Consider the following 62,686-nt stretch of genomic DNA (forward strand, 5'->3'; position numbering starts at 1 on the left):
ACTTAAAAGGCAGAGCTTTGAGATTAAACTTAATAAGTTGATATTACACTTAAATAAAGGAATTGAGTCTTTGCCACCAACTCTGATTTTTAATCTCTATATCTTTGCAATCCAATGTCGTAGACCCTAGATATTTCAAATCTTGAATTATTTTAGAATAAAAGAACAGTTTAAAAATATCAAAGGTTTACACCGTCAGGTTGCAAAGGTAGGGATTCGAAAATACTAGTTTGTGGCAAAGACTTAATTTCTTTAATTGTGTAATTAAGTAGTTATCAAACTTGTAGTTTTACTCGTAGATTTCATGAAATACATATTATAATACGTATATATTCAAATCTTTGATTAAAGAGAACATAAAAAGAATTTTGTTTTTTAAATTTTCTTAATTTGGTTCCTTTGGGTTTTCTTGTGCCATTTTTCTCCTTTGACCCCTGGACCAAACCATGAAGGCATTCATTGGTCTCTTAATATGATCATCCTTGAGTCCAGGACCCATATTTTTACCGAAATATCACTAGGCTTTAAGAGTTTACAGGTTTTAAAATCTCAGATTTGTGTTGTTGAATTTGTTCACTAGTTTGAGTTACTCAGCTTTATTCTTAAATATTTTTGAAATGTGGACATTTCACTGTCTTTAGAACTTTGTTTGTCCCAGAGCTGATCCTTTCTATTCCTAGTCCTGGTTCTCCGGTCTGATGCCAAACCTTGAGTGAACACAATTAAGGAATTTAAGAAACTCACAATCTCTCGCTCTCTTATTTTTGAATGCCGCCAGAGCCAGCCGCCACTTTTATTTCTTGCCTCTGATTGGTCGGCTCACTTCCTCCTCGATGGTAATTGGTTGAAATGAAGCAAAGAAAACCCTTTTCTTGTGAGGAAGTTGTAAACAGAGAATTACTCTTAATAATTGAAAACACTAAAGAGGCATAATTGGCAATGAAAGACAAAAGTATTTTCGACGTAGGAAGATCGAATAGACGGACGAATGAAGGATATGTGCAAGGGCGAATTCGATTGGTTGGAGAGGTAAGACTAACCCCCTCCCCTTAATAAGCATAGGCAGCTGTATCATCACTGCATGGGTATACACTATAAATTTAAAGAAAGAAACATCACTACCCAAGACTTATTGGAACTTTATGTACGTGGATATCGTTCATTTTGAACACTTGATCGATCTCGATATCCAATAGGAGCTTTGATTGATCCTTTAATTAAAGATCCCAACAGAATTACATGACCATCATGGGATATCGAAGAGGATTTCTAATCCCTATATCTGTTAACCCTATCCCCGCTGGGGTACTTGAAAACCAGGATACGCTGGGGGGGGGTCAATTTGACCCCCCCCTCTAAATCCCATGTTTTATGTCCAAATATGACAAATGATACATCATTAGAAAGCTCTTGTGCTCTACTTTTAGAATCTGCAAAAAAATTTGCAAATTTGCGAAAATTGAATTTTTTATCGCAAAATCCAGTTTTATAGTAAAAATGTTTGCAAAAAAAAATTTGTCCAAAAAATGACAAATTATACATTTTTGAAAAGCCCTTAACCATGCCATTTCAAATATGCAAAAATTTTTGCAAAATTTCAAATAACCTGATTTTTAATCAAGAAAAACTAAAAATGTGCAAATTTTCTTTGACAGGTTTTTTGCAAAAAATTTGCAATTTTTTTTCGCAAAACTTGGGCAATCCGTTTCCTTATGTCATAGGCTTTCCAAAAAGCTAAATTTTATCAAAATCTGACAAGTGAAAGTGGGTCAAAACAAAGATTTAGTTTGCTACAGGCAAAAGCAGTCATTCAGGCAGTGTGCCTGAGGACTCAGGCAGTTAGTATTAAAGCCCGGTTTTAGGCCTAAAGGGAGGGCTTTGGGTATGTAAGAAAAGTCAGAAAATTTCAACAGCCTCAGACCAATACTTTTTGAGTAATGTAAAAAAAAACTACAGGGAGAGGTCAAATTGACCCCCCCCCCCAGCGGGAATAGGGTTAAACCTTATATTCTAAAATTAGAATAATTGATCTGACAGAATTCAAAGTTTGAATTATCAAAGGTGTTCTATAACGAAATCGGGGTGCAGAGATATAGGGATTTAAAAAATCCTATTTTGTGTTAAAAACTCAGTTCCTTTCTATTAAAAACTATCAAATTTCCTAACCCTCTCTCTCCTCCCTAACCAGACAATCTTACGTCTGTCATATCCTATCCGGCCTATTAGTCTCTTCTATATTAAAATTCAAAAAGACTGTAAAATAATAATTGTTGCCTAATGTGATAATTCCTTTTTCTCTGAGCATTTAAAATTGATCCTGCATTGTTATCCGTCCTCTTACACATAAAGCTACAGGAGTGTAAAGTATAAACATTAATATATGATTTACGATAAACAAAGAACAACATTTATTATCATTAATCCGTTCATAGGTTTACAATATAACTTCATTATTATATAAACACACGGGTCCAAGGTTTAAAGTTCAACAAAACTTGGATTAAAATAATCATAATCAATACAGTTTTTATATTTACACTGCACAGGGGGAGACACGTGTCTTTTCTAGGAGATTTTATGGGGAAAAAAAAAACAAAGCTATTTAAGAAAACATAACAAAACAAATCTAAATCTCAGTTTTTATCTTTTTTAATTTCACTCGCTGATCACAATTTTCAATTCAAACTAAAATAAATTTAGCCCAAGATTGATTTGTTTAATGTTTTCCAACATAACTCCTATTATTAAAGACCTATTGAGAAGAAGAAAAATGTGTTAAATTTCTAATATGTAGCCGGCCGGATGATTTTGTTTTCTCATACTGTGCCAAAAACAAAAACAAGAGGAGCTACGAGGTCACAAAGTCAAACCACTGATTTCACATAAATTTGACGCTGTCCAACTGTCTAGTTTGCAGTGTTTTCACCTAATAAACATTTTCTATTATGCCGGTGGATGCGTTTTGAATTTAAAAAGTAAAATAAGTCAACTCCGAATATTAAAGATTGTTGGATTAAAGAGCATTCAAATTAATGAAGAAACCGAATGCATCCATGCCAATGAACTTTTATTCTCAAAGGAAATAAGTATTTCCATTAAACTTTGATTATTTTATTCCAACGACCATTGATTTTTCAAACGAACTATGAATTTTGTCAGATCAAATATTCGAAGTTTGAAATATCAATTTTCTAATCCCTATATCTTTGCAATCTGATAGTGTTTGATTACACTATCAGATTGCAAAGATATAGGGTTTAGAAAATTTTCGTTTGTGGCAAAAACTCAATTCCTTAGTCGGAAAAAGACTTTTTTGGAGAAAAAAATTAAATCATTTATCTTATAAATTTAGGTTTGTAAAATAGAAATAATATTTGTAGTAACTAAACATATTTTGGATTATGACCAAAGGAAATAAGTCCTTAGATATTTAAAACTTAGTTTATTTCATCCATCAGAATTATAGTTTGAAATATCTGAGAATTACAAAATCAGAGTTTGTGGCAAAGGCTCAATTACTTACTTGGTATCGACGCAAGCAAGAATTTCAAAACTGAACTAAACTTTAAGTTGAATTTTTTCCAGTTTTTTTTTAATTCTTTCTTTAGGATTTTTTATCATACACTCTGTACGTTTTAGAACATTGATCAACTTAACTTTACTAATAAAATTTTCTAATTCCTCACTTTATTAGGCGGAATTCTTACTCTGAGGGTTTTAAACTTCTTTATAGGAATTTTACATTTTTAGGAATATTGAACTGAAATAAAAGGAAAAATATAGAAAGAAAACTTATTTATAAAAAATATTGTAGAATCGTAATCAGGAAAATTAGGAGATGTTGTGCCGGTAGAAGGAGAAATGGGAAGGTAGGCCGGAGGGGAGTAAAGGTAGTTACAGAGATATGAATATTTTTCATTGAATAACAATGTGAGACTAATTCTTGAATTTCCATTCTTTCCAACAAAACAAACTCAAGCTTCATTCATTTTATGTTTTATTTCATTATCTTTTACTATCCATGAATTCACACAATTTTGAGTTTTCTAAAGATAATTGTTTTAAAATAGAGAATTGAAATTTAAGAAATATAATTATGATGTTGGAAAATTAGATACACCATGCAATGTGTGCCCTTTAGCTAAAAAATATATAACATATATAAAATAGTATAAGTATACAAATAAGCAATTGAAACAAACGCTTTTATTGTTTTTATGTTGAAAATATTTTGCATTTCTTTTATTTTAGAAACTAAAGCATAAAGTTTACATTGACATTAATAAATTAATAACAAAACACATCAATGCTTCTTGAATTGATCGGCATTTGATCAGTGATTCAAATGATCCAGTATAATTCTCAAAAAATTTAGTCTTTGCCTCAAACTCTGATTTTTCTAATCCTATCTTTTTAACCCAGTGTTGTAGACGTTAGATGTCTAAAACTATAAATTCTGTTGGATCTAATAATCTAAGTTTGAAATATCAATTGGTTACACCATAAGTTTGCAAAGATATATATAGGGATTTGAAAATCAGAGTTTGTGGTAAAGACTTAATTCATTTTATTCATCATTTTTGGATGACTTAAATCACTGATCAAATGCCGATTGAATGAGATTGAAATGATCAAACCTTGGAGAAAATAAAATAAATTATTAGAATTGTTCAATGACGTTGACCACGTTGAACCTCTTCTCCAGAGAAGCTGGTTCAAGATAAAGTGGTTCAACATATTCTACGTAGTTCAACCACCTCTCGCTATTCATTAGGTTTGGTTCCTTAACATTGAACATTATGCAACTCCATGTTTTAGATCATTAATAAATTATAAAAAAGAAATAACAAATTGTTGAACTTGGGACAATGACTCCTGACCCCCCTGATATATTTTATAGGACAGGGTTCCCCTAGGTTCAGTTTTCAGTATCTCCAGGGACTCCTGGAGATACTTCAATCCAAGCTTGAGATCAGATACACCAGCTTTCCGGTCAGTCTGGAGTTTGGTCCGACCGGCCAGGATTAAACTGGCGTGAAGCTCATATAATATTAATCCTAAATAAAATATAATTTTGATTTTAGTTTTTACAAAAATATAAAAAAGGTTATTAATCAAATGGTATGACATTGTGAATATGTAAATATTCGAAAATATGTGAAATTCAATTTGACGAATCACAAATAAATATATTTATGATGATATATATAATAAAGTATATATTATACCTCTTCTTCTAGTTCTACTAGAATATATATATATATATATATCCTACCTCTCCCACTAGTTCTACTAGAATATATATCCTACCTCTCCTACTAGTTCTATCAGGAATATATATCCTACCTCTCCTACTAGTTCTACCAGGAATATATATCCAACCTCTCCTACTAGTTCTACCAGGAATATATCCTACCTCTCCTACTAGTTCTACCAGGAATATATATCCTATCTCTCCTACTAGTTCTACCAGGAATATATATCCTACCTCTCCTACTCGTTCTACCAGGTTGAAGAATGTTCAATGTTTCAAAAATATCTTCACAAATATTTCTTTTCCGTTCTAACAGTTCAGGAGACAGATCTGGTAATGAATCATATTAATTGCTAATTGAGCACAGGGTTCAGGACCCCTTGGCGCCTTCCCTCCCTCCATATGTGCAGACACCTTTCTCAGCGTCCACTGCAAATAGTGCAGAGAGCTTTCTAGCAGAGCTCTGCTATGCTAGGCTGTAGGAATGCAACTTTAACAAAAATAAATAAATCTTGGCTAAGTTTGTAAGATTCGTTTATACAACCAAAAAGTTAGTTTATATAAATTTCTAGGAATACAAGAAGATTTGTATTAACACGACCAGAATAAAAACTATGAAAACTTGAAATTTTATAAACCAAGCCGAGAGGTTGTTGTTGTTGTTGTAGCTTCATCTTGGGTCAGGATCTTCGAGTTTTTCCAGTCCAAGGAAATTTGAGGCTTCTATAGGGTGGGTCCATAGGCTGGTAATGGAAGGCTGGTTGGATTTGCATGGCAATTAAAAAGTTGGTTTGTATCGTGAGGTGTGGTTTCACATTTGGGGCATTTATTTTCAATTTTATCATCTAATCGGTTGAGGTAGGAATTAAGGAGTCTTGAGAAGCCACTCCTGAGTTGGGAGAGTCTTGATCTGGCGATTCTTGTGAGTTTAATTTCATCAGGATTGATTGGAGGAGGGGGGTTATAATCCTGGCCGAGGATGCGATTTTCAGAGTATTGTTGAATGGTTTTCCTGACTGTTTCTGTGTGTATGTCTTTGAGGACTCTTTTATAATCTTGTTTGGTTGGCTCTTGTTCTCTGAATCTGTGTGTAACCTCTTCTGTGTAGATGTTCATGGATTTTGTAGTTTCATTTGACGAGGGGGTTGAGGTCTGTTTAGGTGTTTATTACCAGGGTGATCAGGTAGGTGGGTTGATGCGAGGTATTGTTTAGTTATCATTTTGCTGTGTATTTCTAGAGGGAGCACCTTGGTTTCAATGTGTATTATGTGTATTATTCAAGTTGCCAAGAGAGAGCCTTCACGTGGTGCAACCGACAGTGCTGCGAAGCACTGCAAAGCCTCTCATCAAACTCTTCAGTTTCTGACAAGGAACCAAGAGATCTTTCAGCCGAGAGGTTGTAAGAGACAGAAGCGTATTATACAGTGTGGGGGGGGGGGTTATTGGGGCCAAGACCCTCCGGGATCCATTAAATTTGAGGTTTTCATATTCTAATAGGTGCATAGCCCCCTTAGAAACTAAAACAAAGGCCCCGCGGGACGAACTCCTGTATACACCTCTGGTCAGACAGGTTCAGCAGGTGTTCAAAAAGTCATGAGCAAAGACAAGATGAGAAGATGGATTCTACTGATTGTCTAATGTATTATAATGATTCTGTCTCATAGCACTTTTTCAAAAAAGTAAAAACAAAAAATCTTACCTGAGAGTGTGTACCCGGGGACCCGACCATACATTCCACAGAGCTGGTATTTGGATTTGAGGAGCAGGCCATTCTTAGGATTCAAGATCTTGCCATACTTACCGAGGAACTTTTCATACTCCTACCATTCACATTTTAGTTTTTCAAATGTTTAAAATGAACTTCAGTGTGTCGGGCCCATAAAACTGTGGAAAAGAAAGACGACATTTCATCAATCTTAAGTGTATTTGAAGCGAATATTTTAACCAGTAGCTTGGAAATGGATCTATATACATTGTACAATGAAAAATTGCTGTGTTTCTAACATTCGTTTTCCTATTCCACAGTTTTATCAGTCTCCCTGTATTTCAAAATGATTTTATATGTTTAATGTTGTTTTAAAACCGGTAATCATTTTTGTTTGTATACCAGACAGATTCTCAAGATTTCAAAATTGAAAATCATTATAATTATTATTATTATTATTATTATTATTATTATTATTATTATTATTATTATTATTATTATTATTATATTCCCCTACCTGTATGGTAGTGGAGGGTGTGTTGACGAGGTCCTGGACCTCCTCGTTGATCTTGAACATGAGGTTCCTCACCTTAGTGAAGGAGGAGTTGACACCACACCTGCTGCACGTCCAGACACACATATCCTATACAAAGAAAATACATGGTATCCCAAATCATTTTGGATCGTTTATAGCTCTAAATAGCGATTTTCCGGACTAATTAGAAAATTTAAAACTTTAAGAAATTGAATAAGGTTTATTCTTAAGATTTACATGCAGAAAATACTAGTGTTTTTGCGTATTTTTGTGTATTTTATCGTTAAAGCTTGGAGATAATCCAAAAAGATTCTATTACAATAGAAGGTAAAGTATGCAGCTGTATTCTTACGTCACAAGTGTCAACTTAGTTTTTGTATCCGACATAATTTTTAATAATTGTGATAATTTTAGAAAAAAGAGCTTATTTTACAGTAAAATAACTGCAGTTTTATGTGTTCTTCATTTTCTGTTTTTACACTTTTCTATTTAATCTAGGAAAACATGACAGCTAATGTGAGAAAATTTCTATTTCTTGTTATAATTGACATTTGTGACGTTGTGTATAATTGATCCATTTCTCTGTTGCCACCTCTTGTACTTGATAATCTATTTGGAGATAATCTAATATGATATGGGAGGCTGTGTACTATAGAGGAACACACGTATCAAGGAATATAAGAGGAACTCTCCTAAAATAAAATGTACTGCATTGTCTGAGAGGATTGTAAACAGTGTTTTGTTTATATTTCTCCCAGAAACTGCAGTACACGTTATTGAAGTTCATCTTATGGTCATTCTCCACTATCATCCTTTGTTTTAAAAAGTGTAAGTTTCTGGGATGAATTTAAGGATGATGTAATGTGAATAAATTCAGCCTGAGCGGGAACTTTAAGAGCGTTTCGTTTACCGAAACTCTCTACTTTCCTGTTTAGGGTCTTTACATTTGCGTAGATTGATTTAATTGAAGAACTCAGAAAACAAAAAGAGAATGTGATTTCTAAATACATATTGATATCTAAAAAATTCTGCGTAACCTCATTTTTGAAACCGGGTTTCTGATACTGGATTTCAAGACGATACTCTGTCTTAAGTTTCGGACTCTGAGCCGCACCAAGTTTTGAAATACTGCAGTACACTTTTTATGTAAACAGAGACTCGTGGTTTCTTATGCATCTTCCTTGTTCTACACATGGGAATCAATCCACCACTTTAGATTAGGAAATAATTCTTCGGTCTTCGCGAAATTTATTTGCAAATTTGAGAATACTTCCAACATACTTAAAACAGTTAACACCATGTATCATTCAGGAAAGAATCCAGGATGTATGGAAAATAAATCGGTTAAAGAGAAAATGTAATGGGGGGGGGGTAGTATTAAAGAATATTAAGAGGATATACCTTGGTCGAAGATAAGAGTTCTCCTGGGGGTTGAGTTCCTTGCTTAATGCAAGACAAGCACTTTACAACTCCACAATTCGAACCCAGCTCCCTGGGATCCATACACCTAGAGAACATGGTTTAATATACATCTAGTGAATATGGTTTAATATACACCTAGAGAACATGGTTTGATATACACCTAGAGAACATGGTTTAATATACATCTAGTGAATATGGTTTAATATACACCTAGATAACATGGTTTAATATACACCTAGTGAACATGGTTTAATATACACCTAGATAATATGGTTTAATATACACCTAAAAAACATGGTATAATATACACCTAGAGAACCCTCTCTACCCTCTCTACCCTATCTACCCTATCTACCCTCTCTACTCTCTCTACCCTCTTTACCATCTATACTATACCTGATACAAGAGCAGACAAAAAGTTTATTCTTGAGAAGATTATATTGTCTGATCAGGGTTGGTTCAAGGAGATCAACATAGCTGAAAAAATAGAAATCAATCAACATTTGATCATTTATTTATTTGATTTGAAATTAAAGGGATTGATCATCCATCAACAATAATTAAATCGCATTAAAATCCTAGTGATATTTAAAGAATGACAAAAAATTGTACATATAAGGTTGCAATCAACTTTAAAGAAACAAAGACGAAACACAATAATAGAAATTTACCTAATTTGGATCTGTTCCCCTTTTAAAATTGGTCTCGTGGCTCTCAACTCAAACTGCATACCATCCACCTTAAAAACAATGACTATGAAGATGACATTTATGCAACCTTGCCTGTATTTCACGTTGTTATAAAGCAATTAGTTAGCATCTATTAAAAAATCAACTTATTATATGAAATGGGTCTGTACACATTAAACAATGTACACTGTACAGTGTACACTGTACACTGTACAACTGATATGTTTCATGTTCATTTGAAAATTAAAAACCGTAATTAATAGCCGTCTTCCTATTCCACTGATATGCAGGCTAGGAGAAGTGTGTCTTTGTATTTCAAAGACTATAGGTTGCAAAGAATAAAGATATAATGATTAAAAATCAGAGTCTGTCGCGAGTAATCAGTTCCTATATCCTGCAATGAATTAAATCTGATTATCTGAACCTACCTGGGAGCCAATAGTTTGCTCCGCATTAGGAAAACAGCTGTGTGACATCATACTAGAGAGAAGGAACATTACACGAGCCTTGGTTCCAACCCGTCCCGGTGCTTCTCCGGGTCTAGGAGATACAAGAGCCGTAGTTCCAAGCAGTCCTGGGCCTTTGTCAGGTTCTGAAGTTATCAAGCCGGGCTCCAGGTACTTGCTGCAACAGGAAAACATTAATCGTTCTTTTTAAGTTATTCAGATATTAGTTAATTTGGGGAAATATTGGATAAGTATTATTTGTCAAATTAATCAAACTATTCAAATTACTTGTAAGAAAATTAAAATTTAGAAAAATAAAACATTTAAAAATGACCTGAAAGCATTTGTTGAGCATGTTGATATCACAGTTAGAACTTCTTCCTCTGAGCAAATCTTTATACCAAATTTGTCACGGATCAATTTAATGTTTTCGTTCTCATCTTCAAAACCAGTTTCTTTCCACGCTTCTAGCATAGAATCTAGCACGTGGAACCGATTCCAGGCATCCTAAAATTCCAAGAAAATAGAACCGGTTCCTGGCATCATTTCATTTGATTTTTATCAAACAAAATGGAACTAAGCTTCCTTTTAATCAAGCATAATTAAACCAATCCCTAGCATCCTAGTTTTAAAAAAAACGGAACCAGGTCCAGACACGTTTAAACAAAAAACAAACTAGCAATCATTTCGAAGACGTCAAAGCTGAGATCTCCGTAGAAAATAACCGTAAATATGATGTGGATAAACTTTAAAAATGTAAAAAAATACCTTATTGCAGTTTTTCAGCAGAATAATTCTGATGTAAAGAATAGAATTGAGAAGGTTCAAGTCGAATTCTCCGGATTCTCGTAGTTCTCCACTAGTTATATTTATAAACTCATTCTCAACACAATCGTAATATCTTTCTTAAAGGAATTATTGGCGTAAACTCCCGTTAAAGAGAATTATTTCTCGAAATTCAAAAAGTGGTACCCTATACCCTTTGAACCTTTGTCAATGCAATAATGATGGATTTTCAGGGTTTTTTAAATACATTTTTTTCTGCGGATTCTCTCCAATAAAAATAACTTACAGATATGTAAGGAAATATACATAGGTTTTATAAAGGGGTTTCGTGTGAATCAGACATGTACATCTTCAAAGGAGGGTCACTTGAAAGCTCACTTAATCTTAAGCTGGAACTTTTAAATTGAGGATTTTATCTTATTAGATTTATAAATATGTCTAAATTGAAATTTACACAGATCTCCTTAGTTCTTTATCCAAACATTAGAAAGATTTCTTATTTTAAATTAAAAATTTCCTGTAGAAACCTGTAACTAAAATAATCTTTTAAATATTTCAATTAAATTACAAAATTTCCACAGTATGATTGTATGATTGTATGATTGTATGATTGTATGATTGTATGATTGTATAATTGTATGATTGTATGATTATATGATTGTATGATTGTATGATTGTATGATTGTATGATTGTATGATTGTATGATTGTGAAAACTCTTGTGTTGGATACCCTTAATCCTGTTCACTTAATCCTGTTCACTTAATCCTGTTCACTTAATCCTGTTCACTTAATCCTGTTCACTTAATCCTGTTCACTTAATCCTGTTCACTTAATCCTGTTCACTTAATCCTGTTCACTTAATCCTGTTCACTTAATCCTGTTCACTTAATCCTGTTCACTTAATCCTGTTCACTTAATCCTGTTCACTTAATCCTGTTCACTTAATCCTGACTTAAGACAATCAATTTAATGCTTAATCCTCTCTTTTGGATATCCCTGCATGGGATGACTGGGATTCGACTGCGCTTAAAATTTATTGGCAGTTAGGTTTCTGCAAACGACATTTGATTTGTTGAATTTAAGACACTTTTTCTGGATATTAGACAAAGAATAAATTAATAGCGGCGAAATCCACAATACAAGATTCTCCAGCTTAGGTCAACTAAATCTAAAGCTATTTCAAATAAGGAAGCCTATGCTATGTCGTCTACAATTACAATTATGAATAAAAGGTTGGAATGATTGCCTATATTTTGCGAGATGCGTGCACTCAGCTGTTCTGTGTACTGACAGCAGAGGACATTTCTCGCTGCACAGTGGCCAGCCACACTTCACACATCCAACATCATCAATCATGTGCCTGGAGAAGTCTGAGTTAGGACTTTTGATGATTATAATAAGTTTAACTCGTTCTCATCTTGCATAATGTTTATCGATTTCTCATTGGTCGAATCCCTTGTGCTTTCGCCAATAAGATCACTAATATATCTCATTTTCATGTAACCTCAAAGGTTTAAAGAGTGCAAAATCTTAACCAGTTTACTTTTATAGTTTCTCATCTCTTTAAAATGTTAAGAATCAAAGATAGTCTGCAGATATACATTTATTTCTTTAATCATGTACACTGCACTACAGAACAGATTGAGAATGTACGCTTTCTTGCAAATAGTTAAATTTTGCTCTTCACCCTCTAAAACCACAATGTTACAACTTAAATAAGAACGGCATCCTTGATATAAAGTTTCTTATTTTTACCTATTTAAAAGAGAAAAATACAATAATTTATGGCAATACTAATTTTATAGCCGGAATGTTTACCTTGTACAGCCCAGGCATATTAGTACAGGGTTGTACACACTGGGTCCAAAAACCAGGGGTACTTCCTGGAAGATCAGTTCTCCAGGATTTATATCTCTAAAATTTATTCATTTACAAGGTCCAGTCAGACATTTTATTAGTATGCACGCCTTATATTTGGACCTTGAGCAAAAAAGTTAAAACGGTCTTTTTGGTATTGATGGAAGCCTGGTATCATGGAAGTTTTCCAACTGTATTGTTTATTTAGCTTCATTAAGTTTTTAATCTAAAAACAAGAAATTTTGTTTATTTTGTTAATTTTCCAAGCTTTTGTACAGTGAGACTCATAAAAGTGTGGACTAGAAAACTCATAAAAGTGTGGGCTAGAAAACTCATAAAAGTGTGGGCTAGAAAACTCATAAAACTGTGGGCTAGAAAGCTCATAAAACTGTGGACTAGAAACCCAATAAAACTGTGGACTAGAAAACTCATAAAACTGTGGACTAGAAAACTCCTAAAACTGTGGACTAGAAAACTCATAAGAGTGTGGACTAGAAAACTCATAAAACTGTGGACTAGAAAACTTATAAAACTGTGGACTAGAAAACTCATAAGAGTGTGGACTAGAAAAACGACTGCCAGGTTTTTAAAGAGTTATATCAACATTAGGTCCTGAAATTGGGCAGTGTGTGTATACACCCATATCTCTAAATAAGTTGGTTTTCTAGTTACTAATTAAACCTTTTGCTTTTTAAGTTTTTAACAACATCAAACACACATAATATTGTTAAAATGCCGTCTTCCTATATTTACCTTAAAGCAACCATATATCTGCCGTAGATATTATTCTTCTCCAGGTCCCAAGTTATACCTCCTTGTCCTATAAAGTGCTGTTCTTAATCAACTGGAATAATTTGTGAATTCAGTGAAGACTTGAAAGTCGTCTTTGACCTTAGATGTATAAACTGCGGTATTTATTTAGCAGCCAAATTAATTTTAGCAATATTTTTCATGAAACAATAATCACAAAATAGCCCTGGTGTGACTTTCCCAAAAATGTGGTGTACCTTTTCTTGCTTTTTATAATTATCGGAGATACGAATGATTTTTTTTTGCACAATTAGACGATTTCGTGGTTTTGTTCAATAAATTAAAATCTGAACAAAATTATTATAATATCTCTGGTAATTTTGAAAGCAGACCATATTTTGATCGATTACATAAAAAGTTTAAGCACGATGTCATTGACAAGTAATTCCAGCTAAAAATAAATCTTTTCTAATACAAACCTTTCCAACCTGATGGCAAAAAATCGCTCATATTCAACAAATAATCGCTTATTTGACAGCAAAGAGTTGAATGAGCGATTTTTGCTTGAACATAAGTGATTTTTTGATTTCATAATTTAGATAGAGTGCAGAGATATTGGACATTTTTAATGTCATTAAACTAATGATTTTGCTAAATCAAATTGATAAAATATGAAATATAAAAATCTACAGGTGCAAAGATATTAAAGAATTAGAGTTTAAGGCGAGTAATCATATCATTTCTAATATTTATGTCTGGCTTACCCTGCAATTCTTCAAAACATGAAACGTGAAATGAAAAAAATGCCATCCTGAGTCTAAAACTAAAGAATGCGCGAATTTTAAGTTCGAGGTTAAAAGTTCTGTAAAATAATGAATAGCTATTTAAATATTAAACTTTCTCAATTTTAAATTTGAATTTCCCGGGAAAATCTGAACCAATCAGAGAAAAGGATTTACGGAGAATATTACATAACCATCGCTAATCAGCTGTTCTTACGTAACTGAAAACAAAACATACAACCGTTTTTTGGGTTTACATCCAGAAATTAATTTATCTAAAACGTGAAATTTCTTTAACAAGGTTTTCATTTTTAAATATATCGTTAAGTTGAATGCCGTTTTCTCAGCTGCAGCTGAATGATGATTGAATAATAGACAAATAGGGAAAACGCAAGATTTTAAGATAATTTAAACCTGTGTTTAAATTTTAACTCGTCGATTTCGGCGAGTTAGATATTTAACCACAGGGAGGGTTAAATATTTAACCTCACGGTTAACGTTCAGGTTTAAATTAAGTCAGAAGTGGCATTTAACCATGAACTTAAAATTTAAGTCAAAACTTTTCGTTCTTTAGTTTTGGACTCTGATTGAAAAACTAATTATATATTAGAAAATTAGAGTTTAAGGCGAGTAATCATATCCTTTTAACCTGTTTATTAACGCTGTGATTCTTCAAAGTATGAAGCGTGAATTGAAAAAAAAATCACGCCATCTGGTTGCAAAGATATAATAAGAATTTATGATCAGAATTTGCGGCAAGTAATCTCAATTCTCACTGATAAAATATCCCCTGTTCATGTTTATATCTCAGCCGGCCATGTCTGTTCGGAACAAGAAACATAAATTGCAGAAATGTCAAGGAAAGTTCTATATTTAAGGCATAAAGATGTAAATACTTCGGAGAGGAAATATTAATGCAAATCTGAAAGAGCAATTTTCAAGTTGCAAGAAATGCAAAAATTTCAAATAGTAAAATGAGAACATGTAGAAAAGTCAGGTAGCAAAAAACATGTTAAATCTAAAAATAGTGCAGTAAAATTGTTAAAATAGCAAGCGTAATGTCAAAAATATTTTGTAAATTATCTCATAAACATTTGAAAAATAGGAACAAATTATACAAAGTGATAACAGAAAAGGTTTTAGAAGTATAATAATACCTTCTAGTTGTAAATAAATGATATAAAACACGGATTTATACAATCAAAAAAAGGGCATTTAAGCAACAATTAAAAAGGAAAATAAGAGAGGTGGAAATTCAGAAAATACTGTACATTAATGAACATTTTCTGAAAACTGCTTTTTCTCATTGGTTTGCATGCATTTGTAATTATGTACAATGTGTGTACAATGTGTGTACAATGTATTGAAATCAAACGGCAACTAATTTTTTTACATACACATATGATTACTAGCTGCAGAGAGTGCTTGGTGTTGCCCAGGTTATATTATTATTCATAGCCAATAGTTACTCCTGCCGTTTACCCGCGCTTCATTGCTAGTGAAACTCATGGTCATGCGGCTGTTTGGCCAGATATATATCGAACATATTCCAGATGTCTGGCCAGATATATATCGAACATATTTCAGCTGGTTGGCAAGATATATATCGAACATATTTCAGCTGGTTGGCAAGATATATATCGAACATATTCCAGCTGGTTGGCCAGATATATATCGAACATATTCCAGCTGTTTGGCCAGATATATATCGAACATATTCCAACTGGTTGGCCAGATATATATCGAACATATTTCAGCTGGTTGGCCAGATATATATCGAACACATTTCAGCTGGTTGGCCAGATATATATCGAACATATTTCAGCTGGTTGGCCAGATATATATCGAACATATTACAGCTGTCTGGCCAGATATATATATCGAACATATTCCAGCTGTTTGGCCAGATATATATCGAACATATTCCAGCTGGTTGGCCAGATATATATCGAACATATTTCAGCTGGTGGGCCAGATATATATCGAACATATTTCAGCTGGTTGGCCAGATATATATCGAACATATTTCAGCTGTCTGTCCAGATATATATCGAACATATTCCAGCTGTCTGGCCAGATATATATCGAACATATTCCATCTGTCTGGCCATATATATATCGAACATATTCCAGCTGTCTGGACAGATATATATCGAACGTATGTATAAATATTTATGAGCTAAGAGCTTTATTATGTATGTAGAAAATGCAGTAATAATTAAATTGCAATTACTTTTTCGAGATAATTTACGCAGCCAATGCATGCAAGCCAAAAGTTGCACTTAATCTTAACCTGTTTTATCTTGGGAATAGATGATTTTTAGTTCTTTCTCCGGTATCGCCTCCATTTTGATATTCTGATCTTTTTTACAATTTTAGATTTTTAATTTTCCAAACTATTTTATATTATTTTTACCAACAATTGTTTCTGAAAATTTTGAAAAAAGTTTTAGATTATCGACAATATTTTTTATACGATGATTAAAAATTGTTTATTTGACTCAAACGAAGTAAGCGAAGTAAATTTAAATATCTAAATGTTTTTATTTTATAAACAAAAAAATACATTTTTTACATGGCACTATATTTACATCAATATTAATCTGTATTTGTTAACATCGCATTATATGTATCATATGGGAATTGTATATTTATATCAATATTAATTTCTATTTATATTCATGCCAGTATATGTATAATACAGGAATGGTATATTAATATCAATATATTAATCTGTATTTATATTCATGACACTATATGTATTATGTATGTATAATACAGGAAGTGTTTATTCCTCTCAATATTGATCTGTATCTGTATACATGACACTATATGTATCATACAGGAATTGTATATTTATATCAATATATTAATCTGTATTTATATTCATGACACTATATGTATGTATAATACAGGAAGTGTATATTCCTCTCAATATTGATCTGTATTTGTAAACATAACATTATATGTATCATACAGGAAGTGTATATTCCTCTCAATATTAATCTGTATTTGGAAACATGACATTATATGTATAATACAGGAAGTGTATATTCCTCTCAATATTAATCTGTATTTGTAAACATGACATTATATGTATAATACAGGAAGTGTATATTCCTCTCAATATTAATCTGTATTTGTATACATGATACTATATGTATCATACAGGAAGTAAGTAGAACGACTGACCGATGTCATTACTAGCCGGCTATAGATAGATAGAAACTGAGTTTATACTGAATATATATATAATATACATATACTATGCAGAGGGATTAGCTTTCTCAAACATTCCCGCAGGGGAAAATATATTTCAAAAATTCTAAAACCAATCCAGAATTTCTACAATATTTTTTGAAAGAAACTTTTAAAAACGATAAATTTTTCAGTTTTAAGTAAAAATGTTAAAACTTCATAGAAATATTTAAAGGTCTGATGGATATTCTAATTATTTATTAGTGACAGCTATACCCTTCATTATCTCGAGTGCCTCCTCAGGTTTAAAATATAATACTCAGATGTGGGGTCAACCTGCGTGGACACCAGGTAGTCTTTGTAGGGGTACAAACTCCACTAAACCACACTATTTCTTCTTTTATTGCAGGTCACTGCAGTACACACCGGTTTCTATCTCTACTCCTCTCTGGTTTCTGTCTCTGCTCTACCGGTTTCTATCTCTACTCTACTCTGGTTTCTATCTCTTCTCTACACTGGTTTCCATCTCTGCTACGCTCTGATTTCTATCTCTACTCCTCTCTGGTTTCTATCTCTACTCCTCTTTGGTTTCTATCTCTACTCTACTCTGGTTTCTATCTCTGCTCTACTCTGGTTTCTATCTCTACTCCGCTCTGGTTTCTATCTCTACTCCTCTCTGGTTTCTATCTCTACTCCTCTCTGGTTTCTATCTCTACTCTTCTTTGGTTTCTATCTCTACTCTACTCTGGTTTCTATCTCTGCTCTACTCTGGTTTCTATCTCTACTCCGCTCTGGTTTCTATCTCTACTCCTCTCTGGTTTCTATCTCTACTCCTCTCTGGTTTCTATCTCTACTCTTCTTTGGTTTCTATCTCTACTCTACTCTGGTTTCTATCTCTGCTCTACTCTGGTTTCTATCTCTACTCTACTCTGGTTTCTATCTCTACTCTGCTCTAGTTTCTATCTCTACTCTACTCTGGTTTCTATCTCTACTCTACTCTGGTTTTTATCTCTACTCCGCTCTGGTTTCTGTCTCTACTCTGTTTTTTTTTCTATCTCTGCTCTGCTCTGGTTTCTATCTCTTATTCTCTCTGATTTGTATCTTTATTCCTCTCTGATTTCTATCTCTGCTCCTCTCTGGTTTCTATCTCTACTTTTTTTCTGGTTTCTATCTTTACTCTGCTCAGGTTTCTTTCTCTACTCATCTATGGTTTCTATCTCTGCTCCTCTCTGGTTTTTATTTCTGCTCCTCTCTGGTTTCTATCTCTGCTCCACTCTACTTTATATCTCTTCTCTTCTCTGGTTTCTATCTCTGCACCACTCTGGTCGTTCTTCCAATGTTTCTATTTCCTGTATTTGATAAAACAATTGCTCCAGGCCTTGGCGCCACTTTTCACGCTTATCGTTCCCACAACAGACAGTAAAGGAGAATGCAACAAAGATCTGTTTTTATGAAAATGGGAGAGATTGCAATTTCTTTATTTCTATCTTCATATGCGATGAGAAACTAAGTATATATCTGACAAGTTTGGAAATGCCAGTACAAAATCAAGACCTTTTTTATTTTCTGGATTTTAAAAATTCTGATAATAACTGCCCCTTCCCTCGTAAATAAAGATCTTTTCTAAAGAACATAATAAAGGGGAAAGGATAAAGAATGGGTGGCGTGTGTCTCAATACAATCCTTGCCCCTGGCGTGCACAAGGGGGGGTGGTATAAAGGGGGGTAGGGGAATGTTTAAAGGGGTGGGGGATTGGAATGGGGAAAATGCACCCCGGGCAAAGCGGATCTGAATCTGTATAGTGGTGGAGGAAATTAATATAATAAATACACAATACCCAACCACAATACTATACACACCACAGATATTTATATATTTATGTTTATATATTGAATATTGATCAATATATTTTTGAGAAATTTTATTTCATCAGAAAAAATCAACAATATTGTATAGAAATATTGGTAATTATCATCTGAAGGAAATTTTTATTCATTTATTATTATTTTGTTTTATCAATTAATTACTTTTATTTTCTCATTTTTATGATTTTCATGCAAAGCATCATGGCACTAAATAGGGAGCGTTCGCGAAAAATGAAAATGGAGATTTTAAAAGGAGTGATTTTGTAACATGTCAAATACAACTTTACAAAAGTATCAAACTATTTGATATTAAATAATGTCCATCCTCTTTCATAACAGAACATGTGATATAAAAGTGTATTTGTTTCATAGTAAAAATCCTAGATTTTCACATTTTAAACCAAACAAAGGAATTGGGCCTTTGACATAAACTCTGATGTTCTAATCCATATATCTTTGCAACCCAATGTGTACAGAACGTAGATATTTCAAACTATGAATTTTGTTAGATCAAATTTGGAGATATCAAAGGTTTAAACTATCAGCTTGCAAAGATATATGTATTCGAGAATTTGAGTTTGTGATAAAGACTCAATTCCTTTATATGTGTTAGAAAGACTCAAAGTTGTGCGGTAGTGGATGGACTATACATCTAATATATATATTTTAGCTAGGTGTAAACTAGTGGATGGACTATACATCTATAATATATATTTTAGCAAGGTGTAAACTAGTGGATGGACTATACATCTATTATATATATTTTAGCTAGGTGTAAACTAGTGGATGGACTATACATCTATAATATATATTTTAGCTAGGTGTAAACTAGTGGATGGAATATACATCTATAATATATATTTTAGCTAGGTGTAAGCTGGTGGATGGACTATACATCTAAAATATATAAAAAATATCAGCATAATGCATAATAGGAGGAATTTACCCCTCCGTTGAATATCAATGCTTCAACAATTCTATCCAATTCCTTCAACAATGGTCAAATCAGAGCTGATCATCACACCAGTAAAAAGTCGGAGAATATTAGTAAAATCTCCGGCAAAATATCTATATGGGCTCATGATCACTTTTTCCTTATAGCCTTCGGGATTTTATTAATTTTGGGTGTCTTAAAAATGTCTACTATAACGGATACATGGAGAGTTTGTTATATATTTTTTATTATAATTGATACCAATTTCTATTGATTGTACAACCAACCGATTGAAATGGTGTCCGGTGTTTGGTCAGTGTGTAGACAATGGATAGACTAACAAAAAGGGATAAAAGGTGTATTCGAGGACAATTTGGTCCAATCAGTGAAACATTTTACTATTCAGACTCAAGAGCTTTCATCAAACAATAGGATTAGATAGAATTATTGTTTAGTCAACCAGCCCCCAGGTGGTGGATTAAGTCAACCAGCCACCAGGTGGTGGATTTAGTCATCCGCCACCAAGTGATATGTTTAATCACCCATAACCAGGTGGTGTGTTTAATCACCCACCACCAGGTGGTGTTTAATCACCCGCCACCAGGTGGTGTGTTTTAATACTTGCCACCAGTTGATGTGTTTAATCGCCCGCCACCAGGTGGTGGGTTTAATCACCCGCCACCAAGTGGGGTATTTATCTATCCTCCACCTGGTGGGGTGTTCATATACCCGCCGCCACCAGGTGAAATGTTTATCTAACCCACCACCAGGTGGAGTGTTCATCTATCCACAGCCAGGTGGGGTGTGGATTTATCCGCCACCAGATGGGGTGCTCATTTATCAGTCACCAGGTGAAAAGTTTGTTCATCTATCCACCACCAGTGGGGGGGGGGGGGGGTATTTAGTTGTGCTCGATGTTCTCTTACCTAACAGCAGGTGGCTGATGGAGTGTTTAATGTTCATTTATCTGCCAGCAGGTGGAGTGCTCCTGCTCATCTAACCATCACCAAATGGGGTGTTCACCTAACAACCCCAGGTGGGGTTTTCTTCTATCCGCCACCAGATGGGGTATTTATCTAACCACCACCAGGTGGGGTGTTCATCTAACCACCACCAGGTGGGATGTTCATCTAACCACCACCAGGCGGGGTGTTCATCCAGCCACCATCAGGTGGGGTGTTGATCTAACCACCACCAGGTGGGGTCTTCATCTAACCACCACCAGGTGGGGTGTTCATCCAACCACCATCAGGTGGGGTGTTGATCTAACCACCACCAGGTGGGGTCTTCATCTAAACATCATCAGGTGGGGTGTTCATCTATCCGTCACCAGGAGGGTTGTTCATCTAAATATCACCAGGTGGGGTGTTCATCTATCCGTCACCAGGCGGGATTTATAGTGAATTGATCAAAGACGACTTACGTGGAGTCTTAAGTTAATGCAATACAAATTTGGGATTTTATGTTAACCAGCCACCCTGTGGGGGTTTGCAAGGTTTATATGCAAAACATGGATAGTGACAGTTGATATGCATAAAAATTATCAACGCGTGTTAGCAAATTAGAAATAGAAATTTCAAACCCCCCGCCCCCCCCCCCCAACCATGTCTTCTGAGGCAAACATTCCAAGAAAACCGTGTCATCTTATACTTTAAAATACAATAAACCAAAATGTACTGTAAAGCGTAAAGACATCATGTGACTAAAAATCAACGAAGCAGTATTTAAAAAGTAAAAATTCCCAAACAAAGTTTGATAAATTCATCTTTAAGTGAAGAAATTAGAATTAAGTAAGATACTAAGTGTAAAGTACTTATAGTATTTTCTGTACAATTTGTCCAATACCTTGCTTACCAGCCCCATTTTATACTTCTTTGTCCTATACCTTGCATACCAGCCCCTTTTTATACTTCTTTGTCCTATACCTTGCATACCAGCCCCTTTTTATACTTCTTTGTCTTATACCTTGCATACCAGCCCCTTTTTATACTTCTTTAGCGTAAAGATTTGCATTGTATTTTATTTAACAAGGAGTCCAATTCCTTTTTTGTAAAATCAAATAATTAGAAGAAAATTGAGTTTTTGCCACAAGCTCTGATGTTCTTCTCCCTATATCCTAGGAATCCGATGATGTCGTAGACCTTTAAGATATTTCAAATTATAAATTCTGTTAGATGAAATAATCTAAATTTGAAATATCTTGAGGTATACACCAACAGATTGCAAAGATATAGAGATTAGATAATTTAAGTTTGTGGCTTATAACTCATTTGAAAAATATTACGATTATTCTGTTTGCTTATGTTAAGGTATGAAAGGAAAGCCCCGTGAAAATGAAAGCAAAGTTAACTCAGTAAAGTTTAGAGTGAACATGTAAAACATTAACAGTAAACATGATTTGATTTGATTTAGAAAAATAAGAAGTATATTGCATAATTGGCAAAAATATCAGATTATCAAATGCCAAATGATCAAAAATCTTTAAATGATCAAAAAAATGTACGCTAAACAGTTAGGTCAACTATTTTTTTCAAAAATATCATACAATTTTACAATAAAGTTAATTTTAAAGTTTAAGGTATTCTTAAACATACTTTTTTGATAAAACGTCTGTAAAATGCAAGCTCTCTCTTTCACGCAATCTATTTTTCTTCTTTCTCTTCTCTTCCATTTTCTACTCTTCTCTTCTATTTTCTTCTCTTCTCCTGTCTACTCTTCTTTTCTCTTCTCTTCTCTTTTCTTCTTTTTGTTCTTCTATTTTTTCTTCTCTTTTTTCTTCTCTTTTTTCTTCTCTTTTCTTTTCTTCTCTTCTCTAATCTTCTGTTCTCTTATCTCTTTTCTTCTCTTCTCTTATCTCTTATCGTCTTCTCTTTGTTTTCTCTTTCTCTTTCTCTCCGTTTTTTTATGATTTGTTTACATTTCTGGCTTGTAGACCTAATTGAAACGTACTGCGTGTGTACTCCATAATTAGGCATTTGATCATTTGGCATTTGATATTTTGATATTTTTTCCATAATTGCAGTGTTAAGTTTGTATTGATTGAAGATACATGTCCATTGTCGGTCCGTATTATACCAAATAGACAAAAAGAGAAAAAAAAGTATGTTTCCTCCTGAAGTTTGGAGTTTAATTTTTAAGTACATGGACCCAATATCGCTGGGAAACTCAAAAAAGGTAAATTAGATTTAAGGAAATTAAGTGGTTGCCACACTCTCAAATTTTCTAATCCCTATATCTTTGCAACCTGTTGGTGTGAACCTTTGATATTTCAAACTTTGTTTGTGGTAAAAACTGAAATCCTTTAAAAAGAAAACTAACACTTCTCTTAAATCTGGAATGGAGCAAATCTCTGCCAATTGTTTTCTCATGTTTAGCATATCTACAGATTATATGCCACCATCGCAAGTTACACAATCTTTTTAGAGAAAAATAAAATATTCACATTACACGCACCTCTGCCCCTTTAGTAAAAGTAAATTCAACAACTATGAAGCATAAAGTCTGACCGCGTCCACCTTGTTGCACCGGCTAGTCCTGTTGAATGTCTGCTTAATTAAGCCAATGTCCGTGCGGTACAGTACAAGCTGGGAACGGAAAGGTTGACCCGGCTCGGAAATTCAAATGTACTATACGGCTGCCCGTGATTATCATGTTAGATCCCTGCCGGCCCCTATATGAAGGAATAGGTTTAAAGGGTTAGTTGTATTTGTTAGGGTAATTACCCCAAGGATTCTAGGGGGGGGGTAAGTAACCCCAATAACCCCCCTTATTTACGCCACTGTGTACACATTTCGATAGTTTAAAGTTTGAGTAAATTGAAAGTTTTAGAGAATTTGTTTGATGCGAGTGTTCAGTTTCTTTCTGAACATTTGTGATTTGTTACAAAAAATGGATATTTAAAAAAAAATATTGGTTCAAATCTTCGAAATAGTAATTTACGATGATCTCTTAAATAAAATATTATTATTTACAAGCATTTTACCGGTACTATCTAATAAATTGCGTCACAGGAATATAAAAGGTTGGAGTATGTGGAAGGCCTGGATGCATTAGAGCACAAGAAAGCAAGTATGTAATTTTTTCTTCTTTTTAAATATTAATTAAATAAAAATTACAGAAGTTGAAAAAATCTCTCTCGAGATTTGTTTTGATGCTTAAATACAAAGTTTCAGGGTAAAATATACTTTTTAATGTTAAAAATAAATCAATATTTGAAATTTGTAATCAAATATTTTGTTGAATGTATATTTTAAAGATATCATTGTACACTATATACGTAATTAAATACAATTACAAAGGAATTGAGTTTTGCCACAAACTCTGATTTTCTAATCCCTATTTCTTTGTAATTCAATGTCGAAGACCTTTGATATTTCAAACTATGAATTCTTTTAGATCAAATAATGATAGTTTGAAACATCAAAGGTTTACAACATAAGACAGCAAAGATATAGGGATTCGAAACTCAGAATTTGTGGCAAAAACTCATTTCCTTTAGCCCAACAGGATAACACTTGAGAACCGGACCGACTTTTAATCCGCTAGAGCAAGCTGTACAGTGCAAATTCAGACTTTATGAGGCAAAACGGGACTGTAAACCAAATGAATAATAATTAAATTAATGTGTTATGACTATCCCAAGTTTATTTGTTGTATTTTAATGTCTTATTTAATGATTTGGAAAAGATAGAAAGAAGTTTATAGATACTGGGAATCATGAATAAGAAAGAAGTTTATAGATACTGGGATTTATGAATAAGAAANATACTGGGAATCACGAATAAGAAAGAACTGTATAGATACTGGGGATCATGAATAAAACGAAAAAGCCAGTAAATAATCCGTACAGTCGTCTCTGAATTCGCATCCTCTATGAATAATTCTGTGTATCATTAAACAATAAAAACTTTAAATATATTTTTATCAAATGTTATCTTTAAAGTATAAAAATTTTTGATTCCATTTTACTCTTTCCAATTATGAGGTGGTTTCTTTTAACAGACAAGCCTACCATAAATAGAGATAATCTTCAAAGAGTTTATCACCCCCCTATAGTTGCGCCAATAATTGCGATAATAACTGAAAAGCCTACCATAGATATAGATAATCTTCAAAGAGTTTATCCCCCCCCCCTAGTTGCGCCAATAATTGCGATAATAACTGAAGCTTATTATTCTAGTACGAAATGTTATGAGAATGAGCGTAAACAGGGAAATTCTACTGTACGGAGTTTACTTGTACACCGCTAATGACAAGGTCTTAAACAGTTTATTCTATTTTATTTAAGAAACAAATTCCGGTTCTAAAGTTTAAGCTTATTTCTTATAAAATTCTTAAGACTGGAGAGTTAATTGAAATAATTTGAAAAATGAAATTAAAGATGTTTTGTAAACTTTTTATTTTCCTGAAGGTAGAAAAGAATAAAATTAAGAATTAAAAAAAAGAAATTATAAAAAAAACGTTTTGCTATGTTATTTAATGTCTTCTATTGTAGAAATTATTCTATTTATTTCAAAATATTTGCAGGAAATTTGTTTATTTACTTATTGTTTAATAGATTAAATTTTTTATATTTGATATTTCTGCCAGGATATATTAGATGAAAGTATAGAGTCAACATTTGACCGAACTACAACATTGATACGCATTTTCAAGAATGAGGAGACCTTGCTTGCCCAGGTGTCTTTTACTTATCAGTGATTATGTCAATACAATGAAGACGACTTTTATGAATAGTTTTTTTATCCCTAAAATGCATTTATCATATTACAGGCTTACAAGTAAACAAACAAAAGCTGTTAGATGAAACGTCTCTGCACTGTTTGAAAAATTGAAATAAAAAGTCGTCTTCATTTATTGATATCTACGACGACGACTGTAGAAAATGGGTTTCCTTCCTGCAGGAATAAAGCGTGTCCCACGAGTCCCACAAAAAATAACGTTAAAAGCGGGGCGAGCATTACGGCTAGACCAACCATTACATTACAAAATAAACTTTTTATTTCCGGGTTTTGTCTCCCTGAGACCGAATTTAATAAATTTAAGCTGGGTCGCTGAAATGGCCGCCGGTTCAAATCTTGAATCAACGATTGTCATAGTTAAAGATTTATGATGATTTCGAATTTGAACCAGTGGTATAGTAAAACCCTAAATGTTAAATTCATCGAAAGAATTTATGATCTGTCGTCTTGACAATTTTTCCGTTGGTTTTATACCATTTTACGTAAATCTCTGTATTTGCGAAATAAAATAGTCATGTATATGCGGGAACAGTTTTATAGAGCTCCATATAATCATATAATCAAAAAAACTAAATATCTGCAACATTTCATTGTCAGAAAGTTAAGAATACGACATTTGATAAATTTTTTCGATCTATTCAATATTTAGGGTTTAACTGTATATTATATCTGGTCCCCATGGATGCTTTTCTCTAAATAAAAACAAGATAAATCTCTAGGAGGATGTTTGTACTGGAGAACAGGCTAGAGCTGAAGTACGTTCTCCGAACCATAGACCTCATCTTAGATATCATAGATTTAATCAACCTGTCAGGATATACAGGTCAGCTTACCTAGGGATATACCAACAGATGTATTTATTTTTAAATAAATACATCAATTGGTATATATTGGTAAATATTTAACTTAAATTTTTTTTGTGTGGTTTCTCTTTGAAAGTGAATTGGGGATTTTAGAGCACACAGACAAGAAAGAAATTATAAGAATTGATCGGTGTCTACTGTTTAGGAAAATGACCATATTTTTCTTATTTTTTGCTGAATTAGAGTTTTAAAGAGTATCGTTGGGATTCTGACATATACCAGTCTTTTTTCTTCTAAGTAGAGTGTCAATTGAGTTACGTTATAATCCCTTTTCAAAGGAGTTTTCCTTAAAATCGTAAAAACGGATAACAAACTTGCCTCAAATTTTTGAAATTAATATTAGGTATTATATTTGAATATTTCTAACTATTAAACCTATTGAAATGAATAGTTGGGATCATATTGGTATATTTCTAACTATTAAACCTATTGAAAGAGATATTTGGTATGATATTGGTGCATTTCTAACTATTAAACATATTGAAAGGGATATTTGGTATGATATTGGTATATTTCTAACTATTAAACCTAATGAAAGGAATAGTTGGTATGATATCGGTATATTTCTCACTATTAAACCTATTGAAAGGAATAGTTGGTATCATATTGGTATATTTCTAACTATTAAACCTATTGAAAGGGATAGTTGGTATCATATTGGTATATTTCTAACTATTATACCTAATGAAAGGGATAGTTGGTATGATATCGAACACAGTCTATTTCCTACAGATGTGCTAAACCACTACTCAGGCTGGCCAATTACAAGGTGAACAAAGAAACTGATTACTTGCCTTAAACTCCAATTTTCTATTAGAAATATCTTAGCAGCCTGATAGAGTAAATCTTTGGTATTTCAAAAGTAAGAGTTCGCATATTTCAAATAGTCATTCCTTTATAAAAAGCTAGTTCTTTGGTATGCAAGAATTTTCATTTAATTCCGCCCCTTTTCATTTTCATTTAATCCCGCCCCTTTTACGAAGGAATATCATTTGCTCTCAAACAAATTAGATAAGATAAGATAAGATAAGATAAAGTTTATTGCTAAAATAAATGTATCTCACTGTATACAGATAGAGTTTACAATCACAAAATTGATGATTATATTAACAGTACAAGTATAAAGCAATTAGGTGGAAAATAGCTCTTGGCTGTTTTGATTATTTTTTCCATCTAATTTTAGTAATAATAACAAAATATTTCAATTATCAAAGGTTCCAAGCTTTTTAAAAATATTTTCAAAAGATGCAGGAAGAAGTTTATGTGTATATTTATACATAAATATAGCTTGGTTAAAGTCTACCAGATCATTAATCTTTAGAATCTATACTTAAGGAAAAGAGGATCACTATGAGACGTGGCTTTTGAGTTATCAATTAATCGTATTGCTCGTTTCTGTAAAATGTGAATTAGAATCAATGGAAATTTAAACTCCCGAGGGAGTCAATGATATAATTCAATGATGAGCCCTTGGGTTGCGCCCTCGGGTTTTTCATTGAATCCCTTGGGGGTTTAAATTTCCATTGATTCTAATTTGTCTGAGAGTAAATGATTCAAAGTCTGAAAAATTATAGGTTAACAACATATTGTTGCAAAAAGAGATATAGCACTAGCAGTTAGAAAATTTTTGTTTGAGGCGAGTAATTAGTTATTTAAAACTTCAGTGTATATATATAGTGTATATTATTTCAATGTTCAGCTCTGTAAGTGTACATGATTACAATGTACAGCTGTACAATGTACATAATTACAATTTACAACTGTACAGTGTACATATTACAATGTACAACTGTTGCAGTGTACAAAAATACAAGGATTAATTGATAGATGTGGAGCAGAATTATGGACTTGTTATGGACAGAATGGGAAGGAATTATCTCAGGTTGAGAACATTACATTTAGGTAGATATTTAAATCTTTAAAAAATAAGATCCAGGGGAGTCACTGGAACAATGATTTTTGGAGTGGCCGAGGGAGAGGGGGGGGGGGAGACCCTGGGAATTTGACTTTTGTTCTGAATTCTTCTAAAAACATATTTGTTAGGTTTTGCAGAAAAAATCAAAGAAGTGGACGTGACTGTACAATTGAAGGACAAATTCCTATACTTGTGTTTTGGCCAATATGAGATTTTGGCTATTTATGAAATAGGTTTTGGCCATAAACAAGTGATATGTACAATGGAATTGAGTCATTGTCTCATACTCTGATTTTATAATCCCTTTATGTCTTTGCAACCCTGCAATGTCGTAAACCGTAGGTATTTTAAACTATGTATTTACACCATCAGGATAAAAAGATATAAGGATCAGAAAATCAAGTTTTTGGCAAACACTCAATTTTTTATTCGTAAAGTTGTGCCAATATGTGATTTTTAATTGGTCTCCTGTAATTTTCAGAAGTTTGATATGTTGGTTAAATTGTGATTATGACAATTAGACCTTTTGGAAGAAGAGATATATGTGAAACAATAAATAAATAGTTCTGTAAAATTCAGGTTTATTCTAAATTAGACCTTTTGGAAGAAGAGAAATAACAATAAATAAATAGTTCTGTAAAATTCAGGCTTATTCTAAATTCTGGAAATATTTTAAGAACAAAGATTAGTGCAGATGAGACGTTGCACAATGTTCAGGGCAAATTCCAATTTATAATACTTAATTTTGAGCCAATACGTAATTTTTGCCAATATATGAGGTTTTGGCCTAACATGACATGGAAAATAAATAACCTTGACAATTGTATGATTATTCGGCTTATGTATTTTTGGCCTAGCTCTTGTAAATTTTGGCAATTTGAGATTTTGGCCAAGATGTGGTTTTAACGGTGCCGTATATTTCGACCTAGATGATTCTAATCTAAAGGTTTTCTGACCTAAATATCGAGTAGTTTGCACGTGTTTTAGGTCGGTTTGGTTGAAAAAAGCTTTTGGTCCGTTTGACATCCTATGAGAAATATATATATATAGGTTTTCCGACCTAAGATTTAGAGATATATTTAGGTTGGTTGAGCATATATATTAGGTCTGTTTACCAGGAAGTTTAAGTTGCAGATTAGTGACAATTTTAGGTCTGTTAAGCAATATTTTTAGGTTGGTTTAGCAATTTTTTTAGGTCGGATAAGCATTTTTTTATGTCGGATGAGCAATAATTTTAGGTCGGATACGCAATATTTTTAGGCCGGATACGCAATTTTTTTTAGGTCGGATGAGCAATTTTTTTAGGTCGGATGAGCAATACCCCTAGCCTGTCCTAGCCGCAGCGCTCGGCCCAGAAAGTGTCTTAACCTAACCTAACCCTAAATAAATACTAATTTAATTGAAAATTGTTGTTTTTATGTTTATTTTATATTTAAACATTTAAAAAAAATATTACTCATCTATTATAACCTCTGAAATAAAAATATTACTCAACCAACCAAAAAAATATTGCCAACCTAAAAATATTACTGCTCATCCGACCTAAAAATATTGCTCAACCGACCTAAAAATATTGCTCCACTGACCTATAAATAAAATTGCTCAACCGACCTAAAAAAATTTCTGAACTGACCTAAAAATATTGCTCATCCGTCCTTAAAATATTGCTCATCCGACCTGGAAATATTGCTCATCCGACCTAAAAATATTGCTTTACCGACCTAAAAATATTGCTCAACCGACCTAAAAATATTGCTCATCCGACCTAAAAATATTGCTTAACCGACCTAAAAATATTGCTTAACCGACCTAAAAATATTGCTCATCCAATCTAAAAATATTGCTCATCCGACCTAAAAATATTCCTCAACCGACCTAAAAATATTGCTCATCCGACCTAAAAATATTGCTTAACCGACCAAAAAATATTGCTCAATCGACCAAAAAATATTGCTCATCCGACCTAAAAATATTGCTCATCCGACCTAAAAATATTGCTCTACCGACCTAAAAACATTGCTCATCCGACCTAAAAATATTGCTCATCCGACCTAAAAATATTAATTGCTCAACCGACCTAAAAAATATTGCTCAACCGACCTAAAATGAATGCTTATCTAACCTAAAATTGTTGCTTTAACCAATTCCTAAAACATATTCCCAACTGACCTAAAATATATCAATAAACCGACCTAAATATATTTACAATCTTTAGGTCAGTTTGGGACATTTCGCTAATCGACCTACAGATTTTTAGGTCGGAAAAACGTTAGGTCAGAAAAACGTTAGGTTCGTTTCCTTATAGGGTTCGATGAGCGGGTACCACAAATTCAGCTCGCGTTCAAATAACGTACAATAATTTCAAATGAAATAGTTTATGTACATAGAAATAGTTCAAAATAACAAAGAATAGTTCAAATGAACGCGCGCGCGCGGGAAAATAAATTATTCCTTCAGGCGGGAAAATAATATTTTAGTCCATTTGAACTGCCAGTATAAAGCTCGATTGTGTTCATTTGCACTAATTTGTTCAATCGTAATACAAACCTGTTTCTGATCAGTTAGCTGACTTTAGTGCAAATGACGTTATAGTTCAATCGCAATCGGACATCATGCATTCATTGCATCGATGGTGTATTTTTCTACCTATACGAAAATCTGCTATACATGTTCCTGCAGTCCTATGCCGCAGAAATTGTCCTAACCTAACCTTACCCTCAAATAATACAAAAATAAACAGCTGGCATATGTCCGATATTAAGCAGTCGGTCGGAAAGTTAGTAGGTCAGAAGTTCAGTAGGTGGAATGTTACGTGTAACGATGTAACATTACTCATTGCATCAGTCTGAATAACGAAGACGACAAATGTAATGTTTTGATTTAAGATTGTGCAATGCCGCAATATCACCGATCAATAGTTTTTATTTAAATCGTAAGTAGTCGGTGAAAAAAGGTGCAATTCTAGAGTTAAAGGTTATCACATATATTACCACGTCGTAAGTTAATTAAACCCAAGGGCTAGACATTTGGAATTACACCGGCCTAAAGTCGGGTCAGTGGTATAACATCGTTTATGAATCGATATAGTTGATTGGTTTAGATTTACGAGTTTTCTTTGTTTTTCTCTAATCGATGGCGGGATGTGTGTTTAAGGTTGAGTCCTGTAATTTTCGGACCGGTAATTTCCTAATATAGGATTTTTTACCCCCACCCTCCTCCTATCCATTTTGTACATGGATCTCGTATGTAACACTTGGGTATAATTGTGGCCGCAGCGCGCCCCCTAACCTGTCCTAGCTGCGGCCCTCGGCCCCAGCTAGCCTATTATAGTCGTAGCGTTCGGTCCCCTAGCCTGTTCTAGCCGCAGCGCTTGGCCCGGAAATTGTCTTAACCTAACCCTAAAATAATTAAACAAATAATAATAGTTTTGCTGAAAAATAAGTGTTCATGTACCTAATTTTTTATTTTATATATGTACCTAATTGATAGGAGAGGGGGGGGGTCCAAAAATCGTATACTAGGACAGACCCAACATGCTTTCTATATTGACTTTTCTTATAAAAATTTATCTAAATAGTCCAGAAAAAATATCACACTTCTTGGAATTATTTAGCATAGGTGTGGGGTTCGGTAACAGCTTACTCCGAGTACAGTTCACAGCTGACGCTAAGTATCAACCAATAGGAGCGGAGTTAACAGTCAAGTGACAAAGTTTTATTCAAATTAAAATTTCAGAATGGTATTGGCATGATCTCTATCGAGAATGTAACGGAGTTTACTCCGCATGGTCGGAAGGTTCTGAAAGAGCACCCGTCTCAACTCCTGGAACCACAAGCATCAGGTAATCCAGGGTTCCAACTAGTACAAAGTAAGGGTTTGGTTTGGTTTAACAGAGTAGAGAGGCAGGATGGTTGGGTCAACAGAGAAGAGAGGTGGGATGGTTGGGTCAACAGAGTAGAGAGGTGGGATGGTTGGGTCAACAGAGAAGAGAGGTTCTATATCTGAATGAGGAAACCTGTAATATCTTGTTCTATATCTGAATGAGGAATCTGTAATATCTAGTTCTAGATCTGAATGAGGAAACCTGTAATATCCAGTTCTAGATCTGAATTAGGAAACCTGTAATATCTAGTTCTATATCTGAAAGAGGAAACCTGTAATATCTAGTTCTAGATATGAATGAGGAAACCTGTAATATCGAGTTCTAGATCTGAATGAGGAAACCTTCTATATCTGAATGAGGAAACCTGTAATATTTAGTTCTATATCTGAATGAGGAAACCTGTAATATCTAGTTCTAGATTTGAATGTGGAAACCTGTAATATCTAGTTCTAGATATGAATGAGGAAACCTGTAATATCCAGTTCTAGATCTGAATTAGGAAACCTATAATATCTAGTTCTAGATCTGAATGAGGAAACCTGTAATATATAGTTCTAGATCTGAATGAGGAAACCTGTAATATATAGTTACCTGGATATTCTTTCCGATTTTCATATTTTTGTGAATGGAAAATATATTATAACTCTTAGAATAGACCTGTGTCCTGCATGTAGTGGACTCTTGCATGGGGCGTTTTTTACCATTTTAATACAATTTTAGGCATAAAAAGCAATGTTAAAACAATACAAATTTTAGTTGACATTTATTAAATACGCATTTGGTTCTTAAATGCAATTTAAAGGGTGTTAAGGCAAAAAAGGTTATTTCCTCTTGAATGTCGTCTCCCTTTCAAATCATCAAACATTTAACATTTACTCGAGACATAGATAATTTTTAATGTGTTTTTTAAATCAAAATGCATTAATAAATATCGGAAAATGTCATAAATTTTGTCTTTTTTATGTCTAACATAGTGTTGAAATAGTGAAAACTGAAGGGGGAGCCCGCCCCATGCAAGAGTCCGCTCCACGCATGACAACGGGCTAAACCAAAATATAATAATTATTTATTTCTATAATGTTAATTCTTTGTTAATATTCAGAAAACCCGTGTGTTTAGCGTTATATTTGAATCCTTAATTAGGATTTGTTTATGGTGCAGAACAAAGTTTTGATTGTGGATTTTTTATTTTCTTTTGAAAAAACTTCCACTCCCTGTAAAAAGTTTTCAAATTGATGTTGAGGGAGGGGGGGGGGGGGGGGGGAATTATATTCAACATACACCCCTGATTAATTCACATTCATTATTGTAGAAAATGTTTCACGAACTCCGAAAATATTCGCGAAGTTGTGAGATGCTCCTTCTACTCCAACCCCTCATATCCCTGCATCCTCCCCACCAACCTAGAGACAAGGGAGGAGGGGGAACCTATCCATACAATCTGTGTTAGAAACTCATCCAGTCTCAGGGATTCAAGCCATTTAATCAATTCTTAAATATTATTAATTTTCTTTGATAAACTAATTAATGTTGATGCGGGAATAATTATTTTTTTAATGCTATCCCTAGATTCAATCTGAGGATTTTTGAGGTTTAAATTATTGGTTTTTTTTGGGAGATAGGTTAACTCCTTAGATTTCCCTTTTCGTCAATATATTTAGGAAAAAAGATATTTTTGTCGATTCGGGGGATTTATTTATTTACATTTTCTTAGAATTTTAATGATTTGCTTTACTTCTATCCCTGCCATGACTGTGTTCAGATAATTCAATTATCAATATTGATCTTTGTAAAATATCTGTTTGGGGTACGCGGTTTATGGTTCATTTTAAATTCTCCTTACAAATACTAAAAGATACAAAGGTTTTTGTTTAACTTTTTATGGTTCCAAATTTCGGAGAATTATTTTTCACCAACATAATTTAACTTATTGAAATTATTACTAACTTGCATTTACCTGAAAATGTCCAAACGTCCGTCGTCTAAAAAGTAAAAATCAAATAAAAAATTCTAATTAGAAATAAAATCTCAAATAAATTAATGGGTTGAAACAGAATATTCTGCGACTCTGGACATGATTATCTCGTAGCTTTACAGTTTGGAGTTCTGAGATCTTGGAAATCAAGATTTGGTCTCATCTTGGAACGACAGGTTCGTTCTTCCTTCGGTTCGTAAATCCTTGGTTCATTCTTTCCTTCGTTTTGATAATCCTTGTGTAATTCTTTCCTTTGTTTTGATAATCCTTGTTTAGTTCTTTCCTTTGTTTTGATAATCCTTGTTTAGTTCTTTCCTTTGTTTTGATAATCCTTGTTAATTCTTTCCTTTGTTTTAATAATCCTTGTTCATTCTTTCCTTTGTTTTAATAATCCTTGTTTCTTCTATCCATTGTTTTGATAATCCTTGTTTAGTTCTTTCCTTTGTTTTGATAATCCTTGTCCTTGCTTATTCTTTCCTTTGTTTTGATAATCCTTGTGCATTATTTCCTTTGTTTTGATAATCCTTGTTCATTCTTTCCTTTGTTTTGATAAACCTTGTTATTTTTTTCCTTTGTTTTAATAATCCTTGTTCATTCTTTCCTTTGTTTTAATAATCCTTGTTTCTTCTATCCATTGTTTTCATAATCCTTGTTTAGTTCTTTCCTTTGTTTTGATAATCCTTGTTCATTCTTTCCTTTGTTTTGATAATCCTTGTTTCTTCTATCCATTGTTTTGATAATCCTTGTGCATTATTTCCTTTGTTTTGATAATCCTTGTTCATTCTTTCCTTTGTTTTGATAATCCTTGGTTCATTCTTTCCTTTGCTTTGGTAATCCTTGTTCATTCTTTCCTTTGTTTTGATAATCCTTGTGCGTTATTTCCTTCGTTTTTATAATCCTTGTTTAGTTTTTTTCTTTGTTTTGATAATCCTTGTTCATTCTTTCCTTTGTTTTGATCATCCTTGTGCATTATTTCCTTTGTTTTGATAATCCTTGTTTAGTTTTTTTCTTTGTTTTGATAATCCTTGTTCATTCTTTCCTTTGCTTTGGTAATCCTTGTTCATTCTTTCATTTGTTTTGATAATCCTTGTGCATTATTTCCTTCGTTTTGATAATCCTTGTTTAGTTTTTTTCTTTGTTTTGATAATCCTTGTTCATTCTTTCAGAAACGCAGCCTCCACTTAGATCTATTATAAAGGGTTTGTGTTAAATCTTTAAAGTACCTATATAACTCCACAGATCACAGACTAGTAGTCCAACTACGCGCTTTAAAAAACCTTTCCATTCTTTCTGAAAAAGTATTCAGAAATAAATATTTTTTAAGACCCAAAAAGTAAGGGTTAAAATTAACATTGATTAAATATTGGTTAAATACTTTTTAATAAAATCCATGGTTTTAGATATAAAATAATCATGGTTTTAGGCATAAAATAATATTAAAAGTTTGGATTTAAGCTTTAAGATTTTTTAAAGAATGGATTTTCATTTATGTGGTTTTGAAGATTTTAGTAAATAAATGTTTTAACAATATAAATGCAGATTGGATCTCGTTTCTCCGTCTTCATCTTGAGTCTCTAATCGTCTATAGGGTTACCTGATATAGAATAGATTTGACAGTTTTGATGATCTCTGATCAGGGTTAACATCATGAACAAAATCAATCTTATAAATTCCCTTTGAAATTATATCTTTCATCTTGTTTTTTTTTTCTATAGTTGAACAAATAATTAAAATTTTTCTTCCAGGTTTTGGAGAAAGAGAATCCATTTCCGGTGATGTTCTGTCTCCAACATCCCTTGGATGATCTTACACGGGTGATCTGGAAGCAAGGGATCCGGATATCAGAACTCACAGACCAATCCCAACAGGAATCATTCATTGTTCTGACTGGTCTTGGACACCCTATTTCACGCCTTTTTAAATATTTTTAAAAAATTTGTTGGCTTCCTAATCTGGTTATTCACCATGAGCAAATTTTGATCTATATAACATGGAAATTTGAGATTGAAACTTTTTAATTTGTTAATAGGACTTAGCTTTTCAGTAAGATTTTAATTCTGCAATTTGATATCTCTCAAAAACAGCATGGTTTCCCTTAGTGTAGACTAGAATAAATGATTGCTTAGATCGTGTTTACTGATGTAAAATCTAATATTGTCATTTCATACAATTCTCACACAGATCTTCACAGGTAGAGTTAATTTTTTACCATCTAAACTAAGTAAACCAACAAATAAATTAGCATTATCAAAAACTGTTAAACCCTCAAATAAAAAATTATAACATGTTTTAATGTTAAATTCCTCGTCATAGCAGCATTGATGGATAACTCTTTGAATTTCTTTTTAAAAATTGATCTTATGTGACCTCTGTTGTTCTGAAAAGTGAGAATGTATTTTTGAATTCTAAATCAAAATTAAGAAAATCACCCAATCATGACAGGATTCCATATAGAATAACTAGATTTTGCATGAGGGATCAAATTTAATTTCAAGAACAGCCTCTTTAAACCTGTTTGTCCAGTGTATGGAAAATACGGTGCGCTAGCCTAGAGGAAGTGGAAGTGGCGCACACACTATCCCAGACCGGAGTTATCACTCCTGCACTCTCCGGTCAGAATACTGATCTGGCAAACTCATCTTTCAAAACAGGTTTAGCATTTTTTTTCTTTCGCGTTTCGATTCTAAATTTAATTTCACCAATTTCGGCAGCTTTGCAGGTTGAAGCATAATAATTTTTTAAAGTTTATTTTAGTAATTATTGAAACATTTAAATTTTACAGAAGAGACAAATACAAATAATTAATAAATAAACTAGGGGGGGGGGGGGGTAAGGAAGAATTAACCCGTAATGCAACGTTTTCTAACAATTGTTATCCAGGTAGTGCGTCCCCTTCTCTGGCCTGTACTCCGGCTGTACAGAGAACCAGTAGACAACCATCCGGATTCTCCACTCCAACCAACTCCCATCCCCATACTCCAGGAATATATGGACACGAAAAGATCTCATTAAAAAAATAAAGATCAATACCCATTTTGATATTTATGAACATTATGGACAACTTCCTTTAGCGAATTGAGTATTTTCCACATGCTTAGGATCCGGATCCGTTGGATCCGCAAGATTTGGGCTTCCCGTATCCGGATCCAAGGGGCAAAATATCAACCAAAAACTGCAAAAAAAAAATTTTACTCTCAACCTAAATCTGAACAATTGAAAAAATTTTCAATTTTTTTAAGAGAGATTATAAAAATTTCCTGATTTCCGAATGGTTCATCAAGCTTTAGCATAAAAATAAGCGGAAAAAATAAGACAAATTTGAAAATTCTGCTTTGTTAAAAAATTTAGTAAATCTTAAAGAAATGACCTGGATCCGGATCACATTTTTCCAAGTACGAATCAAGGATCCGGATCCGCATCAAAATTAAATAGATCCTGGGCACAGGCCAAATTCTTATATTTTCTAACCCCTTTATCTTGGCAACCTAATGACGTAGACCTTAGATATTTCGAACTACGAATTCTCTTAGATCAAATAATCTAAGTTTGAAATATCAAAAGTACCATCAGGTTGCAAAGATATAGGGATTAGAAAATTAGAGCTTTTGTCAAAGACTCAATTCCTTTATCACGTGTATATTATTTTCTAATCCTAATCCATAAACAGTTCACACGAGACCCTGTTCTCCTAAATCTCGGCTAAATTCTCCTCAATCTACCGGAGTTTTCCTCAGGAATATTAACTCAGAATTTTATCCCAATTAAACTAAGAACTAAAAATAATACTTTTCGTTTTATTTTTGATAAACTAAAATAGTTATAAAATTTTTCTTTTTATTGATACCGATAATGATTTTACTGAACAAAAAAAGGAGATATTTTTTTATTAAAAAAATGGCATTTCGGGGAGGACTTATCATAATAAGTCGCACGTTGAATGAACAAATATCTGAATTGATATCAAAGACAAGACAATAGACATTTTTGACCAAGTAGTATTTTCTGATAATGAAAACGAAAAATTTTATATTTCATATTTGAACTTTTAAAAATAAATTAATCTGATTAAAATATAGAAGTGGAGTGTCTCCGTCCTTCAGCTCCAAAGTATCCGCTCGTCTCCTCGGGGATAGTCCCTGCAGATATCTTAAACAAAACCTACCCGCCATGGACGACGATCTTGGGGACGCTAACCCTCACCCGTTGGAGGTGGCACTCTGCTTCGAGCACATCTGGACCGAACCCAGCCGTCCCACTCGGGAGAAGCTGGGCAAAGCTAAGAAGGTTTTCATGTCCCAGGACGCAGTCGGACAATCGTTCTTCTGTTTCCTTCTCTCCTCCAACCAGCTGAACCTGGTCAAGTTTAAGTATGCGAACGATGACGGTGTCACGATTATATTTGGAACCGTGGAGAAGATCCCTGCACTGGACGCGGTTCCAGTAGATGAGTTGAATATGATCCTGGTCCTAGAACCTACGGGAAGTATTCAGTTACTCAGTGGGTGTAGTAGAGTAGGGAAAACTCTGTTCCCTCCCAGCTCCACCACCCTCCTCTCCCAGGAGATCAGTGCTCTAGCTATTGATATAAAGGCGGGAGATCCGTTCTCAGGTTCAGACTTTTGTCTTTCAACTCCAGAACCTTCCACTGTTAAACGTCCTGCTCCGTTTCCTCACATTGAACCTATTATCAACCATCAATTTAAAAAGGATTTCATATGTTACACTCCGGTTAGCTTCGACCAAAATAGTTCTGCTATTGTAGGAGTCCGAGATCCGTGTAATCGACAAGTAACCTTTGTCTACAACTCAGGGACCATGATACGTGCAACCCTTCCCCGTGTTGCAACCAGTTTAGTTTCCAAGGGGTTGGAGACGGTTAAACAGTTACTTCCACGTGAGTTAGCTTTGCAAGTTCATGGAGCATGGTTCAGTAAACGACATGCTCCGGGTCCAATCCCAACACAAGAAGCAGAGTGGGATATGTTCTGTAAATGTATCCTTGGTCTGTGCGGATACCAGGTTGATAATCTAGATCTCTCCTCCCTCTCTTCCTCCGGAGATATGAATCAAGGTTGTCCGGGTCCTAAGAAAAGTAAGACTGAATGTGGGACTGACGGCGATTGGCAATATCTTCTGGATTCTCCTCAACATGTTCACTCTGGACACTCGTTATCCGAGATACTCAAGTTGCAACATGTGATACGTGAACCCTATGATACAAATCAATCCCCGGGATCGAAACCTGTCGGAGAAATTAATCCAAGTGCACCCTTGTTCTCCTACATCCCGTCCATATTCTGGTCCCTTCATCTCCTGTATGAGGAACTTAAACTGGACGTATGCCTGTACTCCGAACTACCCTATATTGCTAACTTATTATCCAGACTAGCATTTGATCTGAAGCTCTCCAAATACCTGCACCACTACTGGAAGGATTTCCCTGAAACCGGTTCTCCTATATCTGAAACCCGAGGCAGTCAGCTTAGCTCCGACCTTCTTCTAAAGCTTAATGTCAGTAATATAATATCCGTATCCCCTCCTTGTATTTATACACACTTGAGTAAGGTCATATTGAACCAAGCCGTCAGTCCATTCCCAATAATAAGCTCTGTAAACTCATCAATTAAACTAGTGACCGCCTGCACTGTTACGTTAGGTTCAAGACAGCCTAATATGGCAGTTAACCTTGAACTTTACCTCAAACCTCTATCCCAGCCTGGCAGACCTGCCACCCACCTCACCCCAATCATCATAGGGCGGAGTAGGGAGCAAACCGTGGCTGAGCTTATCTCCGCCTCTGGCTGGGACCGTGTAAGGATATCCAACCTACCAACTAGCCTCGCAATACCAATCTACTCCGCCCTGGCCTCCTGCCGTCTGGATCCTGATCCTACCTGGAGTGTTCAAATCCTTGAACTAATTGGAAGAGAGGATTTAGCGGAGAACCAGAGTCAGACAGTTGGTGATAAATCCTACAGATGTATTGAGGAAACCCTGGATGGGCTGGAAGGGTTGGATTGTGAAATATCTAGACTCCGCTGGCCGAAGGATTTGAGAACTGTTGAAGCTAGGAGGGTTCTACAATCCTGCAAACCTGTCGTTGTATCTATAGAAAAGGTAGTTTGATATATTCTTTTTTGATTATTTCATTTTAAAAGTTTTTACAATTTACAACTTTTTAATTGAACCCCTCCATTTTTTAAAGATCCAAATAGAAATAGTGATTGTCAAAGTTGAAAGTACCTGGTTTGTTATTTGCTTTTAAGGTGTTTGTTTACTGTTTAGATTTTTAAAAGAAACCCAAAAATCTGTAAAATTTAAAAATGTCTTCTGTAAAAGTTTGCTTTTATTAAATTATGCAACATATGCCGATCTAAGAGAAATTTGAAGGGAAAAAACAAGCAAAAAGCGATATTAGTTCAAATATCTTCTCGCTGGAATCTGGATAGATTTTTTTATTTTGTAAATTCCTTAAGAAGTTAAAAACCGTTAAGGTATAAAAAAAAGCCAAGCGATTGCCCAAGGCCTAGCCCATCTCTAAAAATGAAAAAATATTTATTTCCCACTTTGGATTTTACCACACTTTTTATAGAACACTCGTTCAATTGAAACTTGTATATTCAAATAAAGGGACTGTAAACGTGATTCTATGCGACTCTTTATGATCAAAGATAGTTTAAACATTTTTAACCGTTTTATTTTTTGGGATGAAAAAAAACCTGAATTGATTGCTTTTTTATTTGGACATTTAAAAAGTGGCACATGAGATTCAAAACGGTTTATTATTGAAAAATTTAGCTAGACAAATTAAGATCTATAATTTATTCTCAAGGTTGCTCTTGAGAGTTGGACAAACCACTTTAGAAATGAAGAGTCCCTTTACTCATTAAATTAAATCTACAGCCCCTTTAATGATTAGGGTCCCGAGGTATCCGACCATGATTTCCTGGAGGAACAGGAATACTTCTTGAAGAGGATGTGTGAGCGTACCATGGCTCTACCTGTAGGTCGAGGTATAGCAGCCTTAAAGACGACATCTCCTCTTCCCACCGAGATGTTGAGTATACCTCAGCTCTGTTTGACCGGTAAGGCTCCACCAGCTGGAACCAAGGTTGAACTGGCAAGGATTGATGTTTCTCAGAATATGGATCATTGGCCATCCTTTCATAACGGGGTTGCAGCCGGACTGAGACTTAAGGCTAACCTGGAGTCCCAGGAGGTTGATTCAACCTGGATCTCGTTCAATAAACCTCCCGGAGCCGAGTCTAGTGCGGAAACGGAGCACGCCGGGTTCCTCATGGCTCTAGGACTAAACGGACACCTGGCAAACTTGAGCAAGCTTGATGCATTCGAGTATCTGAGTAAAGGATCCGAACCTATTAGTATTGGTTTACTCATCGGTGTAGCTGCTTCACATTTAGGAACTATGGATGTTTTGGTGACCAAGAAGCTTGCAACACAGTTAGAAGCTTTGCTACTTCCTACCGCAACGGAGCTCCCGCTCTCACACAACACCCAGGTTGCTGCACTCATGGGAGTAGGGTTGCTTTACGCTAACACTGGACATCGTCATATGGTTGAGGTTTGTTTAAAAGAGCTGGGTAAACCCCCAGGACCGGAGCTAGAAAACTGTGTTGACCGGGAGAGCTACAGTCTAACCGCAGGGCTGTCTCTAGGTCTTATTACTATGGGAGAAGGAGAAAACCTTGTGACCGGAGTATTAGCTGACCTAAACCTACCTGAGTCTTTACATAATCATATGCTAGGAGGCCCACGGCCTAAACCAAACTCCTCGGCAAGAGAGAGACCGGTCAGTTATCAGATCAAAGAAGGAGATTCAATAAACATTGATATTACTTCTCCAGGTGCCACGCTTGCATTGGGCATGATGTACTGGAAGTCTGGAAACCAAACTATTGCATCCTGGATGAATGCTCCGGATACCTTATTTCTTCTAGACTTTGTTCGTCCTGATTTTCTAATGTTCCGAACCCTGGCTAAAGGTCTGATCCTGTGGGATGATATCGAACCAAGTGTATCATGGATTGAGTCGCATGTTCCCTCAGCTATGCTAGAGCATTGTCTGGTTAGACCTCCGGATCAGCCGGCACCCGGATTAGAGAATCTGGACTACGAGACCTTGAACCAGGCTTACTGTAACATTGTATCCGGAGCAGGGTTTGCTTTAGCTCTCAGGTTTGCTGGAACCTGGAACAAGGCTGCATTTGAAACCTTGGAACAGTTGACAAATAAATTTATGGCAATAGTTAAACGCTCAATTGCTGAGCTGACAGGAAAGGCTGTGATTGAGCAGACCCTGTGTATTTTAGTTCTAGCTCAGGGTATAGTTATGGCAGGTTCAGGAGATCTATCCGTTCTACGGATCTGCAGATATCTCCGATCTCGGGTTCATACTTCTACTATTGTTACCTATGGGAGTCACATGGCTGTTCATATGGCGGTAGGCTTGTTGTTTCTCGGCGGCGGAAAGTACGGTCTGGCAAACACTCCAACGGCCGTGGCGACGATGATCGCCGCTTTCTTCCCAAAGTTTCCAACCCACAGTAATGATAATAGGTATCATTTACAGGCACTTCGTCATCTGTATGTACTAGCTGCTGAACCTCGGCTAGTCCTACCCCGCTGCACCCAGTCCGGAGATATAGTTCCCTGCTCCTTAACCTTGCAATACGCAGATACTCCCTGGTACTCTGGACTTACCCTGAGCGTGACTGGTCCGATCCTGATCCCGTCCTTGGACCTCCTAACCAGCATCAGTATAGAGGACAAACAGTTCTGGAAGACGACCTTCTCCCGAGGACAGTCCTGGGAGAGGATGCGGAAGATCCTGGACCAGGGAGGGAACCTGATGGTGAAGAAGTCCGGTAGGACGAGCATGAAAGGGTTCCAGTGGTCACTTAGTGAGAACGATAGGTCTAGGTAAGATGAAACACGATTAGAAGATAATAATTACATTTTGAGTTTAGTTTGTTTATTTGTATACATATGGAGTGATGACGAATGATAATTCCTAATTTTTTCTTAATTTTTTTCTTGTTTATCTTTATTTTTATTTTAGTTTTTATTTCATCCTTTAAATTCCAACCTAAATGTAAAACAAACAGATAGACAAGCAAAGTATATGTAAAGATAAAGCAATTTTCACAAAGAAACTTTAAATATTCCTTTTACTTAAGGGGTATTTTTAAAGCCAATAGGCATGTTTTCTATATCCATTTCTTAATGGATGGTTAACGTAATTAAAGATGGTCTTTAATATAAAGCGTGCTATTAACGATCCACAAAGGTTCCTGAATTTATTGCTGTACATCAAGCTGTTTTCTTTCGAAAAAGTTTCCGACAAATTGATTATTAACTAGCTTAGAGTCGGATCTTTACTTGTCGCAGTTGGACTTTTTTAAACACTTTTTTTTGGGATAATTGTATTTAACTATCGGTGATGATTATTGATAAAGAATGAAAAATATAGTTTCTATAGATGTCAGTTGACAGTTGTGAATTTTTTAAAGTGATTTTTATGGACGGATCACGTGATAAATGATTTGAGGACGGATTCTGTAATGAGCTTGATATCTAGGTTAGAAGAGAACCAGTTGTGTCAAGTTTTCCTGGGTCTGGTTCTCAAGGATACACCTGAGGACTGGAGGGCTAGGATGGAAACCTTGGTATCTGTTTGTGTACCTAGAGATCAACCTGAACTCATCTCAGTACTATCCAGCCTAATCTCTTTACCTAACCTACTCGGGTAAGTTTTATTGCCTAATCTCTTTACCTAACCTACTCGGGTAAGTTTTTTTGCCTAATCTCTCTTCCTAACCTACTCGGGTAAGTTTTATTGCCTAATCTCTCTTCCTATTCTACTCGGGTAAGTTTTATTGCCTAATCTCTCTACCTAACCTACTCGGGTAAGTTTTATTGTCTAATCTCTTTACCTAACCTACTCGGGTAAGTTTTATTGCCCAATCTCTTTACCTAACCTACTCGGGTAAGTTTTATTGCCTAATCTCTCTACCTTAAATACTCGGGTAAGTTTTATTGCCTAATCTCTTTACCTAACCTACTCAGGTAAGTTGTATTGCCTAATCTCTCTACCTAACCTACTCGGGTAAGATTTATTGCCTAATCTCTCTACCTAATCTGCTCGGGTAAGTTTTATTGCCTAATCTCTCTTCCTAACCTACTCAGGTAAGTTTTATTATATCTAAAAAACTAAAAAAATTTCGAGTAGTAGAGTCCTAAGAGTTTCATATTGACCTTTGACTTGATAGTTTTTTTTAATAATAAAATTACGAATAATATCTTTTTTTTAAATATTTGAAAAAATATTATTTTTCTAAAAGTTGAAATATCTTTTATTTATTTTTTAAAAATTTTCACCTCCATTTTATTACTAATGGATTTTAAAAAGTTTGTTTTTTAATTTGAATTCTTCTGTGACGTTTTTTTTCAAAGTTACTCAAACTTATTTTTAGAGTAGTTATTCAAAAGAATATTTCGTAAGTTTTTCCAAAATGGCGGAAGAATCGAGGGAATTATCTCCAATGTTTATTAAAAGAGAATTTGGTATATACCTCCGACGACTTATATACCAGTTTGTCTCTGGCGACTTATCAAATTTTTGATTACAAAACAGGAGAAAGAAATAAAACTAACGCTTATCCCATTTATAAATCAATTACAGATCAGTATAAACCCCTTTATTTTTCCCTAACATTCCACTTAATTTTATAAGATTTGTTAGAATATTTTTCATAAAATTGGATTTTATATTTATTATTAATATTTTGCATTTTTTATTTTGGGAATTGAGTATTTTTCCTTAGAATTGTGTATAAATTACCAAACACTTGTCATAGATATTTTATCGAACCATTGTCACAGTCATCTCATTTAATGACCATGTTCTGCAGTAGATTTGTTTCTTTCATTTCTTCATTAGAAAATTCGTCAAAAATTTGATCAAAGGTCAGTAACTGAAAAAAATCTGAGAAATATTGCAGACAAATGCAACAAAGATTTGAATATTATCGACAAACGTATTGCAAAAAATTGTATGATATTTCAAGAAATACCCTTGGAAGAAGAATGGAGGATTCCATTTTTAAATGAACTAATTTCTGCAAAAAACAATAAGATATGCACGACCGAATTACAGTATGATTTTGTTTCTTGTATTTGTATTCATTTTTGATATATACTTTTATAGTTCTTTTTTCTTCTGTTTAATTGTACCAATTATTTAAATTGTGTACGTTTACGAAATAAATAATAATAATAAATATTGAGTTTTTCAGCGTATTTTCAAAACAATTGTTTTTAGAAAATGCTCTCTGTACGTTTTCAAATATTTTTCGAATGATAATGACTCGGTTCTTTTTAATACAAAATAAGTGGTATTTCTTACATTCTGAACAAATTAATATTCTCTTTGAATACGCATTTAATCAAATAAGAATATTTTTACTTTTTTCAGTTCCCAAAGAGTCGGACTGGTTTCCCATCAGCTCCGATCTATCCTGAACATAAGACGGATTGAGAGGAGAAATCTGAACCTAGAACCTGAACTTGTCATCTCCCTGCTCCAGCGTATTAACTCCCTGGTAGATAAATCATGTCTCCGTCCTGAGCTACACTCCGCTCTTCATTCCTTCCTTGATGGATCCTTCCCTGCTCTAAACCAAGGAGACCGACAGTTACTTGCCTCAATAGTTTGCTTCAACGATATTCCACCCCCCTCCACAAAACTGGTTTCAACACCACAAACAAAGAATCCGTTGAAGTTGTTCCAAGTGTTAAAACAGAGTCCGAATCCTGCCTCATTATTTCGAACAATGATGGTTTCATGATCTTTTTTTAATTTTTGAATTTTTTAAATCTTTCCTATGATCAATGATTGATTGAAATTATATTTTGCCATTGGTTTTTTATCAGTATGTGCTAATTAATCAATGGCCTAATTTCATTAAACATAAAAAGTTCCTCATCGATCTATGATCATGGTTTTCATCATTTAACATATGCCATTGATTAATGAACAAGGAATAATGATCTATTGATTTTGATCTATGCCCGGCATTGTTACAAACATTCAATCGTTTCTCCGCCTATTTTTCGTTCCTCCAGGAATTTATCCTGCGATGTTCAAATATTTCAGATATTGTACGGTGTACACCTCAACTGTAAACCTCGACTGTGTACAATTGTACAACTATAAGATGGTAAGAGTCTCCAAATAATGGCGTCTGGTTCAATTCTACAGAACAGAATGGAAACCAATAAGGAATCAACCAACCTCAGAGAGCTGGCTTATGTCAGGTTAAAACTTTAATTACTAATTTTTTTCTTTGACTTTATAAAATCTTTTTTACAGATTGACTAACTTAAATTTTCTCAGCAAAACTGGGCAAAAATTTCGGCCGTTTTCTTGCTTTTCTGTGCCTTTAAACAACAAGTTTCTTTGTTCAAAGTTGCGACGGCATTTTTTCAATTTTAATATAGCAAAACTAATTGAATAGTTACGAAAATTTGCACTACCAGCCGAGGGAGGGAATCTCTGGACGCCATGAGCCTCTGCTATGCAGACACGAGCCTCCCAGATTTTTAAGGCAGACCGAGCCTCCGCTATGCGGTAAACGAGCCTACATTATACAGCACAGATTCCTTATAACTCTTTGTTTTTACATGTAATAAAGATTTTTTTTCTTTTTTTCAACCTAGTGGCACAAGAATTATACTTAAGATTAATGTTGTTTATTGATTGTCATGATTTGTAACTTATATTGACTCATAAAGTAGTTTACAAGATTTATGTTTTACAATAAAACATTTCTTACGCAGTAAGGAGGCTATTTGGAAGTTCATTTTGGAATTAATTTAATCTTTGATTTAAGCAATACCTTTTCAGGGAATCTTTCTTAGATTCAGATTATTTGTAAATGTCAAATTTTTGATTATCTTAATCTGATAAAAATTTTTAAAAAGTATCGCTTGAATCAAAGATTATAAAATATAAAATAAAATATAAGAAGATTATAAAATATAAAATAAAATTTCTTTCAGAATTTTTTCTCCTAATGTTTTCCTTTATGCGTAAACAATGTTTCAAGTTTTATAAACCATTTAATAGTCATCATTAGTCACTATTCATAAAAATTGATTATGATAAAAATACAAAAAAATCTTTAGTACATGTAAAAACCTAGAATTTTAAGGAAACTATTCTGTATATCGGAGGCTCGTTTACTATAGCCTAGGCTCTTAATGCATGACGGAGGCTCGGTCTGTCTAGCAAATATTGGAGGCTCTTGTCTGCATAGCGGAGGCTCATGGCGTCCGGGGGTTCCCTCCCTCACCAGCCCCCGGTCCCCTTCATAATAGCCAGTGAAATTTATTAAAATTAATTTTATCTTCGTTTCCCATACTCAGATGCCTAATCTATTCTATTTATAAAAATATTATATTTGTTCAGTATTTTAATAATATTGTTGTCAATATTTGGATATGTTTGCAAATATTTCAAATATATATATTTTTAGAATTTAATAGATAATGGTTGTTACACAAAGGAATTCCATACTATTTCTAACAATTGACTACACAAAATGATGACGTAGACACCTGTGGCTAATATACCTAATAAGACGATATAGACAAAGTAAACCAGATAAACTCACTATTATGTATAATCTAGACAAAGTAAACTAGATAAACTTACTGATATGTATGACCTAGACAAAGTAAACTAGATAAACTTACTATTATGTATAATCTAGACGAAGTAAACTAGATAAACTTTAATATGGATAATCTAGACGAAGTAAACTAGATAAACTTAATAATATGTATAATCTAGACGAAGTAAACTAGATAAACTTACTAATATGTATAATCTAGACGAAGACCTGTAGAGGGACATGGAACTAGATCTATACCTAGTAAAATTGTTACTAGTAAAGCTCACTACCGCCAGAACTCTGCTTCAGCTAGTACACAAGACAACAAGGAAACATCATCTTTAATAATTCTTTAAATATTTAACTTTCTATTAACATTCATCCTTAGAAAACAGTACAGTACAGTACAGAACAGTACAGTACAGTACAGTACAGTGCATTACAGTTCAGTAAAGTACAGTACACTACAGTACAGTACAGTACAGTACAGTACAGTACAGTACAGTACAGTACAGTACAGTACAGTACAGTACAGTACAGTACGTACAGTACAGAACAGTACAGTACAGTACAGTAAAGTACAGTACAGTACAGTACAATACAGTACAGTACAGTACAGTGCATTACAGTTCAGTAAAGTACAGTACACTACAGTACAGTACAGTACAGAACAGTACAGTACAGTACAGTACTGTACTGTACTGTACAGTACAGTACTGTACAGTACAGTACAGTACATTACAGTACAGTACAGTACAGTGCATTACAGTTCAGTAAAGTACAGTACACTACAGTACAGTACAGTACTGTACAGTACAGTACAGTACATTACAGTACAGTACAGTACAGTACAAAATAATAGAAATTTACGATTTTTTTCTTCATTTTTGCACTTTGTACCAAATGTTGCTTAACTTTTATTTCCATACCAACAAAATTGGAAGGTTTCAATACTAAATTATTTAGTTTCTGTTAATCATCACAACTGTTGAGAAATTTTTCTCTTGTTATATTTAAAGTAGTCAGGGGTTTATATTTGTCTAGAAGAAAACATCTAAGTTGGAAATAATAAATGGTTTATTGAGTAAAAAGTATCTTGAAGGGGGGGAAATCTTGCCAGTTAATGTCAAATTTGTTTCATTCCCCCAACTTACCTCAGTTCACTGGAAGGGGGGGGGGGTCACTCTCCCCACTTTCCCCCTTGGGAGGGTAATTCTTTAAAATATATATTCAAATTGCAATGATAAAACCCGCCAAAAAAATGTTGCCCATACCCATGTTTTTTTTTTGAGGAGGGACCAATAATAATGTCTCCCTGAGTACTAAGTAAGCAAGTAAGTAAACATCATTCTAAATTGAAAACTGAGGATTTAGCGAACATTTTAACACTCAAAGTAAAAAATGTTCAAAAATGGCCGAGAAATCTTTTGGCGGCTCCAAAAATACTAGTCAAAATTTTTTATTTGATTTTTCTTCATATATTTCTATTTTTAAGAAAAAGAGCACCTCTGAACAAGTTTTACAGGGTCGCCCTAGCTGGCATGGCTCTTACACTTACTGGGTGGGGTACCCTGATTTGGTTCTACTTAATCAATTGCCGGTGGAAGACTATGTTTTTTAATCAGCAGATTTGTTTATAATGCGATCAAACACTAACACCAACTATACCTTTCCAATAAGCTATTAGTCGCGGAAATTCTCCAAAAATTAAAGAAATTACACTGTCACTTGCATCCTTGAATAGATTCACCTCGTAGATATAATATGTTAGCTATGGCTGGACCAAATTGTTTGACATTTTTTTAGGCAACCCATGGGTACTAACTAGGCTTTAAAAATTCAATTTTTTATTCAAAATAAAAAAATCCAAACACTAATTTTTTATTCAACATTAGAATTTTTTATTCCGCGGGCTACACCGGGACCTTCAGCTAGTTATTATTATTAGCAAACAATCCATTTTTAATTTTATCAATTTATTTATTTTTTAATTTTTTTTTTTATGAAACAAATTATTTGATACATGTATTTAATGCAGAATGCAGATAATCATGTTTCCAATCTTCTTGTTTCCTGGCTGTCCTGTAATGCTCGTTCAATTAGCTGCATACCCCCGCCCCCCCCAGGAGGGTTAATATGCAGTTTTGAGATGCTGATCAGGCAATTTGTAGTATTTTAATATCAGCTCTTGAGATCCCTAATGTTTTGAGTTTCTGTATTGCTTCTGTATTCATCTTTATTACTTTATCTTGTTCGGGATTAGTCACTCTTTCTACTCAGTTGTGGAGAGAGAAGAGAAGAAAATTGTCCTTGCTATCTAGACTTCTATACAAGTACAACGCACATAGCGCCCTTTCTCTTAACAGGCTTAGAAAGCTCTGCTGACACCCTTCCTCTGGGAGGTTCGGATACACACTGATTAGCAAACAATCCATAATTTTATGAAATACGGGTCAAGAATATTTAAAGATGTTTGCCTGGTTCAGAGTTTGGATTTTATTTACTACGACGATGAGTCTGAGGATGAAGATGCTGTTGCAGCAACGGAGAACTCCTACGATATATCCTGCAACTTCGTCGACTGTATGATGAATAGGCAGCGAGGGGACCACAGGTAAGCAAATGCTCTATGTGCCCAGGCATGTGAAAAATTCAAAAATGTCATGTCTCCAAAAATGAAAAAATAAAAATAAATATATTTTTCTGGAAAAAAAGGATATCAGTCAGAGTTATTGTTGAAACCAAAATCAAAATACAAGATCCTGTAAAACAAAGTTTAAATGTTAGATATGAAAGGGAAATTTTAAGTTATAAGCTGAAGGGTTTTGTTCTGAGATGTTGGATGGGTCAATCTGCTGAACAATCCAGAGATGATTTCAAGGATGTACGGGGGGAGGAAGACTTAAGCCGCCCAAATTACCAGATTAAGTTCTGAGTTAAAGCATTTTTCGAAGTGTCTTCTTTATAAACAGAACTATTAAGAAATATAGCTTCTTGGAGTCAGGTCGTCAAAAAAGCTAATTTTATATAAGCAAGTTTGGATGAAATTATGAAGTGAATAAAAAAATCTATTTCTGACGAAAATTTTTTAAAAACTTATTTTTAAAATTATGGGGAAAATTCTGCACATAATTGATTAGCAAAACATGGATATTAAACTTTGAAATTAAAAATTTTGGCCTTGCGAAAATAAGCAGATTTTGAGAGAGAAAAATTGCAAAATGTTGGTAAAAATTCACTTCCTTCAAATTTAGACTTCCAGTCATGGATTTAAAAACCATTTTTCATTTACACAAACAAATCTGCCAGTTCTGTTTCTTTAAAATTGCAGTAGGCTAGGATAAAAACTGAAAATGCAGTGCGCGCGCATCAAAGTAGGAACTTAGGGCGCGCGGAGCAAATATTTAAGAGTATGAAAAGTTGTATAATATCTTCATGGGCAAATCCTAGAAATTTAAGCAATCTATGATGAAATTGTCAGGTGTGCGCACCAGAGCCAAGTTTGGTGCCTGCTCAGAATATATTTTTTTATGAGAAAAAAAAGCAGTCCATAAAACAATTCCATAATGCCTATAATTGGATCTCATGTTTTACAAATTTTAATTTCAGGAAATTTCAAACGATGAAGCTGTCTAGTGAATACGGTACTAGGCATATGCTTAGTAACTCTATGCTTAAAGAACATGAAATTAAGATTGGGAACATGAACAAGGTGAGATCATATTATGTATGTATAATATATATTAATAAAGCTCTTAGCCAAAATGTTTTTTTTGCTATAGCTGGCCAAACGGCTGAACCAAATAAAACAAAATCTTAAAACTATAAAACTCTGTATAAGTGGTCTACCATTCTTTCACTTTAATGATTATTGATTAAGGAGATATTGAGGATTTTGTCCAAGTTAATTAAAATTTAAAATCCTTCAATTTTAAATATAATATCGAGAAGGAAGACCACATTTTTTAAAGCTTAAAACAAAACTTACAATTAATACACTCTTAGTCATTCATCAAGAATTTCAATATTTCCTGTAAATCAATGCATTTAAGAATGCAATACGTTGAATTTGTGTTTTGTTATGTACAATAGATTTTATACATATATTGTTTGAAACCTGCATACCATTTATAATATTCTTAATTTTTTAAGTACAACCATTTGGATTATAAATACACTGTTAACACCCCCCCCCCTCTTGAATACCTCAATTTGCACACACCCTGTTTTGCAAGGAAAAGTGCAATTAAAAATCTAAAAATGCAAGGATTTCCACCCTTTTCCCCTGTAAGGTGGTGCAAAAATGTAGTACAATTCCCCCCATCNTTTATATGGTCACAAAGAGTCCTCATGAGCACATGCATTTTCATCATTTAAGCTAAATGTTTCTGTTTCTGTTTAATGTTGAATCTGTACGGAGTAAATTGGTTGATTAGACTAAAGAAAAGTAGTGTGGGGTACACGGTACAACACAACATGATTTTACTCAGGGGAGGGGGGGGGCTAATGAACTGTTGCCTGACCCCGGAACCGCCTATGAAAACATCTATTGTTCACCGTAGAGTTTAAACTTATATTGTAAAAGGCACCCTGTATAATTTTAACAAACTGTGTAAGGCACCCTGTAGAATTTGAACATAAAATGTATAAGTTACCCTGTATAATTTGAACAGAAAATGTATAAGGCACCCTGTAGAATTTGAACATAAACTGTGTAAGGCACCCTGTAGAATTTGAACATAAAATGTATAAGGCACCCTGTAGAATTAAAACATATATTGTATAAGGAGTGGAATTTGTGTATTAATAGACCAACCACCGTGCCAGTTGAATTTATATAATCTCCAAATTGTGTATTCAAATAAATATTAATTGTTCTTTAACCATAATTCAATAATATTTTCAAGGTGTTCTGTTCACAATGGTTGAGCCATAAACAGGTTATCTTCGGAACAAAGTGTAATAAGGTGAAATAAATATTAAACACTCAGAGCTAAATTCAGGGGTTATTCAGTAGAAATATTTAGTAAGCGCCCCTGTCTAACTTTTATCAAATATCTAACGAAGAAAAAATAGATAATGGCATTTTTCTAATCTAAATTTTTAAAAGTATTAAGTGAGTTTATTGGCGAATTGAGATTTTATCTTTCTTAAGAATGATATAATTAAATTTGCATGTCAAACTTAAAATTACTTACCAACAACATAGAATACATTTTACATTTTAATTGGACTTGCCACCTCCCCCCCCCCCTGCCTCCTAGTATTACGTGACTCAATTTAAAGCGTTACTTGTCAGATCTCAAATTCGTCAAATCCTCGAAATTATGGCCGTTCGAGAAATCGGTTAAATTAAGCCTATCTGTTATTAGTCGAATCCATGTAACGTTGACCAATGAGATATCTCAAGTCAAAAATAAAGCATTGATCTCCAAATTTAAAAATGCCTACATTGGATACTGAGATTAAACTATAAAGATTGACAATATTCCGACCTCTGTTCATCTCCCAGCGAGAAGAAATGAATTTAACTCATATTGTCACTCATCAGCTGATCTGACACGACTTTACACCCTAACTACTCCCTTTAAACCTGTCTCTTTATCTAGTTGGTTGTGATGGATGTGAGCACGAAGAAGATTGATCATATCCCCTCCCTGCAGTCCAGTGAGACCAGTGTTCCACCAGACCTGGAGAGAGGGATTAATAGTATAGAGATCAATCCTAGCAGAACCTTACTTTCTACAGGAGCTAGTAATAGTAACGATGTTGCTGTTTATAGGTAGGTTCAAATCTCTTGTTTCAATATATCCATGATGTTCATCTTTTCCATTCTTTATATTATGTTCATCCTGTTCATCCTGTTCATCCTGTTCATCTTGTTCATCCTGTTCATCCTGTTCATCCTGTTCATCCTGTTCATCCTGTTCATCCTGTTTATCCTGTTTATCCTGTTCATCCTGTTTATCCTGTTTATCCTGTTTATCCTGTTTATCCTGTTCATCTAGTTTATCTTGTTCATCCTGTTCATCCTGTTCATCTAGTTTATCTTGTTCATCCTGATCGTCCAGTTCAGCCCGTTCAACCTGGTCATCCAGTTCATTCTGTTCATCCTGTTCATCCTGTTTATCCTATTTATCGTGTTTATCCTGTTTATCCTGTTTATCCTGTTTATCCTGTTTATCCTGTTTATCCTCTTTATCCTGTTTATCCTGTTCATCCTGTTCATCCTGTTCATCCTGTTCATCCTGTTCATCCTGTTCATCCTGTTCATCCTGTTCATCTAGTTAATCTAGTGTATCCTGTTCATCTCGTTCATCTTGCTCATCTTGCTCATCTTGCTTATCTTACTCATCCTGTTCATCCTGTTTATCCTGTTTATCCTGTTTATCCTGTTTATCCTGTTTATCCTGTTTATCCTGGTCATCCAGTTCATTCTGTTCATCCTGTTCATCCTGTTTATCCTATTTATCCTGTTTATCCTGTTTATCCTGTTTATCCTGTTTATCCTGTTTATCCTGTTTATCCTCTTTATCCTGTTTATCCTGTTTATCCTGTTGCTCATCTTGCTCATCTTGCTTATCTTACTCATCCTGTTCATCCTGTTCATCCTGTTCATCCTGTTCATCCTGTTCATCCTGTTCATTCTGTTCATCCTGTTCATCCTGTTCATCTAGTTAATCTAGTGTATCCTGTTCATCTCGTTCATCTTGCTTATCTTGCTCATCTTGCTCATCTTGCTCATCTTGCTCATCTTGCTTATCTTACTCATCCTGTTCATCCTGTTCATCCTGTTCATCCTGTTCATCCTGTTTATCCTGTTTATCCTGTTCATTCTTTGCACGACTATTTTTTAGACTACCCACCTTGGACCCTATCTGTGTTGGACAATTTGGACACAAGGATTGGATATTTGACCAGACCTGGATAGATGATCAGTTTCTAGTATCAGGATCTAGAGATGGATCAATATCTCTCTGGCGGGTCACGGATCAGATTATTGAAGAGGTAAAAAACAGGAGAACTACTGATTTCTATTTATTTACCCCTTAAGTTTTTTGTTAATAATTTAATGGGAAATTTTTAACCTCGAAAGCCAGCGATATTTAAGGGGCACTTGTGGGGGAGTAATTTTTTACCATTGTTAACAGCAGTGTTTGAAAATGCAATATTTTCATTAAAAAGCACATCCCAAGTATCCTTGTGAACTATTACGGGATAAAGGTACACTTATAACATCTTTAAGAATCTGTTTATTGAAGGTAACTGAAGCTGATATCCCCGTCCACCAGTACATGTCCCCCCTCCTCACTAAGAAGTGCAAGCAGGCGGACAAGGTTCGGGCGCTCTGCTACAACGGATGCGCGCAGGAAATTGCTGTGATATCGCTCAACAGCTTTATTCATTGTTGGAATGCTGTAACAATGAAACAGGTAGAAATGTTTAAATTTTTTATTTTCTGATCCATATTTTTTTAATGAATTTTAAAAATTTTGTTTAATATTTTTCTTTCAATTAAAATTATTCAGATAATGTCCAAGAAGCTCCCCCACACATTGGAGAACTGTTGTCTTACTACTGATGAAGAATATCAACTTTATGCAGTTGGAAGCAAATCTCATGCAGACCTTTTAGATTCCAGAACTTTACAGGTTTGTTTTACCATATTTTTGGGTAAGAAATTTATTATTTAAGCTGAAAAAGTCCGGAATTTAAGAAGACCGTAACTCTTTAACAGGGAGTCTCAAAATTTTATTGTTAAAATGTCTCATGATATTCTAGATGTCCGATCTGAGCTGAAAACTTAGAATTGTGGATATCGAGATCAATGCCTGATCTTCTCTTTTTGTTAATTTCAAGATTAATTTAATCTTAAGTTTTCATCAGCAAAAGTGCATATAACTCAACCAATCGAGTGGGGTTTGGAGAAACCAGAACAGCCAATCAGAGAAGCCGGGAAATTTGAAACTTTGCGCGCCATTTAATGAGTGAACTTTCATTAGTAAGAAACTAGCAGGGATAGAAAAAGAAAGAAAAAGAGAGGATGTAGAACGAAATTAAAAGTGTCCACATTGGATATTCAGATTAAGAGATCGGGATTTAAGGTATCCAATTATAAAGTTTTCAGCTCTGTCAGATTTAGTTTTTTAAGCTTGATTCTCACTGGAATTCAACAATTTTGAAATTATTGTATATTTAAAATATGTTTAGTCTGTCCGTAAGATCTCTAGTCGGAGTTCCGGATGCGGAATCAGATCAGTTTCCTTCAAGGGGAATATACTGACTCTGGGAACAGGAACCGGATTGCTCCTGTTCTGGGATCTCAGAGCATGCAAGTTTTTAGAATCGACCATGAACAGCAATCGGGCAGTTCAGCTTAAAGCAGGCAGGGGCTGGGTGGTAAGTACTTAATTATATTTTTATCCTACAGTGGTAGGCGATTATATCAATACAATAAAGACTACTTTGAAATTTAATTTTTATTTTTATCAAGCTGTTAAACAGCATGAATACACATAAACATTTATTTATTTATTTATTTAAAGAGAATTGCTGGGGTTGTTCCTGGCCCCAGGCAATCCCACCCCTCAGCACTCCCACTAATGATACGTGTAATCTTCACGCCTGAGGGAATCTGGTTAGTCCGCTTAAGACATGTACTATTTTTTTAACCCTGGATGCAAGCGTACCGGGGTGTAGGGATATCAGAACCCGTAGTATTCTGTAGCCCCAGGCCACCATCCTTGGCCCCCCTAAACTCTTGGCTTAGTATGATCTTTAGCATAGACATAGAAGTCAAGAGAAGCTGTCAATTAAAAAAGCTTAAGTTTGATTGCTTGTAAACTTGTAATTCGAAAAATGCTTGATAACAATCAAAACTTAAATAAAAAGTCGTCTTCATTGTATTGATATAATTGCATACCACTGTGATATATACCATTATTTACCTTTCCAAATTCAGAACGAAATAAGAACTAACCTAACCTAACCTTGTTATCTTTCTTCAATTCTAATCACCCTTACCCTCTTATGACCAACTCACCTCTTTTTGACAACCCAAAAAGATAGTTACATATGAAGAAAATGACATGTTAAATGTTTGTTTGTTGGTTTCTTTGTTTGTATATAACAAAGGACAAAACGACTGAACCGATTTGACCTATATACGATGTAAATGCGCAAAATTCCTACTTCTTTTTAAAAAAAACTTATCTAATAAACTTAAAATATTTCAGGAACGTAACGATTCCTTCATGGACGCATATCAGCCCAACAAGTATACTCCAGCTATCTATACACATTGTTACGATGTAAGTGGTACTAGACTCTTTGCTGCAGGAGGACCTCTACAGAACCAACAGATGGTAAGGCAGGCGGGTGTACGCCTAGTGTGTTGGCCTAAAAAAAAGTATAAAGAACATTCTCGTTAATGTTTTATTTGATGGCCCCTCCTAGTAAAATTCAAATTGTTAATGTTTTTTTTTAAACACATATTGTTCTCAAACAAACGTGTGTACTATTTAACAATGCTATTTAAAGCATTTTAGACCTCCTTACTTATCTGGCATATTCATTACACACTGAATACTAAAAAATGAAACCAGAAATGATCCATTATAAACCCAAGCAGACAAGGGTAAGTGGCTGGAGCTCGACTCTAGAGCTAAACGTAACGTTGCCTATCTATAGGACATGATACTTTGACTGTAGGTTGATTAATATTAATAATGATAATAATTGAAGGTTTCCTAATTGGATGGATTGTGGTTGGGTAGGATTTTTGGGGAAAAACATTTGTAAATCGAGTGTGGTAGAGAGGTTAGCGTTGAAATGTTGTTTCTTATAGTTGGCATTGTTGAATAAACAGGGTTGCGGGTGGGGGGGAGTGCGGAGTTTATAGAAGTTGTGGAAGAAAAACATTTGGATATGCGTTCACACTCCTCTGTCGCTTCAGTAAGTGTAAATTAGCGGATACAATCCAAAGTAGGACTGCAAAGGTTGACCCAGCTCGGATATACAAATGTACTCCGGTGGATTGATGTGGTTACCTATTATTTTTGAAAAAAAAATTTGGGGGGGGGGGAGTATATAGAAGTTGTCCTAATTGGAAGGTGAAGTGTGGGTAAAATTTGTGGAGTGTGCAGTGAGGAGGAATACCGATTGCATTATTGTGAATTATCTAGCATTGTTATAAAACATGGTTGTGGCGGGGGGGGGGGGGGGGGGGGGTCGTATATTAGGATTGGTTGTTAAAACAAATATATGCTTTGCTTCTGGTTTAGTTTCAGGCAGGTTTTTACAATTGTTTAGAGTTAATTATAGAAAGTGTTGATATCAAATAAATGTTTGGAATTTTCCGGATATCAGAATTTTAACCTAATTTTTTTTCAGGGAAACTACGTCGGGCTTTATCAGTGAGAGAAAGAACAAGGGAATTAGGAAACTTTGTGGAGTTATTCATTTGTTTTTTGCATTCATTACACGCGATTTGTGCATTCATTACACTGTTTTGTGCATTCATTACACGTGTTTTGTGCATTCATTACACGTGTTTTGTGCATTCATTACACATGTTTTGTGCATTCATAACACGTGTTTTGTGCATTCATTACACGCGTTTGTGCATTCATTACACTTGTTTTTGCATTACCTACTCGTCTTCTGTTCTTTAATTACATGTTTTTGTGCATTAATTGTAAAATGCCCATGTTTGATTTCGTGATCAAATTTGCGCTCTGACGACAAAGTTGGCTGATAAATTATAAGTGGTTCTACTGTATATCTGACTGAATCAATCACATGAAACCAGATTAAAATGGTTAAACCGATTAAACAAAAACTAGACCAACAAATTTTAGAATTAGAAACAAATTAAAGAACATTAAATGCCGTCACATTACAAACACAAGAAGAAAATCTTGAAAACTAAATATTCTATTAAGATTAAATCGTTGCAATAAATAAAAATCTATTTTATTTTGAATTTGTATAGAGAAGCAATGTAAAATTGTACACAATGATTTCTTGATTCCATTTTGTTTAGTTACATTTGTGTATTTAACCTATTTTATGAATGTGCAAAAGAACTAAACTCTTGAAAATTCTCTAATTGACACCTGATCTGGGTTTTACTGTAGATCTTAAAGTGTTAAAATATAAATGAAACATTCTTTCTGACTCATGATTACTGCGACCCCCCTTCTTTATTTTGCATGCTAAATCCCTATTACATTTAGAACATCTTCCCCTCCCTCCCCCTCTTATTTCTAGCTAAAATTCTCTACATCTGACTTTTTCATTTCTGTCCCCTCCAAGATTTAAAGTTACCCCCCTTGATCCTTCTTCTAGTTTCATCCCCCCCCCCCTTCCTCTCCGTATTGTAGTTTGTAAGCCTGGTTCTATGTTTGTTTTAACCTTTTAATATATTATATAGTCCGTTGTAGACTTAAACAAGATAATTTAATTATTCTCAAACCAGGTTTCCAGTTTTCAGCAAACTCTATGAGACAGTACGGTGAAAAGGAGGGGGGGGGGGGGGATGTTTTGTAGGGTTTTCGCTAAAAATGGCTCATTGTGCAGTTTTTGAAAAAAAATTGTAAGTTTGGGTTACCATGTATTCAGTGAACATATTTTTTACCCTGTAAGTTTAATAGTGTACATATTGTTAATATTCGGAATATGTATTTGTTCTTATTGCAACGAATAAATAAATTTGTAGTTTTTTTCTTCTACGATAGACGATAGTACGTTCAAGAAATGTTCAAGATTAGATTTATAATTATTCTCCCATAGGATAGAGTTAGTGTAGATATTTCTAAATATTTACTCGTTCTATAATAAAATAAAATTAAGGCAGGCTTTAGGGAGGTCAAGGACAACCTATAAGAATATTATATATATATTCATATAAAGAATATCAAGAAGTAATAAGGATTGAATCAGACTATATTAGAAGAACAGAGATAGCGTCCTTACCTGCAAACAAGGACAGATGGACTACAGAAAGACTATTTATGGATTCTGGACAGATTAAAGAAAATCACTTCCAGGAACTACTTACCATGCTTATTACTACACAGACCTTCAATTAGGGGACTATATAGTAGACATAAAGTACGTTATACGCCAAGTGAATAATACTAAGCCATGGGGACTAACAGTCCAGATTATAATAAATGCACGGCCAGAGATTTAGAATAAAACAAGGTTTTATAGCTTGTAAATATATGAATTAAATGACAATTTAATGCTGCTTATGGTCTTCAAAATTAATAGAGCTTCTAACCATCGATCTTAGCGCATTTGCATGCACTAATCATTGATTTGTCGCTGCCCTGATATATTTAGAATGAGAATATGTTTTTGAATGCGATTAAAATGTTTGCTAATTAAGCAATACATTTATACACAAAATGTTTGCTAATTAAGCAATACATTTATACACAAAATGTTTGCTTATTAAGCAATACATTATTGCACAAAATGTTTGTTAATTAAGCAATACATTATTACACAAAATGTTTCCTTATTAAGCAATACATTGATACACAAAATGTTTTCTTTTTAAGCAATACATTAATACACAAAATGTTTCCTTATTAAGCAATACATTGATACACAAAATGTTTTCTTTTTAAGCAATACATTAATACACAAAATGTTTCCTTATTAAGCAATACATTAATACACAAAATGTTTTCTTTTTAAGCAATACATTAATACACAAAATGTTTCATTAAGCAATGCATTAATACAGAAAATGTTTGCTTATTAAGCAATACATTAATACACAAAATATTTCCGAATTAAGAAATACATTAATACACAAAATGTTTTCTTTTTAAGCAACACATTGGTAAACAAAACGTTTGCTTATTAAGCAATACATTATTACACTAAATGTTTCCTTATTAAGTAATACATTGATGTGTATTTTAGGTTTTTATTTCTGAGAACAGAAGACTCTCTATACCATCACTCAACAGTCAACCCCTCTAAATAATACTGAGTTGAGTCTCAAGGGGAGAAAGCTTGTTAGGACCAAACACATATTTATTTTTAGGGTTTTAATCACTGAGTTTGGATAAATAAATGAAGTTTTGAAGCAAGTCTCAATGAGGGAGGGGGTACAGAGCATCCATGAGCCCAGCAAAAATGAAATACAGTAAAAGCACAAATTTAAGTATTTCTCAAAAACTATTATGTATTGTGAAATGGTGGTAGTCTAATCAAATTCGTACATGATGCACCTGTGGAATGATATAAAAATTTGTCTTTCTTTATATAAAGCTTGAATAGTTCTGCACCATTTTAAGAATTTGTGAAATCTAGAAAAACAAAATAAGAAATTTAAATCTCGGTAAAAGTAGACTTTTCAATACAAATTGTTTATGTACCATTAAAAACTTTATGGTCATGTTAAGATTTTTTGAAAAAAAGGCTTTTGGTGGATGTAAAAGCCAAATATATATTTTTGGATATCGGGTTGGACGTGGAGACGGAGCTGGATACCCTGGCAGACGTAGCATGAGGCTCGGAGACGATTTTGATTGGCTAAGAGTTAGCTTGGATGCCATTCTGCAAATCAGGAGGCTCCGGAGGTCAGTCTTGCGGGGCTCATGGATGCTCTGCATTCCCTCCCTCTATCAATACGGTTGAAAAAGCTTGCCTTTTGAAAAAAATCTTTCAAATTTTCTCCAGAGCACTAATAATTATCCCCAATCACAATGATAAATGAGCAGAATTTATTTTTTTAAACTAGAAATCCTGAAATAAACTTGTAAAAATCAACGAAATATTTCTAAAAATCCACAAACTTCATTTGAATGATCATTCTTTTGCTAGTGTGTACTAAATTGACGTGATTTTAGCATTAAAATGGGAAATTTAATGGAAAGAGTGGCTTCTGCTGACCAAACCAGCGCTAACGGCCAGATTAAGAGCAGCACTAAGAAAATAAAACCAGCCAAGAAATCTTTAAAAGATTTGCAGGAGAGCGTCTCTGAGAGCCTAGAAAACACTGCAGATGGATTAGAAACTAATGCCCAGAATATACGACGCAGCGCAAAAGGTCTGAAGAGCAGAACTAAAAAAGTACAACCAGCTCAGAAATATTTAAACAATTTGCAGGAGAGCGTCTTTGAGAGCCTAGAAAACACTGCCGATAGATTAGAAACCACTGCACTGCCAAGAATATTCAAACCAGCGTTAAGAGTCTGAAAGAGAGCACAACTAAAAAAGTACAACCAGCTCAGAAATATTTAAACAGTTTGCAGGAAAGCGTCGCTAAGAGCCTAGAAGACACTGCTGATAGATTAGAAACCACTGCCAAGAATATTCAAACCAGCGTTAAGAGTCTGAAAGAGAGCACAACTAAAAAAGTACAACCA

At 34.2% G+C, this 62,686-nt stretch overlaps 5 protein-coding genes across 8 annotated transcripts in view; 3 read left to right on the forward strand and 2 right to left on the reverse strand.

Annotated features, from left to right (window-relative positions):
- The window catches only part of LOC111695159 (transcription factor Sox-21), a 4,722-nt gene extending 4,024 nt beyond the window's left edge, over positions 1-698 (reverse strand). Inside the window, exon 1 of the mRNA XM_023464372.1 lies at positions 398-698. Coding sequence (XP_023320140.1) covers positions 398-499 — 102 coding nt within the window. The 5' untranslated portion in view covers positions 500-698. The remainder of the gene's footprint in view (positions 1-397) is intronic.
- Positions 699-3,885: 3,187 nt separating this feature from the next.
- LOC111695158 (protein msta) lies at positions 3,886-16,652 on the reverse strand. 2 transcript variants are annotated; one of them, XM_023464370.1, is made up of 14 exons: positions 16,522-16,652; positions 13,450-13,516; positions 12,658-12,753; positions 12,086-12,199; positions 10,820-10,910; positions 10,386-10,558; positions 10,034-10,229; positions 9,588-9,655; positions 9,313-9,393; positions 8,896-9,001; positions 7,477-7,602; positions 6,954-7,074; positions 5,489-5,584; positions 3,886-5,057 (listed from the first exon to the last, which is right to left on the reverse strand). In XM_023464370.1, the coding sequence occupies exons 1-14, from the start codon at positions 16,574-16,576 to the stop codon at positions 4,831-4,833; spliced, it is 1,617 nt and encodes a 538-aa protein (XP_023320138.1). In that variant the 5' UTR covers positions 16,577-16,652; the 3' UTR covers positions 3,886-4,830. The 2 variants fall into 2 exon arrangements, with proteins under 2 accessions (XP_023320138.1, XP_023320139.1); XM_023464371.1 differs by lacking the exon at positions 5,489-5,584.
- A 7,571-nt stretch (positions 16,653-24,223) lies between these two features.
- Positions 24,224-29,312, forward strand: LOC111695150 (uncharacterized). Its single transcript, XM_023464362.1, has 7 exons — positions 24,224-24,293; positions 25,405-25,481; positions 25,815-25,904; positions 26,686-26,789; positions 27,521-27,598; positions 28,657-28,731; positions 28,873-29,312. Exons 2-7 carry the CDS (start codon positions 25,416-25,418, stop codon positions 28,952-28,954), a joined length of 495 nt encoding a protein of 164 aa, XP_023320130.1. The 5' UTR covers positions 24,224-24,293; positions 25,405-25,415; the 3' UTR covers positions 28,955-29,312.
- A 3,704-nt stretch (positions 29,313-33,016) lies between these two features.
- LOC111695145 (anaphase-promoting complex subunit 1) lies at positions 33,017-46,778 on the forward strand. Its single transcript, XM_023464356.1, has 12 exons — positions 33,017-33,063; positions 33,940-34,095; positions 34,682-34,778; positions 36,348-36,470; positions 36,729-36,793; positions 37,126-37,253; positions 37,483-37,584; positions 38,270-38,336; positions 38,679-40,719; positions 41,522-43,542; positions 44,201-44,368; positions 46,097-46,778. The coding sequence occupies exons 1-12, from the start codon at positions 33,017-33,019 to the stop codon at positions 46,467-46,469; spliced, it is 5,388 nt and encodes a 1,795-aa protein (XP_023320124.1). The 3' UTR covers positions 46,470-46,778.
- Positions 46,779-46,822: 44 nt separating this feature from the next.
- On the forward strand, positions 46,823-60,019 carry LOC111695160 (DDB1- and CUL4-associated factor 12). Of its 3 annotated transcripts, XR_002763802.1 has the most exons (13): positions 46,823-46,938; positions 48,517-48,625; positions 50,783-50,910; positions 51,906-52,008; positions 53,204-53,263; positions 53,906-54,078; positions 55,154-55,304; positions 55,559-55,729; positions 55,826-55,948; positions 56,508-56,696; positions 57,533-57,661; positions 58,689-59,775; positions 59,898-60,019. XR_002763802.1 is itself a non-coding variant. In XM_023464373.1 (12 exons), exons 1-12 carry the CDS (start codon positions 46,859-46,861, stop codon positions 58,713-58,715), a joined length of 1,443 nt encoding a protein of 480 aa, XP_023320141.1. In that variant the 5' UTR covers positions 46,823-46,858; the 3' UTR covers positions 58,716-60,019. The 3 variants fall into 3 exon arrangements, 2 of the variants coding, with proteins under 2 accessions (XP_023320141.1, XP_023320143.1); XM_023464373.1 differs by having other exon boundaries at positions 58,689-60,019; XM_023464375.1 differs by having other exon boundaries at positions 57,533-57,607; positions 58,689-60,019.
- Positions 60,020-62,686: the final 2,667 nt, after the last annotated feature.

This window comes from Eurytemora carolleeae, unplaced genomic scaffold (assembly GCF_000591075.1).
Source record: "Eurytemora carolleeae unplaced genomic scaffold, Eaff_2.0 scaffold217, whole genome shotgun sequence".
Classification (NCBI taxonomy): domain Eukaryota; kingdom Metazoa; phylum Arthropoda; class Copepoda; order Calanoida; family Temoridae; genus Eurytemora; species Eurytemora carolleeae.

What these genes read in the sequence shown, in the direction of transcription:
- LOC111695160 (XM_023464373.1), top strand. Translation starts at nt 46,859, where the DNA reads ATGGCGTCTGGTTCAATTCTACAGAACAGAATGGAAACCAATAAGGAA. An exon ending in AGATTGGGAACATGAACAAG is followed by an intron (nt 52,009 to 53,203) that starts GTGAGATCATAT and finishes AATATTTTCAAG; the next exon opens with GTGTTCTGTTCACAATGGTT. An exon ending in TCGGAACAAAGTGTAATAAG is followed by an intron (nt 53,264 to 53,905) that starts GTGAAATAAATA and finishes CTCTTTATCTAG; the next exon opens with TTGGTTGTGATGGATGTGAG.
- LOC111695145 (XM_023464356.1), top strand. Translation starts at nt 33,017, where the DNA reads ATGAGGAAACCTGTAATATCTAGTTCTAGATTTGAATGTGGAAACCT. An exon ending in TCTACCGGAGTTTTCCTCAG is followed by an intron (nt 38,337 to 38,678) that starts GAATATTAACTC and finishes ATTAAAATATAG; the next exon opens with AAGTGGAGTGTCTCCGTCCT. An exon ending in TCGTTGTATCTATAGAAAAG is followed by an intron (nt 40,720 to 41,521) that starts GTAGTTTGATAT and finishes TTTAATGATTAG; the next exon opens with GGTCCCGAGGTATCCGACCA.
- LOC111695150 (XM_023464362.1), top strand. Translation starts at nt 25,416, where the DNA reads ATGAGAATGAGCGTAAACAGGGAAATTCTACTGTACGGAGTTTACTTG. An exon ending in TGTACACCGCTAATGACAAG is followed by an intron (nt 25,482 to 25,814) that starts GTCTTAAACAGT and finishes TATTTCTGCCAG; the next exon opens with GATATATTAGATGAAAGTAT. An exon ending in GTTGAGAACATTACATTTAG is followed by an intron (nt 28,732 to 28,872) that starts GTAGATATTTAA and finishes CATATTTGTTAG; the next exon opens with GTTTTGCAGAAAAAATCAAA.
- LOC111695158 (XM_023464370.1), bottom strand. Translation starts at nt 16,576, where the DNA reads ATGGAGGCGATACCGGAGAAAGAACTAAAAATCATCTATTCCCAAGAT. An exon ending in CTATTCCCAAGATAAAACAG is followed by an intron (nt 13,517 to 16,521) that starts GTTAAGATTAAG and finishes AGCACTTTATAG; the next exon opens with GACAAGGAGGTATAACTTGG. An exon ending in TGCTCAACAAATGCTTTCAG is followed by an intron (nt 10,230 to 10,385) that starts GTCATTTTTAAA and finishes TTCCTGTTGCAG; the next exon opens with CAAGTACCTGGAGCCCGGCT.